Genomic DNA, 63,353 nt, shown 5'->3' with positions numbered 1-63,353 from the left:
CCGTCGAAGAGCGCATCGTCGAGGCACAGCGCGCCAACGTGGCCCGTTGGGGGGCGCAGCTGCCGGTGGCGTGGCTTGCCGTAGGCACGGCCGCCGGGGAGTGTTCGCCAGGCATGGGTCGCCAGGAGGGGCGCCGTCGTGGGGGACGCGACCCGCCAGGAGATGCGTCGCCCGTGGGGGACGCGGCCTGCCGGGAGGGATGCCGCCGTGGGGGCGCGCCTGTTGGGAGATACGCCGCCGTGGGGGCGCGGGCCAGAGTCACAGGGTGCAGCCGCCGATGTGGGGCTGAGCGCATCCGTCGGCGCGGGGCAGGGCGCGGCTGCCACCGGAGTCGCAGGGTGCGACCGCCGTCGGAGCTCGACTCGCCAGCGCGGAGCCAGGGTGCGGCCGCCAGCGTGGGGCCGAGCGCGTCCGCCGGCGCGGGGTAGGGCGTGGCCGCGGGAGACGGGGCGGGCGATGAACACGAAACGACGGAAGAAACAGAGTAGAGAAAAAAAGAAAAGAGAAGGCCATTAGGGTCTTTTCATGCTTTTGTCTCTCAGATGAAGCTATTTTGCCTAATAATTTTTTCAAAACAGTTTAGCTTCATCTAGAGAGCTGCAAAAGAAACAGCTTCATTAGTGAAGCTGAGCTGTTCTAAATAGGCCCTTAGACCAGTCTTAATTAGAGTCCGTTACATTACAGTGGAACGAACCGAGGAATTATTTCAACTGATGAAGCTTATACAAATTTAGTTAGCATTCTGGCTTAGAAATTTTCCAGGTAGTCATTCTAGGGGAAACGAATGAGGCCTTAGTGAGCTTTTATCAGAGTTTTATGGGCATTAAATAAGATAACAACTTAGTTAAACGAAGAGAGATGATTTAAGTTTTATGAGAGTGGAATGAGTTTTACAGGAAAAAAATATTCTACATTGTTTTTAGGGATATGATAGCGCCCCGACATCCGGACGGGCGTGCATACTGCTGCGCCTAATGCGCCCCGCGCCTTCTCTTGCTTTTTTTGGGAACACACGCCTCCTCCCTGTTGCTGCGCCCCACACCTCCTCCTGCCCGCCCAACTGCATGCGAGAGAGATGGAACATAGCGCGCGTACCCCAATGCGAGAGAGAGAACACAGCATGCGTGCCCCAATGCGAGAGAGAGCCCAGCTACATGCGAAAGAGGGATCACAACATGTGTACCCTAATGCGATAGAGAGAGAGAGCACGTACAACGCGCGTGCCCAATGAGAGAGAGGGATGGACCATGCTTGGTGGTGCAGGGGCACCTGTTGCAGCACGTGCTTGCCCCGCGAGTAAGAGCGCGTGGGGATACTAAAACAATGTAAAACAATTGAAACATACGTTTGCAACATATGTGTATAACCACTGCAATATATGCAACATCCAGATAAAACACTTGCAACATATGTGTATAGCCACTGCAACATACTGAAACATTTGGAAAACACACTTGCAACATACATGTATTGCCATTACAACATATGTAACATCTAGATCTACTTTTGCAATATACACATGAAACACTTGCAACATCCCGAGGAAACATCTAAAACACTTGAAACATACTCTTATAACATGTGTTTTCAATGCGCAATGTCACCTTGCTGCTTCGAATCGCCGGTGCGTCCCTGGGCGACGACCAGCGCGAGGCGTGCGAGCACCCTGGGTGAGCATGTACGCAAGCACCCCTGGCGAGCACCTGCTCGGCGGCTTGAGCCAGCACACCCTAGGCACGACAGAGGATGGGCATGGCGCGGCGGGGGATGGAGGCGCGGCGAGGGATGGTGCGCCAGAGTGGCCTGGCAAGGTCGGAGCCGGGCGCACGCCACGCCTGGCTGAAGGCGGCAGATGAGCAGATAGGAGCAAGTGAGCGACAAGTACGTGGATGAGTGGATTTTTTTAGGAGGAGCGGGTGATCTTGAGCTGTCGTCGCACGGCCCACCAACAGAGCGTTCGAGCGGGCAGACTCCCGCTTTCTATCATTACCGTTGTCTTTAACCAGGCTCGGAAATCGACACATGAAATCCTTGTTGAGAGTTGAGACTGACGTTAGTTTCTATTGGATTTATGTCACGCTCGGCCAGAACCACAAAGAGTAACAGTGACAACACCACAAATATTGAAACAGTGGAAAGTTGTAAAAAATGTTTCGAAGTTTTTTTTATCAGACTTAGTACTTTGCGTCATGATTATTTTTGTTTCTCTAAAAAAAAGCTGAGGCTAAAACTCATCGTAATTTCATATAAGGAGTACATAAATAAGAGCAACTCCAACAGCTTGGCTATTCTCGTTGTGGAGGCTATTTTGGAATATGTATAGCAAAAAGTAGGCTCCAATAGATATGTTATCTGATTTTGTAAAATAGAAAGATGGATATCCTTTGATTTTCGGTGGCCATATATAGCTAACCACGGGCACTCGCTGCCTGACTTTGTAAAATAACAAGGTTGTTGTGGAGCTCTTCTTTTTTGAGAAGTTTTCTATTTTACAAAATGGCTGAACAATAAAATTTAGCTACTAATTTTAGCTAAGCTGTTGGAGTTGCTCTAAGAAATTCGGATGCATATACGTACCATATAGCAACATAAAATTCATCTAGTTTACCTTAGACCATGCAAAAACGCTGGAATAAGCAATAATGTAGAAGGAGGCGCCGTGGAAGCTCGCCGTCACCGGCGATGACCGGTGAGAGCCTGACGAGGAACGAGCCAACTGGGTGGGTCCCGTTTCCAATGTGAACGGCGGCGCCAGGAATAGGCGAGGCGAGCAACTGATATCACTGCCACGTGGGCCCTTCTGGCTGGGGAGCAAACCTTGCTTCGCGTTATTTATCCGAAAGAAACCAATAGCGCGGTCGTGCAGTCACTGGCGTGTGGGCCGCGAAACATGTCGCCTCGCCTCGCCGCGGCCGCAGCCGCTTCCGCCCTTCTTCTCCCTCTTCCTTCGCCGGCGGTCGCCGCGCCTTCCCGCACCCTCCGAGCTCTGGTCCTGTCCCCGGGCGCCGCAGCTGCCATCTCCTCCACTCTGCGCCGCCGCAGCGCGCCGGCATGCCTCGTACGCCGCCTGTGCTCCTCCCACCACTCCTCCGCTGCGGCGGCGACGACGGCGGTGGAGGAGGCGCGGCGCGGGCGGAAGCAGCTCGGGATGACGCCGCCGCTCTACGACTACCTCCTCGCCAACGTCCGCGAGCACCCCGTTCGCCACTCTCTATCTACCCGTTCTTGTTCCGAGCCAATTTGCCACTGATTTTGGTTCTGACTGTGAGTGCCCCGTCCTCGATTTTTTCCAGATTCTCCGGGACCTTCGCGAGGAGACCGCGGCTATGAGAGGGAGCCAGATGCAGGTGCGTGGCAATGCATAGCATGGCATATTGGCATCCATGAACTGTTGTGTCCATTTTTTTTTACCTGTTCCCATCGCGTTAGTTGCATAGATGAAGTGCAGTGTGCTTATGGTTCTGCAAGAACATCACAGTAGTCCGTTCAAGCGCAAAACTGGGAACACCAATCCATGATGCATCTCTGATGCAAAGCTGGTATTGCATTTGCAGTTCTTCAACATCGTTGGCCATTCTCAATTAGTTCTCCTAAGTGCCATATAATAAGGCTGGCATTTGGTTGTCTTATCACACTGATGCTTCCACGTTACATTCTGCATATGCATGCAATGAACTCTACTGTATTGTTTTGTTTTCAAGTATATTATTGGAGGTTACAGGGCAAAATACAGATAATCCTGTTTTGCTGAGCTTAATGTTGGGCATAGTTGCAGTTGCAGTTTCTTGTTATTCCCTTGAATCGCCTTGGTCTCCTTGTAGCATATCAAATATAATTTGCCTTTTGCAGTCTTTTCCCTGAAAATATTATGACGGTTTCCATAGCTACAATACACTTCAAATTTGTGTATATTTCTCAACAAGCAAGCTACAGAAAAGTGCTCATTGTCTGTCTAATCTGGTGCCTTTGTCTTTGTAGGTTTCTCCCGCTCAGGCTCAGCTGTTGGCAATGCTTGTGCAAATTCTTGGGGCGCGGCGTTGCATTGAAGTTGGTGTGTTTACTGTATGTTAACTGATTACTTTACCATTTTGGATTTTCCTACCATCCACACCCAGTCAGAAAAACAAAACAATAGCAATCCACTTTTTCTTTGTGGAATTTGAGTGTGTTATAGCAAACTAGCAATGTTAGGGCCTACATCAGCTAAGCTTTGGCAGTCTAGGGTGCACACCTTCCTTCAAATGTTGAGGAAATGTATATACTTGCACATATAAAGCTTTCCATAGAATTGTGATAACTACCATAAGAAATATGGTGTTTGTGTCAGTAAGCATATATGAGTGGGTATAAAAATGTTCTTTGTGACATTATGGGTAAAAATGTATACAGAAATTCCAAAATATTGCAAATCCCATTGTCTGTGTCTTAATGATGCTTTCATCTTTGTATAGGGGTATTCATCATTAGCTGTTGCACTAGCCCTCCCTGAATCTGGTCACTTGGTTGCTTGTGAGAGGGATGAAACATGCCTAGAAGTTGCCAAGAAGTACTACCAACGTGCTGGTGTTGCACAGAAGGTAATTCATATTACTATTCACCTCTTATGCCTGGGATAGAAAGTTAAATCAAATGTGTATGGTTTTTAAGCCCGCTTGAGAAAAAAAAAATTGCATAACAAATTAAAGATGCTTAAAGTAGTCCAATAACCTTTTTTTTTGTGCAAATTTGAAAATTCTTCCAAGCAAACTATTTTTGGTGCTCATTTATTTATTTGTGATATATGTTTCATTGTCCTTATATTTGTTTTACGTTGTATTGACTACTGAGTTCTGCACTGTAGTGAATGAAATTAGGAAAAAAAATCGGTAAACTGCATATTGTATCTGTTTCATTGGAAATCTAATCTTGATGATATTAAGCAGTAATTTTCTTTCATGACCATCTCTATGCATTTAAAGCTGAAAACACTGTCTGGAACTGCCCTACAACTGTAATAATTACTGTTATATGGTAGAATCCATTTATGCTTTTGCGCTCTAAAATTTCTGTGCTGATCAATGCATAAAAAAAATCATAGATTGATGTGAGACATGCGTTAGCTGTGGATTCTCTAAGATCACTACTTGATTGTGGTGAAGCTTCCAGGTATGCTGATGGTTTGTTATAATCCATCATCAACTAAGTAGCCTCTTAAATTTCTATCTAACCTTTACTTCTCCATATTTTCCAGCTATGACTTTGCATTTGTTGATGCTGACAAGAGAATGTATGAGGAATATTTTGAGCTTCTACTAAAGCTAGTAAGACCTAACATCATCAATTGGATATATGTAAAACACATGCTGCTTTTTGTACCTTCCCCATAATGTTTTCCCCTTTTTAACTCTTCATGCCACTTATAATGTTTGAAGAAATCATTTTTGAGAACCTTTGTTATCTCATATTGGTTTATAATTCATTTATATAAAATAATAGCATTTATGGACTTAGGGTGCTTTATGTGTTGACAGTTCTGTTTTCTTCTGTAGGTAAGAGTTGGTGGTTTAATTGTAATGGACAATGTTCTTTGGTATGGAAGGGTTGCTGATCCACTGGTCAGTTATAATGTCTTTTAGATTTACACGTTATGTTATATGGTACACATCATATTTAGCTCATATGTCTTTTTCAGGTTGATGACCCAAAGACAATCAGTATAAGGAACTTCAATAAGAAAGTTTTGGAGAACAAGCGTGTCGATATCAGCATGGTATCCCTTTCCCTCTCCTTGTTATATTTTGTTATTTGGTGCATTGCATGTGTTTATTACGTGCAAACTTTCGTAGGATCTTTGAAAAGCGTGCACAATTTTTTGTCCTTCAGAATATTGTGATTTGTAGCAGTACTGCAACATCAGCATGCTACATTTACTGACAATGGCATTATTTTATCTGGGACAATTGCAGGTGCCTATTGGAGATGGGATGACAATTTGCCGGAAGCTAGTAGATACTTGACTTCACAACGTTTTATTTAGATGTCGAAAAATTAAGCCTTGAAAGATCAAACTGATATGGGTTAATCAAGTAAAAAGGATTATAGACAATGAACCTCTTGACATTGACAATATCTACAGACGCAGCTAGTGGCCTGGGCTCTACTAAGCACAATGGTAGAAACAGGTGCTGCAATGTCCATTAGATATCGATTGCTGGACTGGACAGTAACACCAGCTTGGCTATTTTTCCTGAATTGACGTTTTGCTGCATAGAACGCTGAGGTGAGCATGTCCTGCAGATAGAACTCCTCAAGTACAAAACCAGCATGTTGCTATGGTGTTTTGTTGATAGACCAATGTTTTGATATGCACCTATCCTCTCGAGGACAACTCAATGATGTACTTTTACTGTAGCAGTGTGATGTGTACCAATCCACGGAATTTCGATCGTTGTTATTTCTTAAGCTTGTTTTGGAATGCTCATGAATGTAATGGACACATGAATTTTCATGTTTAGTCTAGTGATTGTAAAATCTTGCTAAATTCTTGATAATCTGTGAACTGAATGGCTGGTTGTAATTGCTCAAACAAATCTTCCAAATCCTGGACCTAGTGTGGTTTACTCTTTTCTCCACAGGTATTAAGCATGGTTCATAGAAGATTAAATTTTTTTGTTACTGGTATTTGAATCACGAGCAATCTACAATTGCATGGGTTCACTTATTTATGTCCTTTGTGTAAACAAACTAATGAAGGCACAATGTTTCGCGTGCAATAAGAATACTGCAGCAGTACAAATTTATTGATATTGTTTTGCGATTTGTACGTTTGCTGCAATCTGTTAGTCTTGATGGAGTTTACCTGGATGCAAGTGGTTCGTGTCAAAATTAAGTTCAGATTAGCAATAATGCCAGGTGACTATGCCTTCATCACATAATGTGAAAATGCCAGTTAAGCAACGAGTCATGAAACTGTTAACCTCAGGACAAACTGCAGCGATACAAATCACAACACGCACTGGGTTTTGTTAAGTTCTCACTTCAGTATCAAGCATCTTGCCTTTTCCACAAACATCATTTCAAGTTGTCCTACACTATCAACCAGCTTGAGAGTCACCGCCAGATCCTATCTCCACAAACTACCCTATGCTGAACTTGTAAGGTAGATGTTTCAATGTTCTATTTCTTCTAGGCAAAAATCTAGCAAAAACTTTGAAAAATAAAATCAACTGAAGATCACAGCTGCAACGACCAGTATCATGGTTGTGAGGAGTCTGTTGCTCCATCCAGCATCGCCTTGCGCCGACGACTTGCTGTTTGACTCATGAACTTGTGGCCTGCAGGTTTTTTGGAGCAGAATGTGAGTTGCAGGTCAAGAACAGTAAAATGTAACACTGCATCTGTAAAATGTAACACTGCATCGGGTGAGAAGAGACATTCAGCTGAGACATACTTTTGCCTCTCCTTCAGTAGACCACAGTACAGGGCATTATCCGGGATGACCATTTCAGTGACGTTGTAGCCCAGTGGATCAGCAACCTTCACATAGACCTCCTGCCCTCTGTACCAGTTATCCAGCTTTTCGGCACGCAGATTCCATATACCAACATTGTCAAGCGAGACTAGGACCGCAGTCCAGCCCCCGGGGAAGACCTGTTTGTCATTGCAAATATTGAGAAATTTGTGTTCTTCAGAATTACCAATGGCACAGCTAATGTGAGGTACAGAACTTTTGGCACATTATCAGATGTGTCTTGGAAAGGTTGCTTACCTGAGTGGTGCAGCGAGAGATGGCATCCCACTTGTTGTATTCATTCCTCCTGTCTGGTGTCCACTCGCCATAATTCATCCTGAAATTCACCGGAAGGTGGTGTTCTTTTCAGATGTTCACAAGCAGATATGAAACATTGGTTAAAACTGAAGATTGTGATGGTTCAGCACGTACCCAACAACAAAGAATGAGTAGCCATCAAGATGGTAGGTCTGAACATCAGTGTCATTGTTCTGGAAAACGATCTCTAGGAAACCCTTGTAGGATGCGTTCAGCGCAGATGAAGCTATCCTCGCTGGCGCATTGCTGGGCATTGCAGGGAAGTCAGTTGCGTAGACTCCAGTCAGGCTGTGGAGGTCAGCAAGCCTCAGTGGAGTCTCTGGAGGAGAGTATGACACCCTGTTGATAGTCCTCTGACGCTTTCCATTGATGCTCAAGGGTTGCTCGTTCTTGAGAACAAAGGTCTGAGTGATGTTGATCGATCCATAGTGGAATGATCCCTGTGGGTTTGGACGGGCAGCACCAGCGCTTGTGTTCATTCTGAAACAACAATACTAATGACTCTTGATGGAGAACATATGAATACCATTATATCAAATACAGTAGAATGAAACAACAATACCAATGGCTCTTGATGTAGAACATATGAATATCATTATATCAAATACAGTAACACAAATGACAACTTCAAATACAGGAGAAGAATCCGTTAAGCTAAATGAAGATCAGAGTCCACAGTAACACAAGATCAGAAGTGAATTTCCATGGCAAGAACATAGCAATATTGTACTCTTGTGAACACAATACCTGATGGACCTTGCCTGGTTCATGGAGTAGTACTTGTCATAGTGATCATTTGGAGCATCAGGGAGGCTGCCAGAAGCCCTGCCCTTGGAGTTTGAATACTGAAGGATGGCTACACCAGCTACTTCATGCCATCGAGGATTGCTTGCAAACCTCGGACTCGCCACAATGTAGTAGTCGGTGCTTGCATTCTGATCCATGGTCACCAAGAAAGAGTAGGACTGTCCCACATGGATGTCCAGGTTGGTGTAGTTCTGCTGATTGGTGTAGGTTCCTTCAGTCTCTACCAGACGCATGTTGTGATTCTGGATCCTGAGGTTGAGGCTAGTCGAGATGCCAACATTGTGGACACGGAAGCGATATGTTTTGCCTGTCACAAATATTCAGAGCATCAGACTTCACACGACTCATGATAAACATGGTGGTGTTGTATTATAGTAATGCAGATAGAGATTGACTGATAAGCTGCATTCCTACTTCCACTCATTTGATTTCCACTTCACATCAGTGACTGATAAAATCCAACCTTTTGTGCTACCAAAGTAACAGAAGTTTGAAATATAACTAACATACAAACATAACTTCGAGCATTCAGCATGGGTGTATGATTGTAGTTTATAAAAATTGCACATAGAGCTGCAAATTTGCAAGTAAAAGTTTGATCAAAGCCATATATAACCTGGCTCAACTCCAACAGTTTCATACTGAAGGCCATCCGGAACCAGTGCACTGTCATATCTGTAAGGTGCCTTTCCATTGATAAGAATGGCATCTGGTACCCCTAGTTCCTGATTATCATCTAGCATGTTCCTCAGTTCCTGCGTGTGATAGAATACTCAAATTACAAGAAGAATATGCAAAAGCTTTTTCAAGTACCATGCTAAATACTGTGCAACAACTCCATTTTCAGTGAAACCCTGTACTGCCATTCTTATTCTGTAAACTTAAAAATGAAATTAGATTCTCAGATGAACACTAATATTTGGTCTAATATCCTGCTGGGAAAGAAAATCTAAGCTTATGTTCTATGTACAAAAATATGCTGGGAAATTCAAGAGATCATTGAAAGTGCAATATTTTCCCTGACTACCTCTGAAACAAATAGATAGACCATCTAGATTGCATTGACAGACACAAAAACAAAGTGCGATTCTTACAACATGGCTTTTGGTGTACCAATCCCCGATGAACAGGGTGATATCACCATGAGGCTGGTCGAAGGGGAGAGGCACGGTGGCGCGGTTGTTGACAGTGATGGGGCCAAACCCGCCGGCGGCACGCTGGAGGCCGAGCGACGGGAAGTAGAAGAAACTGCCGATCTGGTCCTTGAGCTGGAACTCGTAGGTCCAGTTCCATCCCGGAGGTATGGGGCAGTTGGTGCCCATGACGCCGTCCTGCCACGAGTTCATCCTCATCTGGATCCCGTCCCTGCCATTCCCATGGAAAAGAGACAAGTGAGCAAACCAGTTCAGCTGCCACTTGCCACAGGATGAGAAGAAAATTGGCGCCAATGCTAGTTCAGTTTTTGAAAAAAAGATGGAATTTGCAGAAGCAACCCTCAGGTATTAAGCATTTCAAACATTTTCCAAGGATGGTCTAACATCTGCAAAGTTATTTGGTAAAAAATGTTATGCAGATTTTATTTGCTACGGTACAGATGTAATTCAATCAAGAACACAGATTATATCTAAAAAAATAACAGAAACCGTTGCATCTTCAGTCACTAATAAAGCAAATAACATTTTGGTACGAACTATCAGGATGTAAATGCAATGATGCCGAGAATCACGCACAGATGCATGCACCTGAACCAATCTGCTGGAAAGAACATGATATGCCTGCCCATATATGTCAATATGCCATGATCAATTAAGCCCATAAATGTCTCAAATGCACAACGCATAATATGGCACGTCATATGCTTAATATAGGAAGGCAAAGAGGAAGCGCAGAAATGGAAGTGCAGCTCAAGATCCACCGAGAATTTCATCACAAACCCATCAAAGATGGAAACCTTACATATGGCTACTGACACAATTTGACTCGTCAAGATTTTTTAAAAATTTGGTATAAAATGAAAATGCATGTGTGAAATATTAAAAAAAATCCAAGAAAATAGGTTTGCTTCACATGAAGTCATCAGAGATCTGCTGCATCAAAATGAAGTGATCAGAGAGGCATCATCAGCAGTAGTAAGTACCAGGTGATGAGGAGGGGCTCGTCAAGGTTGTTTTGGACGTTCACCCTCACGTTCTGGTTCGTCGTCACGTTCAAGAGAGGACCCGGGAACTGGTTGTTTATCCCAATCACCTGATGAACAAAAAGAAATGCGTGTTCTTAGAATTTTGCGTCTCAAGCCCCAAGCCTCAACCCACATGACGAAACTTCTCTATTTTATTAGAAACAAAAAAATGACTGAAAAAACAGAGTACAAGATCTCAATATCTCATATTGATTGTTTGCCAAGAAAAAAAAATGAACCTTTGGGCTTTGAAATGGTTCGTTCACAAAAGAGAGATCTTTAGGCAGGCACACACAGGGCAAGAAATATTTCGGCCATGCGCCACCAAAATCAAGTAAAATTTCGCCAAAAAGTCTGAAGAACACATATCACGAGCATAAAGGAGTCCTTGCAACATCGACGGCGGATTTATTTATTTATTTGTTCATGAGAAGCGCGAGCGCCGAGCGTTACGAAACTTTACAAGACAACGAAATCGCAAACGAAGCGACGACGACGAAGATCGTTCGGCGAAACTGCTTATGCGAAGAAGAGAAAATAAAGGATGCGTTTTTAAGACAAGCACACGTCGATCGAACGAACAAACAAACGTCGCCAAAAATCAAAACATCTAAAAAAACATATGGCAATTCTTTTTTTTTTTTAAGATCTTACGAAGCCATGAGGTGTAAAAGGAAAATAGAGAGCGAAGAAAAAAAACACGTAAAAATTTCCGGACAAATCGAAAACTTTTTTTTTTCCGGTAGAAATCAAGAACTTTCAGACAGCTGAGAACAAGAACAGGAAGAGGTCGAGACAGATAGGTGGTGACGACAAGTACGCGCCTTCTGCGCGGGGCCGAGGGGCTCCACGGTGAGGTACGCCACCTCCCAGCGCACCTCCGCCTGCGCTGCGGCCGCCGCCGCCGCGACGGCCGCGAGCACCACGGCGACCGTCATCGCCGCCGCCATCGCCATGGGATGGTTCTCGCTTCTCCTGGGCTGTGTGGCGTGCGCGCCGCGCTCTACGTACTCCCTCTCGTACGTCCAGCGTACTCTCGTCTGCGCCGAGCCCTGCTTTGCCTTGCCAAGGTGGGTTTTGGCCTCTCTCTCGTGGTGTGGGGTTTTTTGTTGGGGGTATAAAAAAGTGGAAAAGAAGGGACGGAGAGCAGAGGAGAGATAAAAAGCAAATGTAGAGAGACACAAAACCAACACATGAATGTATGTCAGCAAAAGGAACTCTCAGAGATGCCATCTCTTTGTTTATGGCTAGAGATATATGATGATGTGTTGTGGTTTGGGTTTTGAAATTAATTATTGTGCAAAAAGATAGGGCAAGAGGTGTGTTTGAACCGTCCATGAAGTATCTGACGGTCAAGATTAGGCGCGTTAAAGTCGGTTACATATGTAGCGTGCGTTTATGGTATAAGACAGGTACATATGTGCGTACGGTTGTTGTACGTGTAGTAGTAACGCCAATATGTCTTGTATGTACTATGTCGTTATAGTTTGATGGTGAACATAGACAACTTAGAGCAGCTCCAGCAATCCGACCAATCCTTATCACATGAAAAAAAACTATAGAGAGGGTCATGTGTGTGCATAGTAACAAATTAGTTAGGATGGTAAGACAACATGTTCTTTTACACAAATGTCCTTATACCTAAGAATGCTCATTTTTCTTTCGGAGGGAGGGATTTGCAAAGACGAACATGAATGAGCAGGAAATCTCAAAGGTGCATTTTATTTATGGTTAAGGATAATGGTAATAATACAAAATAAAAAATGCATGATATTGTTTGTGGGTTTGAATTAAATGATGCGTAAAAAGATATTTCAAGTCATGTTTAGGGCTTTCCTAGTGAGTATTGATGGTCAAAATTAATCATGGTAGTTACCGTCTCATCAGAAAACCACACTAGCAACAGAGCGTGTATATTTTATCATATAGCAATATATGTAATCAGACTACTCCTTATTACATACAGTATAAAACACTATATACAGTGGGGCTATGAATGTGCAAAGATGGTAATAAATTGGATACCTTGACACTCCATATAGTGGGTTACAGTATGTATGGTTACGTCGATGTAGCAATAGTAAAAAAACAACATGACGCTTTACACAAATATCCTTACCTACTAGGAATTCTCATTTTCTTTTAGAAGAAAGGGATTTGCAAGGCCAATTATGAATGAAGAGGAAATTTCAAATGTGCCTTTTTATTTATTTATTGTTAAGGATAATATACTAGGTATAAGTATATTATGAAATAAAAAATGCATTACGATAGCTGGTTTGAATTAAATGATGTGCCAAAACATATTCCAAGTCATGTATAGGGCTTTTCATGTGTGTCAGTAGCCACAAGTTATAGATATATACGGATATAGATATAGAGTCATAGATCGATAGATGGATAGATATACATAGGAAAAAAAACACCAAGGGCTAGTTTAGAAACTCAAATCCCCTTAGAATCCATGACTTTTTCTAGGGTAAGAAATCCATAAGAATATTATTTGAATAACTCATTTAGTTATTTATAGAGAGTTTTTCATCCCTGGGTATGCATTCCTCTTGCTTCTAAATTAGTCCTAACTCGTGGTTAGTCAACTCTTAAAGAGAGGACGTTTACAAGGCTAAAAAAATCGCAAACTCCACAAGGAAATTAAACGCGCTACGAGCAAAGATAGATGGGTGTCGAAATCGAAATAACTGAAAGACCAAATTTGAGAAATATTTGTGGCTCCTCCGCCCACCGGTTCATTGGTTGCTCCACCCACTGTATCAGCGTGAACCACCGGCCTGCCCTGGCCGACCTTGCTCGACAAACTTTGACCAAACAATCGGTTACACTCACACCTCCTTCTAATCTGCATATACCACCTACCAATCACCTACTTATACACACACAATAATAAAAACAGGCCAAGTAATAATAAAAACGTGCTGTAGGGTCCTTAACAAGCCTGACTTAGCCATTCTCTGTTTAACCCCCACGGGGGGAATGTGCTGGATGTCTTTTTTTTTTGTGTGTGTGTGTGTGTGTGTGTGTGTGTGTGTGCCCAGTGGGGCTTTTCGGTCTTCCGAACCTTCCTGTACATATAAATTTCTTTTCTTGCTTAATCGAGAGGCAGTGCTCCTGCCAAGTTTTCGAAAAAAAAATCATACATTCAGCATGATGCTTCACAACAGAGTTTTGATGTTAGGTGGGCAATTGTATCCTGAAAACCATGAACTTGGCTAACTAGCATAGAATGGATTTTGATAGCAGACAGATAATCATGCATGTAACTGCAGCTAAGGTGATGTTGGATGGAGGATTCTCATGGAACAACACTGGCACATTGCCACCTGAACCAAGAAGCTGTTTGGTAGCAGTACCAGGGCATTTGCAGTTGCAGGGAATATCAGGTGACAGGTTCTCATCAGTTTAGCATATCATTTGAATCACAAAAAACACAATACACACTGCGAGTTAACGAAAACATTGGAGTGCTTCGTGTATGATACAAAAGTAGAAGCAGAACGTCTTTTGCACAGCATCGTGAGACTGCCAGGTAAATCACATTGGAGAACTGCGGCGAGCAAGAGAAGTGTTCTTCGAAGCAAGAGGGCAGATGTCGGTCGACACCATACCACCCTGGCCGGTTGTTATTGCTCTCTGTTGGAATTGAAAACTGTGGCGCAGCAAGGCGTCGTTAAACATTGGGAGGTGGCCAGATCTTCCCAAAGAGCTCCTCAACGCGGCGTGCTTGGTTCACATATCCCTCTAGTCCTGAAGCAAGTAGTTCTTCTGCAGCTGGCCCCATCGCAGCTGATAGGCTCAACTGGTCCCACTTCACAAGCTGCATACATCATTTATCAGAAATGAACAATCAATCAGCATAAAGATACAAGATAAAAAGTAGAGAACTGATCAGTTTGTTTTTTCATTTCTTGGCTTTATTTTGTCTTCATTATGTTTAGCACTTACCGGAGACTTCTATATTTTCATCAAAGGCTAACAGAGAATCATTCTCATTTATCAATTCTGGAAACAGTGTTTTCCCTTGCAGAGAGTTCTATAAAAGGATCCTACAGGTATGTCCTGGTCCTTCTACAAATCTTTCTGCTACGATATCTCTCTACATTGGTCTAGTGGAAATGCACAGGTCTGGTGAAGACAATATAAATTTACATACAGCATCACACTTGCAATGGTTCCTATTGGGAACAATTACGTAGAGTACTCAAAGGTGCCCTTTTTGTAAAAAAAAAATCTAAACAATGCAGATTACTGATCATCATTAAGTTATTTGCCAATTGAGCGGTTCAGGACTTCAGATATGTGAATTTGGAACAAGATCCATGAGTACACGAACCTCCTCTTCAGTGAAGTTGTACGTCTTGCCAAAAGAAGGAGTCAACTTTGGGACATAACCGTACTTCACATCAGGATCAGTGACAGATTCTTCCAGAGACTGCAATATCTTCAGTGGTGCAATGATGTAATCAATCCTACATTTAAGAAACATTAGTCCCCATGTTAGTGACCATGACTTGTGAATTTGTATCCAATATCCAGCAAAAACAAGCAATACAAAATTACCCCAGAAGGCTAAATATGTCCTGTTTGTTCCGTATGGCAGCGACCATCAACTTTGTTTTGTACCCATTTCTGTGAATATAGGCATATACTTTCTTCGCCTGGATTATAACCCACAAATATATGAAGTTATAAACTCTAGCTTAGTACCAGAAATTGTAAGTGTACTGTTGCTCATCTCTGAGAAGTAACCCCCTTATTGTTGACTACCTTAATACTAAGTGCCATAGTTATCCACTTATGTTAGTCATGTTAATTACTCATTTATACTGCACTACCATAAGGAGACTAGAATGCCAACACATTATCTGCTGATATTAATCAAATGATGGAATGATAAAAAATGACAAACGCTAAAATTGACTCAAAGATAACTCAAAATTACTTGCTGCAGCTGAGTACAAGAAGTTCCAATCTATTTCTTTGTTTTTTAGCTTAGTAGTCAGGCAGCAAGCACAAAAGCTACTGTAGGTCAGTAAAGTTGCAGGCTTGAAGCTCCTGTTTCCAGACATTTGATTCTTCAAATTTCTTGTATATTGATATAATCATGCATAAATAACTAACAGATAAAAAAAGAACTGAAGCTAACCAAAGCAAGCCCAGCATCTTCTCCCTTCTTCAGAGCTTCATCTATCTCTGGATCACCAGAGTGATTCCTTGCCCAATCCTGGGTAGTTTGTGGTTAGCACAACATAGTGTTTTAGAACAGAGTCATGGTAAAAGATGGCTTGATAAATTTACCCGCAACCGCCCCACAAATATCTGTACAACAGATGCACCAGCTTGTGCTGCCGCCGCTGCTTGTGCGAAACTGGGCAAGAATGGTCAACCACAAAACAAAAGATGTCTATAAGCTCCAAGTTATTTTTCATCTTACATAAATAAGTAAATGCAAGACTAAGCAATTGAACCTACGCTATTGCAGGTGCTTTAGTGCCAAACTTGTTATTTTTCATCTTACTAGTAAGCCTGGTGAATAACTACTATCCACCAGACAGACTCAACAGAATACCTCTCCATGTACTAATGTAAAAGCATAATATGATAATCTAAGAAGATTATCCCTAGCTTGTTTTCATGCTGCACTTTAAAGAAGGGGGTACCACTAATAAGCACCAAAATATTGCAACATAGAAATGTTGCAAAGTGGGAAAATAACATCCATACAGTTCCCTGCTCTAGCCGTTAAGCAATAGGATCAGGAGCAAATGATATAAAATGGTTTGCCATTACCTGTAAACAAATGTTAAATGTGTTTGAACTCCTTCAGATTCAAGCAACCTTGAGGCCTCTATGCCCTAATGGTAAACAAGTTGGAAAGGAAGATTTATAGAGACAGCAGGTACCGGCAGGCAGAACTTAAAGAGTAGTGCATTGCATACTTACTTGCCAAGTAGCAGGAATTTTGAATAGCAAGCGGTCAGTTGAGACATCATGCTGGTTGTATAGATTCAACAGTTCATGCACCTAAATATACAAAGATACCAGTTTTAAGGAAACTGCAACTAAGAAACACAGATGTTTTTCTCAAAGGATATCCAACCATGCTTAGTCACAAGCATCAGCAACAAGGACATGACTAAGACCAATCTTAGGATGCAATTACTCAGGTAACATATATCTTAACATGATTGTATCCTCGTACTGAGGTTTAGGACAATTACTTTAAACATTAAGTCACGATTTCAGTTAAACTGTAACACCATGACTAAAGTGTGATTTGTATGATAATAGGAACGTGAAAAAAAAATGTGTGGAACTGATAAAAATCAGTAATATTGATCACTACAATAATAGCACAGAGGTACTGATAATCTGAGCATGGCAGCAATGAGAGGGATGCAGAGAAATTGAGGATCAATGACATGATTCTAAAGTGTGTTCATAGGTTACTCAATAGCTAAAAATACATATTTTAAGTATCAGAAGAATTGTTCCCCCAATATGGTCTCAAGTCTCATTAATCTGTAACAAGTCACAACTCTATATTGCATTGTAAAATTGTACATCAAGCTAACATACAAGTAACAAGTGTTTGTTCCATGAAAAAATATTGATCAAATTTGCTGGTACAGTAATTTGATCAAAGTAAGGTTAATAACTAAGAGGTGTTCAACAGATATCTAAATAATTTAGTAATAGTACTAATCCGCATGGTCATACTAGTACCATGCTGCTAATATATCCCCACTTCCCCCACTATCTTAAATCTATTCGGACCAATTTGGAAGCTACGCCACAAATAAGCGTTCTTTTTATCTTGACAGTACTGAGCTATCCTTGTACATATTTGCATATGAAACACTAACATTGGTAACATAAATAATATGCTGGAACAAAAGAGTCTTGTTATCACTATTATGTTTTGTTACATTGGAGTGTCACATACTCACATTGCAGGTTGTTAACTAGGCCAGATGCCAAGAAAGCTGACATACAGACACTGCCAGAGGGAACTTCTTAACCGCTTTGAGCTAACAAACTGGTAATGCTAACAGAAGGTCCATATAATTAACATAAGGTTGTTATCACTATAATGCTAACAGAAGGCCCATATAATTATTCAGCCCACTTTGGGAGTTATGCCACAAATAAGTGTTCTTTATATCTTGACAGTATCGAACTATCCTTGTGCATATTTGCATATGAAACACTAGCATTGGTAACATAAAAGAATATGCTGGAACAAAAGAGTGTTGCTATCACCATTGTTTTTTCTGTACATTGGAGTGTTACATTGCAGGTTGTACTGCAGATGCCAAGAAAGCGGACATACAGACATTGCTAGAAAGAACTTCTTAACCGTTTTGTGTTAAGAAACTATAATGCTAACAGAAGTACATACAATTATTAATAATTGTGGATATGCACCAAATTTCATTCAAGCATTACGAAGAGAGAAAAATAAAACATCATACCCTGTGGATAATGCCCTGGGTGTCATAAGCCAACCGAGCATCTATTTCAGTCGAAACGCGTCCAGGGACTTGATGAGCTAGTTCAGCGCCAACGTTTGCCAGAGCCTGCGAAAGTTCTTCTCAAATCAGCCCCTCAGATGCACGGAAGCCCCCACATTGCCTAGCTATATCACTATCACAGTGGTAACTGTCGAAATCTGAGATGAAACATGCAGACCTTGGTGAGGTAACAGGACATCCTGTCCTCAGGCTTCTCCAATGCGTTGCACTCACCATCTGCCAGCGCAGTATCTATCGCACTCTGCAACAACCAAACAGCCCCAACACGAACCGTGTCACTCTTGCACTGCAGGATTAATTGAATGGCTGAACATTCCAATCGCGACAGCTTCTCACCTTGAACTTGGTGTCTGGGAGCCCAGCGATCCCAAGCAGCAGCGACGAGCTAACAGTGGCCGCCGTGGGTGCGAATCTGCGATTGTTCGAACAGCACAATGTGCCAGCCTCGGTCAACCCACCCACCAAATGTCCAAATCCAATGGGGCAACAATACAGAAAAGCAAGGCAGGAAGAGTGTTACCTCTCGAAATCATCGAACACGACGGTGTCCGGCACGATCTCGCTGAAGCCGGCCACCGCGTCAAGCTCAGTGACGACCTCTGCACCCAAACAGAGCGAAATCGGGAGTCAGGAAGGCTATACACGTCAGGAGAAGAAGCAGGGCACGACACGAGCAGTACCGCTGACCGGGGACGTGGGTGCGTTGCCAGCGGCGGCCCGCGCGGCCACAGGCAGCCTCCGGAGGCTGGAAGTCGCAGGCTTTGCCGACCGCGAAGTCAACCTGACCACCTGAAACAACGACCAGGAACAGGTGAAACCGGGGAACAAGATGGCCAGGAGGCGACGGCGGCGGCGAGCGGCCGAACTGCGCGAATGGGAGCTTGCTGGAGAGGATCAGAGGAGGGTAGACGGGTAGAGAAGGTGTAGTACCTGACGGGAGGACGGGACGAGGGAGGAGGAGGTGGGCGTGGATACGGAGAGCGCCATGGGAGTTGGGATCGGAGCCGGTGGACCGTGGAAGTGAAGAGGAGATTGGGAGTGGAAGAAGAGAAGAATTAGTGATGCCAGGATCCGGAGGTACCTGGAATTAATTAATTGCTGTGCAATGACCAGTTTACCCTTTAGATGTTAAAGAACCTCACATTCCAACCCAATAGAATTTTCACTGTGTTGATATCGTTCAAAACTTAGATAGATATGAATTATATATGCAATGAGACTGGAACGTGAAAGTTTGGAATGCAGTGATTTCATTAAAAAAAACCGTACTAGAATCGGTCTAATTTTACATAAAGATATAAATAAGGGGAAAAATATGTGTTCTAAGTAGGGCAATGGTTCATAAAATATGTCTCTTCCATGCACTTCACTAAAAGTCAGAATTAAATTTTGCATGACATGCTTCTCATAGGTTATTATCTAACAAATATGAGACAATAAGTAGTTAAGCAATACTCCAGGCATATAAATATAATAGCTAGAACAATATTTTTCTCTCACACAAACTAGCCAACAGTATTTCTTCACGAACCAGTAACGATACGAACCAGCCCACCGAACAGGCTGATGGTTTACTCATGTAGACATGTCAATCGCTGTTGGATAGAAAGTTTAAGATTTATTCATAAAAATGCAATGGCTAATATACATGCAGTGGGCAGATTGGTAATTTGAACCTGGAGCCAGTGGGTTTTGTCGATCCATGGGCCTAGGCTTCGTTCGATAGAACCGAGGGGTGCGATGAGAGTGACATGTGCATAGTGCATGGGAATATTTAAAAAGGATTTGGATAATCCATGACTCGCTCTTGATTGGATATCGGTGTCTTTTGTTCCATTCTTACTTTGGGATACATGATCGTTTTTGGGACGATTTGACTTTATATGCGACCGAGCCGTATGTGAGTAAACAACACTTTATACTCAGTCCAATCCAAGGTGCAGTTGTATACTTATATTTCGAAAGGTTTTCTATTCCCTCATATCCTCAAATTATACTTTATAATTCATGTGATTGAAATATTTTAAATCCTAGAAACGGATTAGGTTTTCAAAGGGTGTTTTTTATGTTTATTTGATTTCTTGGACACTCTAAGGGCCTCAGCTGCTCAGCACATGTTGATTCGAAATTTAGAAACAAGATTATCTTGAATATAATTGCATACAGAGGTGTATAAGGGACCAAAAGTTACCCAAAAAAGGGCTTCTATGAACTAACCATATGGTTGAATACATAAGCTACATTGAGTTAGTATCTAACCTATCATATGGTTGTGAAGACTACTCCGTTCTTTTTACTTGTCATATTAGTTTTTTTTCAATATATTTCTATCTTTAACTATCATTTTTTTAAAAAAAAAACTGTATATGTTTTAAAATTTACTGTAACAAGTACTTTTCATAATATATGGTTCACATGTTATGAAACTAAACAGATTTTAAAATTGATAGTCAAGTTAAAAATATCTAACTTAAAACAAGCCTAATACACATTGGAAAAATGGAAAGAGTACAGATGAATTATGATATCCAACGTTTTTGCCCCAACTGATGAAGCCTTCCTCACTTTGCTTTTACTTTACGAGTTATTATTCGTCAATGAAGGAAGGAATAACTTGCGTTCACAACCTTCTGGGTTTCCAATTAAAAAAACAAGACAGGGCGACAAGCTTCTCACTTTGGTTCGGGATGCAACATAAACTATTTTTCTCAAACATCTACATCTATATCTATATCTCTTATAAAGCTAATCCCACTATAAGTCTATCTCAATATGCAAGTTATTCACTTCATCCACCACTAACTATTCATAAATCTTCCCCTAATAGCTATGTGATCCCACTAATTTTTCAATCTTTAATTGCAAGCTATCCGCATATATCATCATCTCCACCCAAATTTATTCTAAATTCTTCACAATCTCCGTAGCAACGCTATCTTCTAGTTATATTATATTTTTGAGCTTTGCCATATCAGACGTTGGCTATTTATTGTGATGATAGTTTGTCTAATATGCAAAAACCATGATTAATCAACCTGTCGCACTAAAAGAAAAGAATTACATTCCAATGCACACAAATTCTTTTCGTAACTCTTATAACATATAAGAATATTTACAATTATTATAAAGACCATAAGTTTATATTGCGCATCCTTGCCCATCAAACTCTAAAGTATATATTGCTTCTGTCTCAAATATTTTACTTTAACTTTATTCTAAGTGAAAAAAAACTCTGGTCGAGTCTATAGAAAAACTTACCAACATCCACCACATCACATTAGGTTAATTGGATTCTTCTAAGAAATATGTGTAGATAGTGTATTTTTGGGAATGTAGATGTTAACATATTTATATATAAAAAGCCTTGACCTCAAGACAAAACTAAAATTAAGTTAAGTGTATAATCAGAAATGGATGGAGCAGGACACGATTAGAACCGCCTTTGTCTTATCGAAGTAAAGAACAGATGTACAATATACATGATGTATGTGACCTAAATAGTTTGATGAGAATTTCTACTTAGGGCCTATTTGGACTAAATTTAGTAAAATAGGCCGATTAAAAAGGTGGAATAATTTTAAGGCTACCTAACTAAGTGTTAGTCGCTCTCAATAGTCCATATTCAATTATTCAAACATCACAGAACTAAATTTTAGCCACCTTAATTTTAGTTGGACTAAGAATTAGTCCAGTTAATCAAACAGGCTCTCATATACTAACGATCATGAATGGAAGGTAAAGACTAAAGAGACGGTGGTGCCAAAACAAGCAAGGCTTGTGCCCGATGAAGCGACCACGGATTAAAAACCACTGTAGCAGTTGATAAATGCAACACGGAGGTCGCGCTTTCTGATTCCGGAAAACGTACTTTCCTGTGATGGAGAAACGTAATCCCAGGATCGCGTCCACAAGCTAGCTTCTTCCCACGCGAACCCCGTATAACATTTTCCTTAATCCAAAACAGCCCACTGACATGCGGGCCCGTGCTGGGCGAGGCGCCCCGGGCACCGCCGCACCGGTCCGCCAAACAGCTCACGCCACCTCCGTGTCCCTGCGCGCGGGGCCCACGCTACTACATTACCAGTACTATATCCTCCCACCGCTTCGGTCTCTCTGCCGGTGGGCCCGTAAGCCCGTAACCCCACCCCGAGCCGAGGGAACGGAGGGAGAAAGGAAAGGAAGGAAGAGAGAGAGGAGGACGCTGGACGCGACGCGAGGCCGAGGCGGGGGATAGAAATAGGAATACGAGAGCGAGGGAGCGAGCGAGCAGCGAGAGAGACAGAGGGAGAGATAGATAAGCAAGCGGGCGCCCTAACCCTAGCCCGTCCCCGTCCCCGTCCCCGTCCCGCCCATCGGCCCGCCGCTTCGCTTGCCGGAGAAGGAGCGCACCTGCCGCCGCGGGGATCCGTACGCGCGCCGGGCCGGACCTGACTTGCCGCGCCACCTCGGTCGGTGCGTCCCTCGGAACTCTCGCTCCATCTCCGTTCGGTTTCGTGACCCCCGCCGCGGGTGGTCGCTCGCGGGGTCTGGGTGGGGATTGGTCGGTGGTGGGGACGACGACGACGACGACGGGGTCGCGCGCGGCCGCTGGATCGGCCGCGGGTTCCGCCCTTCCGATGGGGTGGGGTCGCGTCGTCATTGGGGGGCGATCTGGAGGCGGGGTAGCGGTGGTTGCGCTGCTCCCCCGTGTGTTGCTCGACTTAATCTGGCGCTAGCCATTGGGCGAAGGGTGTTTCCCAATCCAGAATTGGCTGGGTGCAACTCGATTGTGCTACCGTCTGTCCTGATTCTGGAGACGGTAATCCAGAATTGACTGGGTGCAAGTCGATTGTGCTAGCGTCTCTCCTGATTCAGGAGACGGTAGTCCATAGGAACATTGGGATTGGGGATTGGGGTGGTGTAGGGGTCTCCAATGAATAGATGGTTCGATTCGGGGATAGGCTGCTCAGCTCGATTATCTGAATTTCCTGTGCTGCTCTTCCATATCTGTTGATTTGCTTATGCAGACATGTGTTTGTGCTCCTCTTGCAGGCGTGGCTGACTTGGTCCTTCTGATCCGGTGGTGACAGGCTCACCACCGCGACGGCGATGGCGGTCGTCAACCCTAGCAACAACCCTGCTATGTTCGAGGACGACGACGACGCTCCAATTTCGTTCAAGAGGACAAGCAACTCTCTGAAGACTGCCAGGCCCACCCCCTCCAAGCAGGAGGGGTCTGCCAGGCCCACCCCCTCCAAGCAGGACGGGTCGTCAGGAGGCGCTGGGAACACTGTTAGGAGCCCCAAACCTGTGGTTCCCAATCCACAGAAGAACGGCGTGACCGGGGCTTCGAGACCAGTGCATATGAAGCCACCGTCGTCCAGCCCAAACCATTGGCCTTCGGGGTCTGGCCAGCCAAACAGTTCGGCACAACATAGTTCAAAGGGTAATAATAGCATTGACAAGAGTAAACTGAAAAGACCTCTTGTGAAAGATGAGAGGTCTGACGATTCAGATGATGAGGTGCCGATTGGGTTGAGGAGAAAGGCTGAGGAGAAGAAGTTGAAGAGAGTTGATACCGGGGTTCAGAAGGCGGATGACTCGGATGACGATGATAAGCCATTGAGTCTCAAGTTCAACTCGTCCAAAATGTCTTCCAACAGCGCGAGTAAGCCTGTTCCACAGAGGACTGCAGCACCAAAGGTTGAGCAGCCTGACAAAGATTCAGATGATGATAAACCATTGGCAAGCAGGTTGCCCAATAATGCCGGTCCAAAAAGTGGAGGTAATGTCTCTGAAGATTCAGAGGATGAGAAGCCATTGGCTGCCAGATTTTCAAAAGTTGCTGGCAGTGGAAACCTAAAAACAGCTTCTTCCAGCAAAGGGTTAAACAGTGATACAAATGGCCAACGAAGTTTGGGCAAAAGGCCTCTAGACAATAGTAATCAAACAAGTTCAGCTCTTAAGAAGGCAAAGCCTTCAAATGCTTCAGCTTCTGCAATCGTTAAAAGAGAAATCAAGACAGATGACAATGACAACACACCTCTTGCACAAAGGCTGAAAATGGGGGAGTCTTCGAAAGGCAAGCTATCTACAAAGAGTATCGGCAAGAAGAGTCCTGCTTCTGCGGCGAAGGACATAAAGAAACTGAAAGGGAAAGGGAAATTAAAGAAGAACATGAAAAATTCTCAGTTCTCAAAGACAATGAAGGTCCCTCCTGGATCTGGTGGAGGAAAGAAATGGACTACCTTGGAGCACAATGGCGTTATTTTCCCTCCTCCATACAAGCCTCATGGTGTCAAAATGCTTTACAATGGGCAACCTGTTGATCTGACACCAGAACAAGAGGAGGTGATATATTCATGTTCTTTGTTGCTTTGTTTCCAAATTTTTATATGTAAGCAACAAGGATGACGCAGTCATGAAGTAGCTCTGAAATCCAAACAGTTCATATAATTTCCTACCCTGTTAATTCTTTGTGCTGCAGGTTGCAACAATGTTTGCTGTTATGAAAGACACAGACTATGCGGGCAAGCCAACATTCATTGATAACTTTTTCACTGACTGGAGAAAAATTCTTGGTAAAAACCATATTATTAAGAAGTTCGAGCTTTGTGATTTCACACCAATATATGAATGGCACCTCAGAGAGAAGGAGAAGAAGAAGCAGATGACAACAGTGGCAAGTGTTTTTTTTGTTGAAACAAAGCTGCATGTTTGACTTGCTCTGCAGAATGCCCTCTCATTGTGATTAAATTGCTGTTATTTTCAGGAGAAAAAAGCATTGAAGGAAGAGAAATTGAAACAAGAGGAGAAGTACATGTGGGCTGTTGTAGATGGTGTTAAAGAAAAGGTAAATTTTTATACACTGACATAGTTTTATAATATGTGAGCTGATAATGTGTGCCTTAATCTATAGATAGTTCTCTTGGTCCCTTTTCTGCTGCTGTACTAGATCAATAGCTTTTACAAGGTGGGACTTTTTTTTTTGCCATGTTAAGATTCTTGCACCAGATGTGAAGAATGGTGTGATGATGTATGATAAACAGTTTGCTCAGTAATAAATAACTGTTTGTATGACATCATTGTTGCACTTGCATATAAGCTACTGTTTCTGTGCTCTACTACTTCAAAATCATTTTGCCAACATTTCTACTTGATTAAATTATTTATTTGTTCCATTCCAGGTTGGAAATTTCAGAGTAGAACCGCCTGGCTTGTTCAGGGGACGTGGAGAACATCCAAAGGTACAGATTTAATGTCTTGTAAAATACACGTGCCTTTCTTTGTCAAGTGAGTGCCATCTTTTTAGGCTTTTTTTTACATTGTTTCAGATGGGAAAACTAAAGCGACGCATTCGACCAAGCGATATCACGATAAATATTGGAAAAGGAGCTCCAGTCCCTGAGTGCCCGATACCTGGAGAAAGGTACCATTTTCCCTGATCTGTTGTGTATAAACTGTGTTTGCAAATAGCATGCAAGCAGTGTTTGATTGTTCATGTGTCCTGCAGTTGGAAAGAAGTCAAACATGACAATACTGTTACATGGCTGGCTTTTTGGAATGATCCAATTAGCCAAAAGGATTTCAAGTATGTTTTCCTGGCAGCAAGCAGCTCACTGAAAGGGCAAAGTGACAAAGAAAAGTATGAGAAGTCCAGAAAGTTGAAGGTGGGGGAAGTTCAGTTTGTATATATTGGAGGTTTTGAGTATGCACGTACTGACGTGCATATAATTTTCTTGTGTGCCATTGGCAGGGTCACATACAAAGAATTCGTGGGAATTATACAAAAGATTTCAAAAACAAAGATGTGACGAGGAGGCAAATTGCTGTGGCAACATACCTTATAGATAAACTGGCCCTTAGGGCAGGCAATGAAAAGGTACATCCAACTGGAACATGTGTTCGGTGGTTAGGAGTGATGTTCTAGTTTATTCTTGTGTTATTATCTATCCGTGATGTGTCTGGTGGCTATTTGATTTCCTACATTTGGAGTTTGCACATAGGTTCTTTTATTTATGCAAGCCTGGACATGTGTGCTTGCTTTTATATGACATCTCATTGGCATCAGCAACACTAGAATTATTATAAAAAAAAAACACTTTTGCACCAAGACCACTATAGGAAGGGTTAGCTGAGACACTGGCCACCACAATTTTACATGCTGAGCTACTTTCTGAAGAAAATGTTTCTGATAGCATATAGTCATCACCTAAATTTTTTACGTTACTTGGTTTTTTGGCTTTGAGCTTCTTTGGAATATGTGCCAACATGACTTATTCTTGGTTAATATTTTAAATCATTTTTAGGATGATGATGAAGCTGATACTGTTGGTTGCTGTACGCTGAAGGTTGATAATGTTACGTGTATGCCCCCAAATAAGATTCAGGTATTGATTTTCAACATTATTCACCATATTCACTCAATATGACTAGTTAATTCTGATGCATTTTGAGTATATGACTTTTAATCAACTTTGCAGTTTGACTTTCTGGGTAAAGATTCAATAAGATACTTTAACACCGTAGAGGTTGAAGAGCTTGTGTACAAGGCAATTGAGGGTTTCCGTGCTGGTATCTCTCACACATAATTCTCATTTTTTTCCTTTTGTTTTAAATCTCTTCTATCTCTTCCCTAATCATTCACTTCTGGTTTTATAGGAAAGAAGCCGGGAGAAGATCTCTTTGACAATATTGATACAACTAGGCTAAATGCTCATTTGAAGGATCTAATGCCTGGGCTTACTGCAAAAGTGTTCCGTACATATAATGCTTCCATCACATTGGACGGAATTGTAAGTTGAAAAGAATCTTGTCTTACTGGGTTTCAGTTGTCCATTCTTTCAAACTTCTTAGGTTTGCACGGATGCATAGAGCTGTTGATGTAAACGTATTGTTTTCTTCCGTATTTTAGTGTTCATAAATGTTACTTGTACCTACAGCTCAACTTAATGCAAACAAGTAGTTGGTAAATGTTACACAGTTTGTCATATCTTCAGTTTTTTTGAACCTCTGATTTTTAACTTTCTGATAACATGTAAGCATGTTATTATGCTTTGTTCATGTGACTACCATCCTGGTAGAATGGTCTAAGTGTATATGTACTTGTGCCGATATTACAGTTGCATGAAGAAACAGAAGATGGAACTCTTCTAGAAAAAATCGCAGTCTATCAACGAGCAAACAAAGAGGTACTATCTTTTACTATGGGGGGAAAACTAACTACTTGTATCATCATTCGTCCTGACTTTGGGCTGCCCTTTCTCGTATACTCAGGTTGCCATAATCTGTAACCATCAGCGTAGTGTCTCAAAATCACATGAATCCCAGATGATTAAACTGAATGAAAAGATTGATGAATTGAAGGTTTGGTTTCTGTTGCAAGTTATCAGCTCAAGTTTCTGCCAATAGCTTTGTGATTTCTTGAACTGTCTGACACACTTGCCTTTTCTTCTCCAGTCCCAAATGGAGGAGCTGAAAGCAGACTTGAGCAAAGCAAAGAAAGGGAAGCCTCTAGGATATGATAAAGAGGGGAAGCAAAAGAGGAACTTGGCTCCTGAAGTGTAACACCTCAATCACACATTTTGTTGTATTTTGTATATATTATTAAAACAAAGAGCAAGGTATAGACAACCTCACAAAACCCACTTGCAGGATTGAAAAGAAGATCGCAATGGTTGAAGGCAAGATAGATAAGATGGAGATGGATAAGAAGACAAGAGAGGATCTGAAGACGGTTGCACTTGGAACATCAAAGATCAACTACCTTGATCCTAGAATTACTGTGGCATGGTGCAAACGCCATGAGGTCCCTATTGAGAAGGTATGTTAGTTTCTGGTTCTGACAAACAATTGTTTTTCTCCAAGTTTCCCTGTTGCAAAGGCCTGCAGTTACTGAACCTGTTGTTCTGCTGACAGATTTTCAACAAATCTCTTATCGCGAAATTTGGATGGGCAATGGACGTCGACCCGGACTTCAGATTCTAGGAGAGCATTGGCCATGTGCTAGTCAGTTTGGCCCAGTTTCCAGCCCTTGTCCTTGGACACTAATTGCAGCTAGGAAAGGAAAGAGCTCGGTGTTGGTTTTTTCAAAGTCCCCCTGCTCCTGGAACGAAGGAAGCACCCGGCATTCTCTCTGTAGGCCCTTTTTTTTTGTTTTCGTTTCTTAGTGTACTTGCCACCGTTCGATTGCGTTAAGTTCTGTATGCATTTTGCTGAGGAATCTGAGCTCGTTTGAGAACGGTCGGACATTCAATTCATACTGAGTTAATCTCAAATATAGATGACTTGTTGAGTGATGATCCCGTGGTCATTGTGGGACTGGAATCGTGTTTGGTCGAGAAGTGAACTTGCCTTGTCAGTTGTGAATTTGAGAGAAGTGCTGAGGTGTGAATCTGATCGAAGTTGAGTATGATATGTCAAGTGTGTTCTTGTTGTCTTTACGTCTCCAGCTTAGCATGCCCGCCCTGCCCTGCCTCAACCTATTCGCTCGCTCGTAAACGATCGTAAATTTCTAGTCGGGAATAGTGTTTTTCTTTCACATCAAATCAGCCAGCAGTAAATAATCTATGATCGTTTACGGCCTCCCGAACACCTGCTTGTAGCGGAAGTTGGTCAGCTTTTGCTTGTAGGCCTTGTCCTCCAAAGTCTTACAGCTGGTATAGACGTATATAGAGAACAAATGAAGGAATTTTGGTAACATAGTTGAAACCCCTCACAGACCACCCAAGCAGAACGGAAGCATCATGTCATGCTACACGGGGTCTTGGATTCAGACTGCGCTTCACGCCCTGCCTCCTCTACTGTCCCGTGATTGAGTCATCGCATCGGGTATTCCAGTGGATCGAGCCGGCTTTGGGTTTCTTTGGCGCTTCGCCGCGGTCGCCCTGCCCGTCCGCCCCATCCCCAGCACGAACCAGATACAGAGCAAAGGCTAATCGCAGAGGCACCCACATGTCAGGGATTAGAGGGTATACATAGGGCTATAGGCAGGAACAAAATAACATCTTCAATTATTAGGATTAGGAATAGAATACTGGGAGGATTTTACTTTCTTTTCTTTTTGAGACCATCTATATGAATCGACACTACTTTTCAGTCATGGAACAATGTTGTTCTCTCACAATAAATCAGCATCAGCAGCAGCCGCAGAAACCATCGGCCAAACAGCATACAAGTGTCTATCGATTATTTCACAGTTTACGAGGCCGGTCCCGTGAATTTCATCCATCGGATCAAAAATCCGTCGCTCTCTCTCTCTCTACCTTCTCTCCTTCCCACAACTCTCAGCACGTACTGGACCCTGATGCCAGTATATGCCACACGCGAGCCCAGCCCTCGTCCCCGTTGCTGCCACCTCTGGGCTGTCTGCTGGCCCAGGCGGCGACTGAGATCCTTTTGGTCCGTATCAGACGATAATAATAAGTACGATATAAAGAGAAAGCCCTTATCTTTGCATGTGGATGATCCCTATCAGACGATAATGAGTTCGCTAAAGAGAAAGTCCTCCCTCCTATTCTCCTCCAACTTTTATCCAGCTTAGATTTACCTCCACCATTTTTTTTTGCTAAAAAAACATATTTTTTTACCTCATAGCCAAGGCATGACGATGTTATTAGGGTGAGCTCTACCACTAGATTTTTTATATGTTTAAATTCACTTTTGCAAAATTATTTGTTCAACCAAAAATGTGCAAAACTACACTATTGCCGCAATTGAATTGGCGGGAAGTAAACTCGACCAATTGAGATGACATATTTTTTTATTGCCACTTGAATTGGTGGATTTTTTTCTACACAATTCACATTAAAAAAATTCTAACTTTATATATGAGCTCGGCTAAAGATAAAATTTATAGGTGTTGAGGAGACTTATAATAACTTAGTAGTTCATGACTTTGCAACTTAAAGTCGTTTTTAATACCTAAATAATTGACATAATGTTCAGATTTTTATTTGTAGATCTAAACATTATATCAATTAATTTGGTACCAAGATGGTTTCAAATTAAAATCTTGTAAGCTATTTGTAAGATAAAAGTGATGATTTTTAAAGATAAGCCGGAAGAAAAATAAAATTCCACCAATTAAAATAGCGGTAACTGAAATCCAGCAGCTCAATAGGCAAAAATTTCTTTCCACCATTTCAGTCGATGGTAGTAGTATAGTTTTGCACTTTTTGAATCAAACAAATATTTTTCCAAAAATAAATTTAACTTTTTTAGAAGAATTAAAAAAAAATCCCTACGACTAAGCCCATTAAGGTCACGGCATGGGGAGATGCCACAGTACGGCCACAACAAATGGGTTCATGGTGAGCCGAATAATCTGCTGGGCTAACATGGCAACACGTCCAACTAGCCAGCCCATATACCTGCCTAGCTCGGTGGCCCACGCTTAACAACATCAACCAACGATGTTTAGAAATTCCGGTCCTAACATTAGAGAGTCTGATTTGTAAAGATTAAGATAGGAAAAAGTCCATTTTATCTCCCTAAACTTTCCTTAAAGTTTAGTTTTTCTCTCTGAACTCAAAAACCAGATAAACCACCACCCTCAACTTTTAAAACCGTTCATTTTACCTCCCTTACCCGGTTATAGGTGGTTTTTAAAGACGGTTTTGTCTTTTTCTTTTTTATTTATTTTGGCTAAATATTTGAAAAATTATAGTAAATCACAAAAAATTTATAAAATAGAAAATCCAACCTCGTTGGATTCTATATGAGTAGATCTACACAGTAAACATATAATACGATATACTTTAGTACAAATTTTTTGTCGTAGCTTTAGATCTATGCTTTTCTGTAATTATTTCATAGCTGCAGTTTCTATGGTCCAATTATGGTGAAATTTTTATGGCAGTCTAATTATTGTATGATTTAACTGTAGTAAAAATTTCATGCTCGTTTCTATTTTTACACACTTTTAACTATTTTAAAATTATTTAACAAGTATAAAACTAAATAAATCTATAACTCAGTTATACATGATCCAATGAGCATAAAATTTTTACTACAGTTCAATCATATGATAATTAGCCTACCATAAAAATTTCACCATAATTGGACCATAGAAACTGTAGATTTGAATTAATTATAGAAAAGCATATATCTAAAGCTACAACAAAAACTTTGTACTAAAGCATACCATATTATATATTCACTGTGTAGATCTACTCATGTGGAGTCCATAAAAATTAGATTTTTCATTTTATGATTTTTTGTGATTTACTATAATTTTTCAAAAATTCAGCCAAAATAAATAAAAATGAAAAAAAGACAAAACCGCCTTTAAAACCACCTATAATCGGGTCAGTGAGGTTAAATGAACGGTTTTAAAAGTTAAGGGAGGTGGTTTACCCAGTTTTCAAATTCATAGAGGAAAATTAAACTTCGAGAATAGTTCGGTAAGGTAAAATAGACTTTTTCCATTAAAATACGTAAGTAGATTATTAGGAGAAGATTGACTTGTGGTTTTGGGCCGGTCCCAGGCTCTGGCATGGGTCTGTACTCTTGTGCTGTGAACTGGTGGTGGGCTGTCCTGAGGTGGGCTCGCCTACTTCTTTCCTCCCTCCAGGCATCGAAACCTTTCTCTCCACGCTCCCTCGCTCTCGTGGTCTTCTCCTAGACGCGACAGCTGGGCGAGCAGCGCCAACCTACGCTGGTCTTCGACTCTTCGCCGGGCGCTTCGCCGGCGACGAGCATCCACCAGGTACGACCCGCGCCTTCCCTTCCCTTCCCATCTATTAGCGACCGACTCCAGCCACCACCATTAATTAAGAAGCACAGCCAAGCATTGATGATTAACTTGATCCGACTTCCGACACAACCTAAACCTAGGACGAGCAGAGTTTAGGTCTTTAGGATAGGCAGCAAGCAGGGGGAATCGATGATAGGAGGAACACAGGAAGGTTCTAGAAGACGCTAGAAGCAAAGTATCCGGGTACACGAGAGAGAGTAATAGCAAGCAAAGTATCGGGGTACACGACACGAGAGAGAGAGTAATAGCAGAGGAGGAGGAAGAACGGTAGTGGTGGAATACTTTGATTTTGTTTCTGATGATTTTGATGATGAGTAAAAATTGTCTCGATGCCCTTTCGCCTTGCCGTCCACGCCCCTTTGTATATTTGGGCATTTGGCTACTATATACTATGCCTCTGGTTGCCACTGCCTGACATCCAGGGCACACCTGACAGACATTCAGACATACAGACACATGTCCCTAACACCACCCTATCCCTTCACGCTTTGGGGAACCAAGCATCCCAAACCCTAGAGTAAGCTATTTGTGTTTGTACCTGACCCAATTTGCATGGACATAATATGCATTATACACTAACTTCGTTTTTTTTCGCAAATAAAATTATCACGTGTACATATTTACACCTATATATATTGTGCTGGCTCCGCCTCTGTCGTCTAGTTGTGCTAGCGATGGGGAGAAGGGGGAGCAGACTTTTGGCCCTGTGCAAAAATTGGGTGCTAATTTTGTCACACTGTTTGTGGATTTTCAGGGATCGACTGAACTGAAGGTCCCTCCTGTTCTCAATAATAACAATGAAGGTACCTCCTGGATCTGGTGGAGGAAAGAAATGGACTATGTTGGAGCACAATGGTGTTATTTTCCCTCCTACTTACAAGCCTCATGGTGTCAAAATGCTTTACAACGGGCAACCTGTTGATCTGACACCAGAACAAGAGGAGGTGATATATTAATGTTCTTTGTTGCTTTGTTTCCAAATTTTTATATGTAGCAACAAGGATGACATAGTCATAAAATGATAAAATCGTTCCGAAATCCAAACAGTGCTTCATATAAATTCCTTCTATGTTAATTCATCGCATTACAGGTTGCAACAATGTTTGCTGTGATGAAAAGCACAGAATATGCGAGCAAAAGAACATTTGTTGATAACTTTTTCACAGACTGGAGAAAAATTATTGGAAAAGATCATATTATTAAGAAATTCAAGCTTTGTGATTTCACACCAATATATGAATGGCACTTCAGAGAGAAGGAGAAGAAGCAGATGACAGCAGAGGTAATTGCGCGTTTCTTTCTTGGGTTGAATCTAAAGCTGCATGTCTGACTTAGTCTGCACAATGAATTCTAACTTCATATGTCCTACTGATGTCCTCTCCCATTTTTTGAGTACATTTTGTACAGTCCCCTCTTTCTTAATGAAATGACACGTAGTTCTCCTGTGTTGTTTGAGAAAAAAAATGTCCTCTTATAGTGATCAAATTGCTGTTATTTACAGGAGAAAAAAGCATTGCAGGAGGAGAAATTGAAACAAGAGGAGAAATACATGTGGGCTGCTGTAGATGGTGTTAAAGAGAAGGTGGCTTTTTTATACACTGACATAGTTTGATAATGTGTCTTAATTTACAGATAGTTCTCTTGCTCCTTTTTTCTGTTGTTGTACTAGATCAATACTTTACTAGTCAGGAATTGTTTGGTTAGTCATGTTAAGATTCTTGCACTAGATGCAAAGAATGGTATGAGTGACAATGTACGATAAACTGTTTCCTCAGTAATAAATAGCTGTTCCTATGAACCCATTATCATACTTGCATATGAGCTGCTGTTGGTATCTGTGCTCCACTAGTTCAAGAACATTTTGCCAAACATTTGTACTTAACTAAATTATTTTTTGTTCCAGGTCGGAAATTTCAGAGTAGAACCACCTGGTTTGTTCAGGGGACGTGGAGAACATCCAAAGGTGCAGATTTAATATCATGTAAATACACATGTTTTTTTCTGTTTCGAGTAAGTGCCATCTTTTTTAGGCTCTTTGTTACATATGTTTTAGATGGGAAAACTGAAGCGCCGCAGTCAACCAAGCGATATCACAATAAATATCGGAGAAGGAGCTCCAGTCCCTGAGTGCCCGATATCTGGAGAAAGGTACCATTTTCCTGGATCCTTTATTTATAAACCATGTATGCAAATAGGTTCCTTACATGCAAGCAGTGTTTGATTGTTCATGTCTCTTTTCTCCTTCTTTTAATACAATGATACACAGCTCTCCTGCGTGTTCGAGAAAAAAAAAAGTTCGATTGTTCATGTGTGCTGCAGTTGGAAGAAAGTGAAACATGACAATACGGCTACGTGGTTGGCCTTTTGGAATGATCCCATTAGCCAAAAGGATTTCAAGTATGTTTTCCTGGCAGAAAGCAGCTCACTGAGGGGGCAAAGTGACAAAGAGAAGTATGAGAAGTCCAGAAAATTGAAGGTGGGGAAGTTCAGTTTGTATATATGGAGATTTTAAGTCTGCACGTTCATATAATTTTCTTGCATGTCATTGGCAGGGTCACATACAAAGAATTCGTGAGAATTATACAGAAGATTTCAAAAACAAAGATGTGACCAGGATGCAAATTGCTGTGGCAACATATCTTATAGATAAAGTAGCCCTTAGGGCAGGCAATGAAAAGGTACATCCAACTGGAACCTGTGTTCAGTGGCTATGAGTGATGTTCCAGTTTATTCTACAGTGTTAGGTCTATCTGTGGTGTCTCTGTTGGCAATTTGGTTTCCTACATGTCGAGTGTGCACATGGGTTCTTGTACCCTAACTTTTTACAGTACCTTTTGACTTTGTCCTTTTTAAAAAAATATGCCAACATGAGTTTTATTTATTCTTAATTACCATTTTAAATCATTTTTAGGACAATGATGAAGCTGACACTGTTGGTTGCTGTATGTTGAAGGTTGATAATATTACTTGTATTCCGCCAAATAAGATTCAGGTATTGATCTTCAACATCTATTCACCATATTCACTCAGATATGACTGGTTAGTTCTGATGTAATCTGAATATATGACTTTTAATGAACTTTACAGTTTGACTTTGGGTAAAGATTCTATAAGATACTTTTACACTGCTGAGGTTGAAGAGCTTGTGTATAAGGCAATTGAGGGTTTCCTTACTGGTATCTCTCTCACATACTACATTTTTTTCCGCTTTGTTTTGAAAACTCTTCTGTCTCTCTCTGTTTCTACCCTAATCATTCAATTATTGTCTTATATAGGAAAGAAGACGGGAGAAGATCTCTTTGACAAGCTAGATACAACTAGGCTAAATGCTCACTTAAAGGATCTAATGCCTGGGCTTACTGCAGAAGTGTTCCGTACATACAATGCTTCCATCACATTGGACAGAATTGCATGTTGAAAGCAATCTTGACTCAATGGGTTTCTGTTCTATATTTATTCTTTCAAACTGCTTAAGTTTCCACCAATGCTTAGAGCTGGTGGAGTAAATGTTGGAGTTCATCTTGTGCACTAGTACAATCTAGGGCATCTGTTATTATTGTTTTCTTCTGGTATTTTAGTTTTTATAAATGTTACTTGTATGCGTACAGCTCAACTTAACTGCAAATAAGCAGTTGATCAATGTTGCACACATGTACGCATGATTTTTTATGTTCCATTCATGTGCTACCATGGTCTAAATGTATGTGTACTTGTGCTGAAATTACAGTTGCATGAAGAAATAGAAGATGGAACTCTTGTAGAAAGAATCGCTTTCTATCAACGAGCAAACAAAGAGGTACTATCTTTTCCTACTCAGGGGAAAAAAATTATAACTACTTTTATCATCATTCTTTTTGACTTTGGACTACCCTTTCTCGTATGCTCAGGTTGCCATAATCTGTAACCATCAGCGTAGTGTCTCAAAATCACATGAATCCCAGATGACTAGACTGAACGAAAAGATTGATGAATTGAAGGTTTGGTTTCTGCTGCAAGTTATCAACAAAAGTTTCTGCCAATAGCTTTGTGATTTCTTGAACTGTCTGACACACTTGCCTTTTCTTCTCCAGTCCCAAATGGAGGAGCTGAAGGCAGACTTGAGCAAAGCGAAGAAAGGGAAGCCTCTAGGATATGATAAAGAGGGGAAGCAAAAGAGGGACTTGGCTCCTGAAGCGTAACACCTCAATCACACATTTTGTTGTATTTTGTATATATTATTAAAACAAAGAGCAATGTGTAGGCAACCTCACAAAACCCACTTGCAGGTTCGAAAAGAAGATCGCAATGCTTGAAGGAAAGATAGAGAAGATGGAGATGGATAAGAATATAAAAGATGATCTGAAGACGGTTGCACTTGGAACATCAAAGATCAAGTACCTTGATCCTAGGATTACCATCGCATGGTGCAAGCGCCATGAGGTCCCTTTTGAGAAGGTATGTAGTTTCTGGACAACATATGTTTTCCTCCAAGCTCCCTGTTGCAAAGGCCTGCAGTTGCTGAACCTGCTGTTGCGCTGACAGATTTCAACAAATCTCTTATCGCGAAATTTAAATGGGCAACGGACGTTGACCCAGAATTCAGATTCTAGGGCAGCATTGGCTGCCATGTGCCAGTCAGTTTGATCCAGCATCCAGTCCTTCTCCCGGACACTAATTGCAGCTAGGAAAGGAAGAGCTCGGTGTTTGTTTTTTTGAAGCCCCCTGCTCCTTGCACCACTGAAACACCGGAGCATTCTCTTTGTAGGCCTTCTTTTTTTCGGATCTTATTAGTGTACTTGCCACCTGTCGATAGCGTTACGTTCAGTTTTGCATTTTGCTGAGGAATCTGAGCTCTTTTGACAAGGGCCACATTTAATTCATACCGAGTTAATCTCAAGTATAGATGACATGTTGAGTGATGATGGTCCCGTGGTCATGGTCGGGACTGGAATTGTGCTGTCACGAGATCTCGTTTGGCCGTGTAACGAAGTTGACTTGCTTTGTGATGGTACTTAAGTGCTGAGGTGTAAATTTGATCAACGTGAATCTGTCTCTGCACCGTGCTGCTTGTTTTACGTCTCCAGCTCTGTTGACTTGTAGTACACCGAGTTAAAAAAAAAAGACTACTTGTACACTGTACACCTCTACTGCTTGTTTTATACTCCCTCCGTTCTTTAAACAAAGTCGTTTTGGACATTGACACGGTCTCTAAAAAAAAAATAATCTTGACCACTACTTTTTGCTATAAAATATTATAAAATATAGTCAATATATACTTTTATAAAACTACGTTTCGAGATGATTCTACTTACATCACTTTCACATTTTCAAACTCAACCAAAAAAAATTATTTGTAGTCAAAGTTTAAGATATTTGACTTAAGACAACCTCAAAACGACTTTCTATAGGAACATGGAGGGAGTATCTAGAAACGGAAGCACTAGCGCCCGGACATCCAGCGCCAGCAACGCGTCCGGATGCAGCTCAGCTAACCGAACCTTGGGCTCACGTTACGGCCCACCAACAGGATCGTCTCATCTCAGCATCCCACGTAACAGAGAAACTGAAGGGACCGAAGCGCTACCTACCCGCATAACAGGCGTAACAGAAAAGGGGGGAGCGCGCGCTCGCATCCGCGCTGCCATCCCCCGACGCGCCCCCTCCACTGGCCCCACCGCGCCCCCTCCGCATTTTGAGAAGGATGTAAGGCAGCAGAAGGCGAAAAGGAGACACCAGGGCGAAGTAGCAGAAGGCAAGGAGGGAGATGCAAACTTTTAAAACATCCAGATACAACACTCGCAACATACATCTGAAGACAGATAAAGCGCTTGAAACATGCGTCTGAAACACTTGAAAAAAACATATGAAACACTTGAAAACCATTGCAACACATACGCAACATCCAGATAAAATATTTGCAACATATGTGTGAAACATATGCAACATCCAGATAAACACACTCTCGACATACGTCCGAAAAAACATATGAAACATTGGGAACAGACGTTTGCAACATATGTATACAACCATTACAACATATGTAACATCCCAATCTACTTTTGCAACACCATACAAAATACTTGCAACATACCTTTAAAACATCCGAAACACTCGAAACATATGCTTGTAACATACGCTTTCAGCGCAATGGCACTTTGCTGCTCGGATGAATGGAGCTTGTAGTTGTGGAGCTCAACGCCAGCGCGGAGCTTGTTGGCACCTTGCAATTAGTGGGCTATCACATCCCACAAGAATCACCCTATTCTGGCATCCATATTACTATCCTAACCACTGCAGAAAAAAAGCAAGCACGGCTTGAAATGATCCCAGCCTCCAGAAAAGCGAATGGAAATACAATACCAAAATTAGAGTAGGCAAAAAGAGGCCATAAATTTTTATTTTATTATTTTAGAATTAAACTACTAGCTGACTTTGATCGAAATCAATGTTGATTCGCCTCGTTAAACTCTATTTAAAGCCGAACCTCAGAAAACATATAAAACTATAATAAATAAGAGTAATGCTAGTTTCGAAAAAATCCTAGAAGAAAGTTCATCTGGCACATTATACACCCCTAAATAAATAGAATCACCCCGAGCAGCGTTTTGAAATTCTGGCTCTTTTTTTTTGATATACTCAAAATTCTAACATTACTGAATTGACTTGTAAGCGTGTGTTTGGATGGAAGGTTGGACTGGGTCGGAGCGGGTTGGACCTATTTTCCGTAGTGTTCGCTCCACCCCTCCAAATCGGAGAAACCGGGCGAACCCAGTTCCTGCCTAGAGATGATGGTGCACAGACGAGCGGGAACGATGGCCATGTGGCGCCTTGAAGCGGTGGCGGCGGCCACGCGGGCGCACAGGAGCGGCAAGCCACGCGAGCACGTATGAGCGGTGGGCCGCACGTGGTGGAGCAGCGCGTTGAGCAGGGGAGCAGAGCGGGCGGTGCATCGGAATCGAGGGGAAGGAGGAAGAAAGGCTAAGACTGACGTGGGGGCCCCACTTGTTTGTCCAACCCATCTCAACCCAGTACTTCAACCAAATAAAAAATATGGGATGAACCAAACAAGAATTGGGTTAGAATTTTTTTATTTTTAATCCATTTTTAATCAATATTTTAATATTAATCCAAAAATATATATTTGCAAAACTGACCATTTTGGTTGCGCCAGCGAGGATGGCATGACTGGACCACTTTATCGCATCACATGCGCTAGCGCGACAAGGGGTGCCACGGTGGCCTTCATCGTTGACCAGAGCTAGCGTTGTGAACAGTTGGACCCGCGACTGGGCTGTCGCGCCAGGCGGGCTAGCGCGACATGCCCATATAAGGGCGCGGCTCAGCCTCTTTTTCCTCTCTCTTCTCGCTCCCTTCACTCTGGCCGAGCACAAGGTGAGTTGACTTCTCTCTCTTCTCTCTTTTCTCTTCCTCACATCCTCTATTTGCCTTTGATCAAGTTTGCATTTTTTGCATTTCAGATTTGACCGGTCTCGTGCATGAGGTATGACTCCCTCACCTCTATTGTTGTTTTTTGTTTAGTTGATTTTAATACACTGCTCTGGTTTACACTGCTGTGTGCAATACTAGCTTTCTTTTGGTTTAATGAAAGTTGCTTTGGCTAATCACTTGTATTATATTATGGTTCATGTTGTAGTTGTTGGACTTCTATGTTTTTTGTGATTGGTTTTGGTTGCCAGTGCATTAGGGTTCCACTGCACTGGTTTAGACAACACCATGGGTTAGAGTGTTGTTAGTAAACTTGCTTTGAGGGGTGTGATTTGAAGTTTTTTTGGTGAGTAGATGGATACATGAGTTGGACTATGTATTTATATACATCATTTACATTCAATAAGTTAGTTTTAGGGTTTGGTTTCATGGGTTTACATGATTTTAGAGATGATTGAGATGGAAATTGTTGTTGAACTGTGTAATAGTATTGGTTCATATCTTTGCTTTGTTGAACTACTTTGTAATAGGTTCAATGGCGATTCCAAATGACAACCAATTCGTGCATCATCCGAAGGATCATGGTGATATCGGTCCTTTCCTACCAGCAGAGCCAACACCATTGTGTTACTGTAGGTTATCGGCATTTATGAAGTAGTCAAGGCATCCTACCTCAGCAGGGCGTGCTTTCTACTATTGCCAACTTAAGCGGCATCCCCAACACTTGATGCCTACCTAGAGGGATGCAGCTTCTATCAATGAATTGACGGCGATGAAATATTTGATCCGTCGATTATGTTGTTTCCTTATGACCCCTGGAAGAGCGTCCCATATTCAGAATTTGTTCGTTGGGTGTCGCCACCACCTAACCCTTTGGAAAATGATAGAGGTGGAGAAGGTTGATGCTACTTTGCGCCGTCTAGCCAATCCTCCTAGATGCAATTGTAGAGTGTCGGCGCTACTAACTACTCCCAGCCAACGTGGAGCATTCACTGTCTTCTATCGCTATAGATTGCTAGATTATGTAGGTTCTCATTAAAGTAATCTATCTCTAAGCTTGTATGCATTTTGCACATACAATGTTACACTTGGAACATCTATTTTTTGCAGAGAGGGTTCCCGTCTTGTGACTTTGAGGAGTACAACTATGGACCCAAATCGCACTGGCCTTCTGAGTATGAATTTGTGGAGTTTTAAACAGGCATTAAGCCATGGCCATGCACAAAGATGTCGGACCATAAGTGCAAGTGTGGCATCAAGGCTCGCGAAGGAGTTGTTCCGTCTGAGCCAGGACATGGATACTATTATGGCAATGCTTATGGAGGGTCATCTAAGTTATGGGTGAGTTGATTGAATCGGTGAAGTTACTACATGAACTAGGCCATCGGTTTGTTTGCTCATTGCTTTGTGTTTGCTTAGGCGGGGATGACATGCGATTGAGAGGACTTCCTTGGTCACAGAGAGTTACTAGAGAGGCTGAAGATACATTCACCTCTCAAAAAAGACAGGAAGCGTTGGATACAGGAGGAGAAGTAGATAGAGGTGAGGATGAGGTACGGGGTAGAGATGCCATCTTGGAAGACCCGTAATAGGATTTTAGAGGACCTTCCTCGAGTGATTGGTCAACAGCTAAATTTTTACAATAACGAGGCCGAGTTGATGAGCTTTTGGTGACAAAACAAGGAGGACTATGATTTTAAGGAGGCTGAGGATAAGAGGGATATGTCCTTTTTCCGCAGGCATTTGCGTCGCTTATGTGAGTAATTGATTTTGAAATTTGTTTTAACTTGTGCATCTTCTTACAATTGTTCCCAATGAGACATTGTTTTGTTCTTGTAGTCCCCGATGATGCACCAAACGATGGCCACATCCCCGCACCCATGGAGGAGGACGATGACAATGGCGATGACCATGACCATGATGACGACGATGATGAGGACGATGAGTAGTGTTTCCTCTCAACTAATGCCTACAAGGTGCAGTACATATTTTGCAAATGTTAATAGGTTTGGCATTACGTAGGTCTTGTATATGGTAGATGGAGGACTAGGTACGATAGCGCTGCTTCTTTTGTGCAAAGGCAGCAAGATCCGTACATATTTTGCAAATGGCCATGGGTTGCCATTTGGTAGGACTTGTTTATGGTAGATGGAAGACTAGTGTTAGTAGTAGTGTTTTTATATGGTACATGGAACACTTATGTAAGTGATGATGATGATGATGATGACCTTGAGTTCTACGAACAATGCTTCAAACTCCTTATCGTGTGTAATGCTTCAAACTCATTATGGTCTAACTCCTTATGGTGTGTAATGGTATGTGAACAATGTTTAACTTTGCATTCGTGGTTTATCATGTCAACAATTCCTGTAATTTCAACTTTAGTTGAAAACATGAAGAGAACATAATGTTCATAACTTACGAAATGGTTGACATGTTTGCAAACCATGAAGAAAATACAATGTTAATAAGTTATGAAATGGTGGAGTTAGGAAATGGTTTGACAAAAAAGCATCACTTGGAGAAAATGGCCAAGAAATTTGGTGTTTGGAAAAATACATGAAGAAAATTCTATTTTAAGGACGTATGTTTCAAAAAAATTAATGAAGCACACTTGGAGGTAATGGCCAAAGTGTGGTTATTTCTAGGACTATCGCGTCGGCTAGGCTAACGTGACAACGCTGCCACGCTAGAGTCGATGGTGCGACAACATTGTCGCGCCAGCCTGGCCAGCGCGACAAGGAGTCGCTAGCTAGGCCAGAACTCTCTAGTGCCGACAGACGTCTGTCGCGCCAGTGTAGGTGGCGTGATAGAGTCACGCTGGCTAGATTGGTGTGGTTGTGTTGCGCCACCTTAGCTGGTGTGACACTATCATGCCAGCCATCCATCGACACCAGAGAGTTCTGGCCTGAGTGGTGAGTCCTTGTCGCGTCGCCCAGGCCGACGCGATAGGCCTATTGCGCCATCGACTCTGGCGCGACAGTCTTGTCACGCCAGCCAGGATGGCGCGACAACCATTTGCATAGTGGTCTGTGATGGCTGGCTGGCGCGATAGGCCTGGAAATAGGTTTTTTACTTTTCTTCCTTACTTCTTAACACACAAATACAATTCAGACATCAGACAATATCATACAACAGCATAGTATGGCCGACATGGGTCACAAGTTGACAAATAATACATGACCAACATAGCATATAACATCAAGTCCATCAAAGTTATGAAAGTTCATGCATGACAAACACATTGCACATAGTTCATACACGACGAAGTTAGTTCACAAAGTCCACATAGTTGACAAGTCATCGACATAGTTGTAGCATGGCCAACATAGTCCATCAAATGAGCACACATAGTTGTACCATGACCAACATAGGCAACAAAAAGAAGCACATAGTTCACAAAGCATGCTTGAGATTAAAGGTTAGGCGTGAAGGGCTCTCAAGGACAACACTACTAGCCTGGATGTGTTGGTTGGAGATTAGGACTGCCAACGTTAGAGCGGTCATGGGCATGTCCTTGCACGTTTCGTCCTTGACCTCGTCTCGGGCGTTGGGATGAACTTTACACAAAACATATACAACATATGGACTTTGTATAGGCAGAGGACCCTCACCAGATCTATAATAATAGTCGCTAATGACACACACTTGAGTTTGTGTACCCTGAGGAGCATCAGCAAGTTGGGAACCCGTCAGCTCATCTTACTCATAAGTTGGATCATCGATGTCATCATCACCTCCATCGTCGTCATCTTTCTCATCCCTACATCTTGCACGGGAGCTCTCTGGTCTCTCAATCGCCACCCTTTGGCTTGTATGGGTTTGTTCCTTGGTGGGATCTGGGAGGTGGCACTTGTACATCTTTGTCTCTGATGCAACTCAACTTGTGAGCCATCCGTCAATAGGATGTCAACACCTTCTGCAACCATGGTCATGTGAAATGAGATATGGTTACATAGTGTTCAGGGTCAGTAGGAAAACACAGAGGCATAGGGGTACTACCTTGGCAAATTCTTCAAGGTATGAATTCTCGATCCCTGCTACACATCCAAGGTAAACTCTGGCCTCATTAGAAAGGTGAGCTAGCTGAGTTGCCTAGAGTAGATGCATAATTATCATTACCATGTACTTTTGAAGTGAACCTGTGTGAAGGCATAGTTCAAATTAAACGCTTACCATGTAGTTCTCAAGTGGCATTCTCTGTGGCTACACACTCGTCCTTGTCATCACATCATAGGGGTCATTGTCGTCGCTCCCTTCTTCATCTATTGGAATGCTCGACACCGGTGGATGCACATTGATTCTTGTGGACTTGTGAAGCCACGCCAGGTACTCATAGTACTCATTGGTCATAGACATAGCCCCACTAGTTGGTTCCACCCTCTCTCTAGCTTCCCATTGTTGCACGTACTTTTCATGCTTGACAAGCTAGTTGTTGCCGTCGAACCTTTTCCTCCTCAAAATCCTGCAAGCACACATATTACATTTTGAGGCCTTGTACGAAGCATGCAATGGTGAGTCTTAAGGAATGCAAAGTCCAGCTTACTCATGCAACTGACGGGTTGTCGACTCATGCTGTAGAGGGAAATTTTGTTTCCTACAAAACTACTTCATCACTCTTTGGAGGAGGTGGTGCTCGACCACATAGAACAAGATCATTGGTACATTAGATCGCCACAACACCTTCTCAGCCTCAACATGTGGGACCATGTTCAACTCTCGAATGTCACACCTATCATATGGATCCCATTCAACCTATAATTTGTGTTACTTAGTACATGGCCTTGTTGATACTTTGGGAAGAATAGAAATGGAAGTATCGGTGGTAGAACAAACCTGATTCGGAGTTAAAACATCCAAATCATTGGAGTATTGAACATAGCGATGTTGGGGTTGACCCCGAACCAACTTAATTCCCATCCAAAGGTAGCATATGGGCGGCGACAATCACCATGGTTCCAAGCCTAAAAAATGAAACCATTATAAGGATGTCACATAGTGCATGGAACATATGAAACACATGTACCAAATAAATGCAAGGTACTTACCAGAACTTGGCCTCTATGCACCCATCCGATACGAATGCGCTCCCAAATCCAAATCTGAAGCAAGTGTGTGCAACCACCTATGTTGGAATTGGGGTTGGCCCTCCTACATCCCTCACATAGCTGCTGATACAACCAAGCAAGAGTGGTAGACCCCCAACTATATTAGGTGATGTTTTCTCATGGTTCACGCAGCTGGGGTAGGACCATCCATGAGACGGTGTTCCCGGAAGCATCTAGAAAGAGTAAGCTTGCGACCATGTGCCACAACCAAACATGAGCGTGCCTCTCAATGATGTCGTCCGGTGCATGGGGAGGGCACCTATTGAAGCATTGCTACAACCAAGCTGAGCTAACACCCGAAGTCTTCTTCTCCTTCTTCCCTTCTTCAGGGTAGGGTGGCCGGTAGCCGATAAACTGCTCCACCATATCCTTCCAGTTCTGTGGCTCTACCATGCTGAAAGCTCTAGTTTGGTCTTGGTTAATTGATGAAACCCTAAGTTCTAACCTAGTTTATCAAAGTGATTATGAGATAGGTAGCACTACTCTAAGTGATGAAGCAATGGCGAAGATTATGACGATGGTGATGGCATGGTGATGATCAAATGCTTGAGCTTGAAAAGAAGAAAGAGAAAAATAAAAGGCTCAAGGCAAAGGTATAAATAGTAGGAGCTATTTTATTTCGGTGATCAAGACACTTAGCAAGTGTGATCACATTTAAGTTAGATAGCCGTACTAATAAGAGGGGTGAAACTTGTATTGAAATGCGGTTATTAAAGTACCACTAGATGCTCTAACTCATTGCATATGTATTTAGGATCTAGTGGAGTGCTAACACCCTTGAAAATGCTTGTGAAAATATGCTAACACATGTGCACAAGGTGATACAATTGGTGGTTGGCACATTTGAGCAAGGGTTAAAAACTTCACCAGTAGAGTGTCTGCCCACAGAGTGCTGACAGTCCGACGGTGCCACCGGTGCCCTATACAGAAAAGATAGGGGTTCACAGAGTGACCGGACGCTGGTGGTGCAGTGTCCGGACGCTGGGTTCAGAGTTCGGTCAGTGACAACAGTAAGCACATGGTCTCGGTCTTATGACCGAACGTTGGCGTGTAAACTGACCGGACGCTCATGGTCTAAGTTCGGTCAGTGCTAACGTATGCTGACGTGAGGCACACAGAGGAAACATTGAGTGACTGGACGCCGGGTGAGTTCGGTCGAGCATGACCGGACACGTCCGGTTGTGAAATTTCACGTTTGGAACCTTATTGGAAATGACCGGACGCTAGGGTCCTACGTCCGGTCACTTTCTAACTGACACGTCCGATCATCACTTGACCGTTCAGATCGGGCGATCGACGTTTGAAGCCGATGACACATGGCAAGCATCGAGCGACCAAACGCTGGGGTCCTGTGTCCGGTCGATCTAACCAGAGCATCCGGTCACCCCGTGTTGTGCCCAATGAAGGGATACAACGACTCTATTTCATGGGGGCTTCTATTTAAGCCCAATGGCCGACTCAAGCTCACCCTCTTGTCTATTTGCATTGACATAGCAACTTTGTGAGCTTAGCCAAAGCCCTCTTACTCATCTCCATCATTGTTTCATCATCATTGTGAGATTGGAAGAGAATCCAAGCGCATTGCTTGAGTGATTGCATCTAGTGGCACTTGGCATTCGTGTTTTGCTACGGGATTCATTTGTTACTCTTGGTGGTTGCCGCTACCTAGATGCCTTGGAGCAGCGAGGATCGTTGAGCGGAGGTTGGAGATTGTCTCCGGCTTCGATCGTGGTGATTGTGAGGGGTCTTGTGCCTTTCTCGATGGAGAGCCGAAAGGTAACTCTAGTGGATTGCTCATGTCATTGAGTTACCTCACTTATGGGTAGGTTCTTGTGGTGTCCAATTGTGTGGACGAGGTTCATGCAACACCTCTTAGCTGCCGAACCACCAAGTGTTGGTCGACACAACGGGGACTAGCGTGCTGGCAAGCACGTGAACCTCGGGAGAAAAATTGGTTGTCTCTTGCCCTTTGGTATTCTCTCGGTGATTGATTTAGTATTCATCTTGTGATTGGTTCACTCCTCTACACGGCGGTATAATTACCCTACTCATTTATATTCTTGTAAACTAGTTGTGGCAAGCTCTTTAGTGTAATTAGAATTGAGAGCTTGCTTTGTTTTTTCAAGTTCATCTAGTGGAGCTCTTTAGAGTAGCAAGATTGAGAGCTCTTAGTGAGTAATAATATTGCAAGTTGTGTGCCTAGTAATCATTGCAACTAGAATTATTGGATAGGTGGCTTGCAACCCTTGTAGAGCTAGAGAAAGTTTATATTTTGCTATTTATCATACTAATCAAATTGGTCTAGTTGATTTGTAGATTTTTAAATAGGCTATTCACCCCTCTCTAGCCATATTAGGACCTTTCACATGCCTATCACTGTCGGACCATCCAAGCGAAGGCCCAAAATGTAGCTAACGTCTTGCATGAGCATGGACATCTCTTTAGGGGTAGGTGGAAGCTATGGGTCTTTGGACGCCACCTGTCAATGACAAAGGTGGTGATGAGGGGACCATTCATGTCTAGGAGGCCAGCATTGATAGCTCGAGCCAGGCCTAGAAAATTGGCTCCTGCTCTTGATAGGTACTGGGCGTAGCGCTCATCCCACTCGAGCGGTCGGTGAGATTGGGGACGCAGCGGGACCAAGGCCTGCAAAAAAACAACATTACAATCGATAGCGGGGTTAAGACATTATATGTGAAAACAAAATATTGTGTGTAAATCACTTACCACACCGTCGTCGACCATCAAGTGCGCTCGGTGGTCCTTGTCGTAGAAGGTCTCAAGAAGGGGTTAGTGCGGGTGCGCCATGCTGTAATTGTGAAAAACAATGAGAGAACATTAGAATATGGAAAAAGTAATTGAAACATGCTATATGGTAAAAAAAACAACGAACAAATGCATGGAATATATAAGCAACACCTATTTTAATCTATGTATGTACCTTTATAACCTTCGAACCACTAGTACTCTCATTCCATGTTTGTAATTTCTTTGAGTTCTTACGCTTCTTATGTGTGGCAGCGGTATGACCTGTTTTGTGGCATTTGAAGCAACGGACCTATCCCGGTGCCTCATCAAAGTCGCCAAAACCAAACATATCTTCACCATACCCGTTCGATGCATCCATAACTCCTCGGAGCTGCTTTTTCTTCCTTCTACGCTTCTTTGTCTTTAGAAGGTCTGATTTGGGAACAAAATCCAACCCATAGTACTCAGGCCATTGTGTCGGATCGAGGTAAGGCTCGAAGCTCGACTCCCACATTTTGAGAGTGTTTGACATGAGGTAAAAAGGAGACATGAACTTTTTAGTTTCGTGGTCTAGACCCCTGCATCTGCAAGCTGTGATGACATGCGAGCAAGGCACATGGAAGAGTTGTGGAATGTTACAAGAGCACTCCGCTTTGTCAAGGTTGATCCTATAATTCCTACCACCATACTTCTTGCCCCCCGGTTTGTTCCTCCGGCTGACCTGATATTGTAGACTAACCTTGATGGGCCTAAGGCCTCCCCCACTTGGTTGGAAGCTATCGTCTCTGAGAGATCCAAGTGTTTTCTATCGGCTCTACCCCATTTCTCTTTGGATGCCTTTGCTATGTTCCATCGATTCAAAAGTATTCATTGCACTTCCTAAACAAGTACTCCAACATACCTGACACAGGGACTACACGGATACCCTTGAACACCTTGTTGAATGATTCTGAAGAATTAGTAGTCATCACGTCGTACCGAAGACCTCCAGCATCAAATGCAAGAGCCCACTTCTCCCTTTTAGGCATATGATCCTCAAGCCAAGTCTTTGCCCTAGCATTGAGGACCTTCTATAACTCTGCATGTGTCTCTTTGAACTTTTCCTTGGTTTGACACCCACATAGTGACTTTAACTTCTACACTACCTCCTTTTTCTTCTGCCTCCGCCATATGTTGGTAGCAAAGTGCCTCATGCACCACCGATGCTCAAGAGGAGGGCGTCCATCTACATGCTCTTTTGTAGCTATCAACAGACCGTGATGCTGATCTGAGATCATGCATATGTTTCGAGATGAACAGAGCACATTTTGTCTCACAAGCTTCATGAACCAACACCAACTATTTTTGTTCTCACCCTCAGGCAAAGCGAATGCTAAAGAGACAAATTGATTGTCATGGTCCACTCCAACGACAATCATTAATACACCCCTGTACTTGCCTATCAGGAACGTACCATCAACAAGTACTAACGGACGATAATGCTTGAAGGCCTCTGCCGACTGAGCAAAACACCAAAAAACTCTCTGTAGAACAAGTTTTGAAACACCATCGACATCCATGACAATGCGACCCACATAAGGATACCACCTAAGTCCTGGATTGAAGTGTTTCATGGCACTTAGAATCCTAGGAACTTGGTTGTACGCCTCTTTCCAATCACCCCATAGCAACTCTATAGCATGCTGCTTTGCCCCCATGCCTTTGAGTACTTCACTCTATAACCAGTGAACCCAAATATGGTCTCAATCATGCTTGAAATAGATGTATCACTATCGGCCCTAACCATGCCAACAAGACAACGACCAAGGTAACAGGCTGTGTTTTAGGCATGCACACCGTTCGGCTTTGAAGATCGACATGTGCGAGGTTGCCTCACATTGCGAATCTTCCACTTTTAGTTTTTCTGCCTCCGAGCCCATAGACCCCATTGACATCCATTCTTGCAAAGGACCGTGTACCTCTTGTTCTTGTCGGAGTGGCTCACATAATACGACCTATGAAACCTAATGGCATAATCCATTAGGAAATACTTGAGATGCTCCAACGTATCAAATACCATCCCCTTTTCAATCTCCACCTCCTCACTATCTAGTACCGCATCAGCCAACAACGTCAAACTGGTGTCACATATTGCCTGGTCAACCATACTAATGTCCATGAAATTTGGTACCGAGGGTACTTCCACATGGACAACCTTCAATTGCCTCAATTCGATGTTATTGTACTCCATTGTCAATGACCCGTCAGCTAGGACTCCTATTGCGTCCACAAACCCTCCCTCACAACAATCACTTTTGTCCTTGCTACTAGGCTCAGACCTATACTCGTCCTCCAATGCATCATCCAAAGTACTTGGGCCCAAAGTAAAGTCATCTTCGTCCATGGAGCCAACATCAACTTCGTCATCCTTGGATCCTTAGGATATGTCTTCCATATCATGTGTTCCATCTCTGTTGCCATCGTCCTCATTAAACGTTTCTTCATCGAAATCATCATTCAAGGCACCTGGCTCACATGACCTATCAACTTCTCTAACGACAATCGCCGATAACTCTTCGTCTTGGGTAAGGTTCTCTACGGGCTCCAAATCTACACTATCATCCACTGCCACCACAATTCGGCTAGACCCCTTCTCCACAACAACTTCCAAGCACCTAACACTGCTACTTTTGACAACATCTATGTAATTCTTCCATTCATCCTCACATGATAAAGACATCAACACATAATGTGCCCATTCCTTCCCACAGTCAAAACTGTCTCTCAAACTTAGCGGCCACCCAAATTTATCCCAGCACTTGCTAACCAAAGCATCAAAGGTAGGAGGTCCACTAAAGAACTCAACATGTTCCTGCATACTTTTGAACTCCCCATTTCCTTTCACTTTGCCACCATGAAACAATCGCACTAACCGATCCATCTACAAAATATGAACCAACACATCAATACCAATATCAACTACACATTTCCTAACCCAAACGTTTGCATTCACACCTACATTACCATGACACAAAATGGAACAAACATACCTATACAAACCCTTCATGTATCAACTACCTACGTCCATGCAATAAGAACTTTATGTCCAATCCATGAGTAGAGTATATCCTAAAACTAATGCACACATCAAACACTAACAACGAAGGCTGGCGGGGGGGGGGGGGGACGGGCAGGCAGTGGGGGCGACCGTCGGCCGATGGCGCTGGCGTGGGCACGGGGGCACGCCGACCACACGACGCCAGCAGCGGGGGGCTGCCTTCCTCTCATGCCGGTATAGGAGAGGGACGCGACCCTTGGGGTGCTAGAGAGGTGGAGGCACGGGGGAGAGGTAGAGGCACGACAATGAAGGCAGAGGCGAAGGCGGCGCCTCGGTCGCGCGCGAGTGGGAAGGGAGACGATAGAGAGAGGAAGAAAATGGGCCGGGCCACCTAAACCTAAGTCCCCTTGTCGCGACAGCCCAATCACGCCGGAGTCGCTGGCGCGACAGGGCAGGCCCCACTGTTCGCCATGCCAGCTCTGGTCAATGACGGAGGCCACCGTGGCGCCCCTTGTCGCGCCAGTGCATGTGGCGCGACAAAGTAGTCCAGTCGCGCCATCCTCGCTGGCGCGACCAAAAGGGTCAGTTTTGCAAATACTTTTTTGGATTAGTATTAAAATATTGATTAAAAATGGATTAAAAATAAAAAAATTGCAATTGGGTTGAACCCATCCCTAAAAATGGGATCCAACCCATTCCTTCTGATTTCGGAACCAACCACACGCTAAAAGGAGTTATACAAGCTAGTTGTAGATTTATAAGTATTTTTTAACAAGCATACATATAAATAAATCTATAACTAAGATATACACGAGCCAATAAATATGAAATTTTTACTACAGTTCAAGAATACAATAATTAGTCCACCATAAAAAATTCACAACAATTAGACCATAGAAACTGCAGCTATGAATTAATTATAGAAAAACATGGATCTAAAGCTACAACAAAACATTTGTACTAAAGCATACCATATTATATGTTCACTATGTAGATCTACTCGTGTGGAGTCCTAACAAAATTGGATTTTCTATTTTATGATTTAAGGTGATTTACTGTGATTTTTTAAATATTCAGCCGAAATAAATAAAAAATAAAAAGACAAAACCATCTTTCAAAATCGCTTATAATCGGTCAGGGAGGTAAAATGAACTATTTTAAAAGTTCAGGGAGATTTACCCGATTTTAAAGTTCAACGAGGAAAATCAGACTTTCGCGAGAGCTGAGGCTGGATTTTTTCCTTAGGGAAAATGCACTTGTCTTTTGGGCCGTTTCCAGGCTCCAATCTACTCTCGGCGGTGGCATGGGCGCGGTGGGCTGGCCAGTTGAGCTACAGGAGCGGCCTCGCCTACTTCTTCCTCCCCGTTGTTTCTCTCTCCGGGCCCCACAAGTCACGTGACTTTTCGCATCACCACCCAGTGCGCTCTCTCCCGGCTTGGCCTTCTTTCCTGGCGGCGACGACTGGTCGAACGCCGCCGCCCTTGTCTAGGTTTTCGTCGGGCCCTTCGCCGGCGACGAGCATCCACCAGGTACCCTCCGCCCCTCCCCTCCCCTCCCAGTCCCTTCCCATCCTATCGCTTCACGCTCTGTGAAACCGAGCACCCCCAAGCCCTAGGGTAAGCTTATTTGTGTTGGGATCTGACCCAATTTACATCTACATTATATATCTTATTATGCCCACTAGCTTTTGCCCCCGTCCTGAATTTGGGTGCTAATTCTGTGGTACTGTTTGCGGATATTCAGGGGCCAACTGAGCTGAGCCTGCAGTAGCGACACTATGGTAATTTTTCCCCTCCTGTTTGTTTCCTCTTTGGGTGCCCCCGCCTTGTTGGTGTTAGGGTGGCGGTGGAGTTCGATTGACGCGCCTCCCTTGTTGTGCCAGTTGTTCTTCTCCTACTTCAAGGAGCTCGTGGGGAAGGAGGTGACAGTGGAGCTCAAGAACGACCTGGCGATCCGCGGGACGCTCCACTCGGTTGACCAGTACCTCAACATCAAGCTGGAGAACACCCGCGTTGTTGACCAGGACAAGTATCCCCACATGGTATGTCTGTCTGCTGTCGTGTCTAATTGTTATTATGTGCCAGCACAGAATTCATGCCCTTCAGCATACTCCTACCAGTTAGAGTTCGTAGGCTACTAGAGAGTTTGTAGGCTATTAGATTGTTGCTCCTTCCCTGGTTGTTTTATGCTCATTCATCCTTGTTTGATATATCTGCTTGGTGGGAACTAGGAGCTGCAGGGAAAAGGCCATAGTAGTAGCAGTTACTCCCATTTTCCAGCATCTTTTGTAGTGTGATGGAAGGTTCCTGTGTTGTACAGATAAAGGCCAGAGGGGATGTGTTACTGGCATTCTTGCGGCAGACCTTACAATAATTGCATAACTGTGCACTTGATTTGTAGCGGACTTACCCTTAAAATTGACTGTCAGAACTTGTGTTTGGGTGATTTGTTGGTGCCCATGTCCACACATACAGAACAGCAACACAAATTTCTTGTTGCAACCTTTACTCCAAGGTAGTGTTTGGTTCCGAGGACAAGGTGGGATGGGATGGGACGGTCCTAGTTTTTGTGGTGTTTGGTTGGGACTTGGGAGACAAGAGGGTGTTAGTCGCTGAATTCTCACTCTTGGTAGTAGGAGAATTCTTACTCTCATCGAGAGAGGATGACACTAGAAGTTGGGGCAATTTTCTTGTCTATTTCTCACACAAACTCACACAAATGCCATACCAACCTGAGGGGTTGGGGTTACATATTTATAGGCTGCTAGCCAGCCAAGCATATGCCAAGATGCTAGTCTAAAATGCTAATATGTTGTCCTAGCTAAGATGCTGTCCTCTAGTCTAAGATGCTGTCCTAAAAACAGAAAACAGCCACAAGGACCATGTGAGCAGCACAGCTCCACAAAGACCAGCCACACATGAGACTTATCCATCATTCTTCCCCTAAGTCTTGTGCGTCGTCTTGTGGGAGAGTTGAACCATCCCGGTCCTGGAGCAGAGCTCAAGGAACTTGATCCTCCCAAGGGGCTTGGTGAGCAGGTCTGCAAGCTGGTTCTTGGTGTTGATGTAGCTCACCTTGATGCTCCCTTTCTCCAAACAGCCTCGGATGAAGTGGTACCTCACCCGGATGTGCTTGCTGCGTTCGTGGAACACGGGGTTCTTTGCTAGGGCCAGAGCGGACTTGCTGTCCACCCTGAGCTCCACCGCTCTAGTGTCTCTGCCGAGGAGATCACCAAGCAGTCGAGCGAGCCAGAGCGCCTGAGTCGAAGCGGTGGAGGCCGCTATGTACTCGGCCTCGCAGCTGGACAGGGCCACCACCTGCTGCTTGACCGATTGCCAGCCAACGAGGCACTTGCCGAGGAAGAAGAGGATCCCGCTCGTGCTCTTGCTGGTGTCGATGTCGCCGGCGTGGTCGCTGTCGCTGTACCCGACGAAGTGTGCCGCCCCAGGGCACCTTGGGTAGTAGAGGCCGTGGTCGAGAGTCCTCGCAACGTAGCGGATGATCCTCTTCACAGCCTGCTGGTGCTCCGTCGTTGGTCGCTGCATGAACCGACTAACGTAGCCGACGGAGAATGCCAAGTCCGGCCGTGTGTGGGCGAGGTAGCGAAGGCTCCCCACAAGACGCCGGTACTACGTAGCGTCCACCTCCTCCGTCGTCCTGTCGCGGCTCAGCTTCAGCCTCTCCATCGGAGTGAGAGCTGGGTTGCAGTCGGTGAGCCCAGCTAGCTCAACGACGCGCTTGGCGTAGGCGGTCTGTCGAAGCGTGATCCCAGAGTCATCCTGGTGCACCTCGATTCCCAGGTAAAAGGAGAGAGGCCCCAGGTCACTCATCTGGAAGGTGGCCTTCATCTCTTCCTTGAATGCCGCCACCTCCGCATCCTTGGTGCCGGTGATCACCAAGTCATCGACGTAGACACCCACCAGCATGGCATTTCCTCCATTGCCCCGTCGGTAGATGGCCGCCTCGTGCGGGCTTTGCTCGAAGCCCATCCCCTTTAGCGTGGAATCCAGCTTGGCATTCCACGCCCTCGGTGCCTGCCGCAAGCCATAGAGGGCCTTGCGCAGGTGGAGCACCTTGCCCTCCTTGCCGGGGATCGCAAATCCCGGCGGCTGGTGCACGTAGACCTCCTCCTTCAAGTCGTCGTTAAGGAACGCCGACTTGACGTCCATGTGATGAACACGCCAGCCCTCCTGGGCAGTTAGCGCAAGGAGGAGTCGCACGGACTCCATCCGTGCCACGGGAGCAAAGGCGTCGTCGAAGTCGACCCCCTCCTGCTGCACGAAACCTCGTGCCACCAAGTGAGCCTTGTGCTTGACGATGGCACCGGCTTCATCCCTCTTCAGCTTGTACACCCACTTAAGGGTGATCGCGCGATGACCACGAGGAAGGTCAGCAAGCTCCTAGGTGCGGTTCTTCTCAACCGCATCCATCTCCAACTGCATCGCGGCGCGCCATGCCGCGTGTCTCTCGGCCTCTGCGAACGACCGAGGCTCGCCGTCGTCACACGCAAGGTGCAACTGCGCCTCCAGGTCATGAGGCACCGGTCCCGGCATCGGCTGGTCGCCGAGAAGGTTCTCCATCGTACGGTACCGCAACGGCTCGCCGTCGTGGTACGCGTCGACGCGCTCCTCGTCGTGAGAGAGCGGAGTAGCGAGCTCAACCTGGCCGTGCTCGACACGAGCTGGTGGTGGAGTAGACGTGCCCGGAGTGGTGCCTGTCGGTGCTGGAGTGCGTGGCGTTGCCGACTGTGGTGGAGCCGGCGAAGAACTCATCGCAGCCGAGGTCCTGGCTGGAGAGCGTGGTGCTGTCGGAGTAGCAGGCGCCGGGGTCGGTGGAGGCTCGAGGACTGGGGTAGACGCGCTCGCCGAAGAAGAGCCGCCTACTCCCCCAGCTCCCTCGAAGTGGACGTACTCGACAGAGAAGTCGTCGTACGTTGGAGCCGAGCCGTCGTCCACCGCCTTGTCCCACGCCCATCCTCGCCCTTCGTCAAACACAATGTCGCGCGCCGTGCGCACACGCTGTGTCTTCGGGTCGAGGATGCGGTAGGCCTTCGAGCCCTCCGCGTAGCCGATGAACACTCCCGGAGTGCTCCTGTCGTCGAGCTTGCTGATGTGGCCAAGCTCCTTGGCGAACGCGAGGCAGCCAAAGACCCGCAAGTGGGAGACCGTCGGCTCGAAAGCTAGCCCGCTGTGGAAAGGGGAGTCGCCTCTGCTTCGTCAACACGCAGACGTCGCAGAGCTGCTCCACATGGTCGAGGCACGGCAGGCCTCGCACCATCTCCGTGGCACTAAGCCGCTTCAGGGCCTCAAAGTGAAGGTGCCCAAAACGCTCGTGCCACTGCCACGCCTCGTCGTCCCGACGAGCAGCGAGGCAGAGGGGTTGTGCCACCTGCACGTTAAGGACGTAGAGTCGATTTGCGCTTCTGGATACCTTGGCAAGAAGGCGACGACGACGATCCCAAATCCTCATGACTCTGTCCTCAACCACCACGCGCAAACCGTTCTAATCCAGCTGTCCCAAGCTGATGATGGAGTTCTTCAACGCGGGGATGTAGTAGACTCCGGTGAGCAGCCTATGCTCACCAGACACGGTGGTGAAGATGACGGAGCCGACGCCCTTGATCTCCACGCCGGAGGCATCCCCAAACTTGACGGAGCCTCGGACGCTAGGGTCAAGCTCGGTGAAGAACTCCCGTCGACCGGTCATGTGATGGGTGGCGCCGGTGTCGAGGCACCACCCGTCAGTCTTGTCGTTGCCGGAGCTGTCGCCGAGGAGGGCGTGTGCTTTTGGCTCGTCAAGGTGGAGGAGAGCCGCTGCGGCCGGTGCCGCTGGAGGTAGCTCGATGCTGGCATGTGCCATGAACAGAGCCGGCTCCTCCGCCGCCTGTGCGACGTGGGCCTGGCCGCGTCGTGGCTGTCGACAGTCCTTGGCCCAATGGCCAAGCTGGCCGCAGTTGCGGCAGGTGTCGTCTCGTGCCGGCTTGTGCCTGCCGGCGGCGCCGCCCTGGGCGCCTCCGCGGGCATCACCCTCGGCACGTCCTCGCGCCCGGCCTGGGCGTCTCTGCGCGGCTTGCCACGCTTGCGGCCGCTTGTCGCGGAAGAAGGCTCCCCCTTCCTCCGATCACCTTGGCTAGCAAGCCACTGCTCCCGAGAGGGACTATGGCTCATCGCTGTCGACGACCTTGAGGCGACCTATCGCCTCCTCGATCGACATCGTGGAGAGATCCAACAGAGACTCGATCGAGCGAGCCATCTGCTTGTACTTCTCGGGGACGCAGCGGAAGAGCTTTTCGACAGCTCTCTCCTCGCCGTAGGTGTCGTCGCCGAACTGCACCATCTTCTGCAACAGAGTGTTGAGACGGAGAGCAAAGTCATCAACGTCCTCACCTGGCTTGAAGGCCAGGTTCTCCCACTCCTTGCGAAGTGCCTATAGTGTGGACTTGCGGGCGCGGTCGCTGCCAATGCGTGCCGCAGCGATGGCGTCCCAAGCCTCCTTGGCAGTCCGCTTGCTGGTAAGCGAGAATTGCATCTCGGGCGGGACTGCAGCGATGAGAGCATCCAGTGCCCGTCGATCTAGGTCGTAGTCGACGTCGCTGTACCGGATTGCCTCCCACATGTGCCGCACCTGGAGCTTTACCCTCATCACCGCAGCCCACTCGATGTAGTTGGTCTTGGTGAGGGTAGGCCACCCACCGCCGGGACCGACGTCCCTGACAACAGCCTGGAGCCCGTGGTAACCACGGTACCGATCTGGGGAGAGAGAGCCACGCTGCCTGTGAAGGCCGCGCTCTCCATCGACCCGTCGGTACCGATCCGGGGAGAGAGCCACGCTGCCTGTGAAGGCCGCGCTCTCCATCGACCCGTCCGCCACCGTTGCCGTGCGCGCCTCCTCCAGGAGCGCCGCCAGCGCGTCCGCGCCTGTCTGGGCTGCCGCCGCGCTCGTGGGCGTGCGCGGCTGCCCCAGGAGCGCCACCGCCATGTGCGCCTCCTCCAGGAGCGCCGCCAGCGCGTCCGCGCCTGTCTGGGCTGCCGCCACGCTCGTGGGCGTGCGCGGCTGCCCACTGCGCCGCCCGCGCTCGCGCTGCCTCCCTCTCTAGCAGCTCGAGATCCGCGTCGGCAGTGTCGTCAGCGGAAATGGAGCTGCTGATGCTGCCGCGCAGAGCCTCGACCTCCGCTGCCGCCGCACGCGCTGCATTCGCCGCCGCCGCTGCTTTCGCCTCCGCTCTCGCTGCTGCCAGCTCCGCCGCTGCCAGCCTCGACGCCCTTGCCGCTGCTGCAGCGGTCTCTGCCGCGACAAGTTCGGCCTCCTGCCGACGCCGCGTGCTCGAGGCGACCGAGCGCTGAGACTGCCCTGCGGACATGACGCGTTACCGGGGGGCTGATGCGTGGGGAGAGGGCTGCTTCAGACGAGCTAGGAGAGGAGTGAACAGGAGCGGCTGGAGGAGCTGCTGCTGCCAACAGTTGGGGCTGTTGTGGGGCTTGGAGAGAAGATGAGCAAGAGATGCTCAGGCTACAGGATAATACGGCTCTGATACTAGTTGTTAGTCGCTGAATTCTCACTCTTGGTAGTAGAAGAATTCTTACTCTCATCGAGAGAGGATGACACTAGGAGTTGGGGCAATTTTCTTGTCTATTTCTCACACAAACTCACACAAATGCCATACCAACCTGAGGGGTTGGGGTTACATATTTATAGGCTGCTAGCCAGCTAAGCATATGCCAAGATGCTAGTCTAAGATGCTAAGATGCTGTCCTCGTTAAGATGCTGTCCTCTAGTCTAAGATGATGTCCTAAAAACAGAAAAACAGCCACAAGAACCATGTGAGCAGCACAGCCCCACAAAGACCAGCCACACATGAGACTTATCCATCAGAGGGGACGGAGTCATCCCGCTAGCTAATATTCCACATATATGCAGGGCAACCGTCCCTCGGAAAAAGGCGGGGGAGCTCGTCCTCACTCATGCCGTGCGATTGTGTGGGGGTTGGGCGGGCGGCGCGGTCGACCGAACGGGGCACGGACAGGTGGAGGCACAACCGAGCAGGGGCTATATGGTGCGCTGGTGGCCATGGCACGGACGGGTGGGGGCGCAACCAAGCAGTGGTTCTACGGGGCGACGGAGGCCATGGCGCCAATGGGCGAGAGCCGGCAGAAATGGCGTGGTTGGGTGGCAGACGGCGCGTATTAGGATATGTATATATCTAGATCAATTAGCGATTGATTGGTATTTCCTTAGATAGGCTAGCTGCCATGTATAGCCTAGGATAGTTTCCTTGTACAGGATATAGCTTCCCATGTATGTGACTTCCATGTATGCCTATTGGCTATATATATGAAAGGCTCCCCACCCACATTAGTGTGTGTGGTGATTCTCTACCTTTCTACATGGTATCAGAGATTTAGATCCTCCTTCTCCCTCCCTCCCACCGCACAGCCCCCCCAGCTGCGTTGCTCCCCCTCCCAGGTCGCCCATGTCGACCTCCTCTGCCACCAGCTCCACCACATCCTCCAGCACCTCAGTTGCTATGGGCTCCATCTCTGCCCCAGCCGTCTTCGTCGCCCCCTACGCGACGATCAATGTCAAGAACCACATCCCGGTGACACTGGAACTGACGAAGCCCAACTTCAACCAGTGGGAGCCGTTTTTCACCTCTCTGTGCGGGAAATTTGGTCTCCTTCCGCACGTCGACGGCACGGCTGCGGCCAGCCCCACTGACCCTGCTTGGGCCATTGCCGACGCCTGCGTCCGCAGCTGGCTCCTCGGCTCTGCCGGGACAGACGTCATCGGCCTTGCTGCGGCACCGAATCAGACTGCGCGCGAGCTCTGGGTTGCCATCAGGCGCCTCTTCGAGGCCAACAAGGCTTCGCGCGCCATCTTCCTGGGTCACGAGTTCCACTCCATGACCCAGGGCGATTCCTCCATCAACGATTACGCCCAGCGGATGAAGGCCACAGCCGATGCTCTGCGCGATGTCGGCCGCACCATCACCGACTCGGAGCTTGTCCTCAACTTCCTTCGCGGCCTCAATCCCCGCTTTGCCAGCACCGCCGACAACATCGCCGATTCCCACCTGCTGCCGGACTTCGCCACCACCCGTGAGAAGCTCGTGTTGAAGGAGCTCCGCCTCGCCAACGAGGGCTCCGTCGCTGCCCAGACGGCGTTCCATGCCTCGTGCGGCACAGGCTGCCGCATCACCTCCGGCAACACGGGCAGTGGCTACACCGCCGGTCGCCAGGGCAGCCACAGCAGTGGCTCTAGCAGTGGCTACGGCGGCGGCGGCCAGGGCAGCGGCGGCGGTCGCTGGAAGAAGAAGGGAAGGGGCGGCTCCAACTCTGGGGGCGGGCAGCGGTCCTCTGCTCCGCCAGCGGACCCTTGGTACTGCTACGCTCCCTGGACAGGCGGAGCGCAGCAGCAGCCCTGGCGTCCGCCGCCGCTGAACCCAGCTTGGCGTGGCCCTAGGGTCCTCGGCGCCTTCCCTTCAGCCCAGGCGCACACGGCGTTCGCCCCAGCCCAGTTCTCCGACGCCTCTCCTTCACCTCCGCAGCAGCATGGCGGCTAGGATCAGGCCGGCCTCATTGCCGCCCTGAACCAGATGTCCATCCAGGGGTCTTCCCCCTGGTTCCTCGACATCGGTGCCACTGCCCACATGTCATCCTCGGATGGTATACTCCTGTCCTGTCTTCCCCCACCCTCTTCCGGCATCACGGTTGGCAACAGCACTACAATTCCTATCACCTGCCGTGGCACATCCACACTGTCTTTTCCTAATTCTATTTTTCATCTTAACAATGTTCTGGTTGCTCCTGATTTAGTGCGCAACCTTCTTTCCGTCCGTCAATTCACTTGTGACAATGCTTGCTCAATTGAATTTGACGCTTGTGGCTTTTCTGTCAAGGACCAACAGACGGGGCGCGTGACTCTTCGCTGCAATAGTGGTGGCGACCTCTACACCTTCCCCTCCACACCAGCTCACTCCTGCAGCCTCGCCACCACATCGTCTCTGTGGCACCACCACCTCGGCCACCCTGGTCCAACCAGCCTCGCCACTCTCCGGAGCATGTCGGTCATCTCCTACAATAAGAGCTCGCCATGCCTATGCCATGCCTGTCAACTTGGCAAGCACGTGCGACTCCCATTCAGTCACTCCACCTCTGTAACCAATGCTCCGTTTGATTTAGTTCATTGTGATGTGTGGACATCTCCCGTGCTTAGCAACTCCGGATTCAAGTATTATCTTGTTTTAGTAGATGATTTTTCTCATTACTGCTGGTCCTTTACACTTCGCCAAAAATCCGAGGTGCACCGCCACATTGTCGAGTTCATTGCCTACGCTCAGACACAGTTTGGCACAACACCTAAATCCTTTCAAGCAGATAATGGGACCGAGTTTGTTAACCACGCCACCACCTCTTTCCTCACCAGCCATGGCATTCTGCTCCGCCTCTCCTGCCCCTATACCTCCCCACAAAACAGCAAGGCTGAACGCATGCTCTGCACCACCACCAACACCATTCGCACCATGCTCCTCCATGCGTCAATGCCCCCTCCCTATTGGGCTGAGGCTCTCATCACAGCCACCTTCCTCCTCAATAGGCGTCCCTCCTCCATCCACAACAGAATACCTCACCAACTCCTTCACGGCACCATCCCAGATTACTCCTCACTTCGCGTTTTCGGGTGTCTCTGCTATCCAAACCTCACTGCCACCTCCCCACACAAACTCGCCCCTCGCTTCGCACCTTGTGTTTTCCTTGGATATCCATCCTCTCACAAGGGCTACAGTTGCCTCGACATGTCTACTCGTCGCATTATCATCTCTCGTCATGTCATTTTCGACGAGTCCGTGTTTCCGTTCTCGGCAGCACCATCGACGGCTTCCATGCCGTCTTCACTTGATTTTCTGATGCAGGGACTCTCCTCCTCGCCGACACCAGCGAACACTAGTCTGCCACTTGCTGCCACCAGCGAGGATCCGTTCCCGGCGCTCCTGGACCTGGCTGTACTCCAGCTGGGCCCCCTGGCTACGCCTGCGGGCGGGCACAATCCAGCTGCTCCTCCTGCGAGCGGGCCACAGCTGGGAGGCCAGCGCTTCGGTGCCGTCTACACTCGTCGTGCCCGGCCTCCTGCAGCGCCGGCCACCGAGCCGGTGGCTCCTGCGGATGCCTCCGTGGCTCCTGCTGCTGTGTCAACAACGGCTGCAGCACCGGCAACGCCACCAGTAGTGCTACCCGCAGTACCAGTGGCCCGGCCTGTGACACGCTCACAGACCGGCAGCCTCCACACCGTCCAGCGCTACGGCTTCTCTGCCTCCGTCGCCTCGCCGGTCCCGGTGAACTATCGCAGTGCACTCGCCGATCCCAATTGGCGTGCTGCGATGGCAGAAGAGTACAAGGCGCTGATCGACAACGGCACTTGGCGCCTCGTACCTCGGCTGCCTGGTGCGAACATCGTCACTGGCAAGTGGCTGTTCAAGCACAAGCTCCACTCCGACGGCTCCCTCGCCCGGCACAAGGCACGCTGGGTCGTCCGCGGGTTCTCCCAGGAGGCTGGTGTTGACTACAACGAGACATTCAGCCCTGTCGTCAAGCCGGCCACGATCCGCACCGTCCTCAGCATCTCTGCGTCGCGAGATTGGCCCATACGCCAGCTCGACGTGAAGAATGCCTTCCTCCACGGCAACCTCGAGGAGACGGTCTACTGCGAGCAGCCGAAAGGCTTCGTCGACCCCGCTGCTCCTAACTCTGTCTGTTTGCTGCAAAAGTCCTTGTATGGACTTAAGCAGGCGTCGCGTGCTTGGAACCAGCGCTTCTCCAACTTCATCTGCAGCATCGGCTTCACCACCTCCAAGTCGGATGCCTCCTTGTTCGTCTACAAGGCTGGCGACAACATGGCCTACCTCCTTTACGTTGATGACATCATCGTCACCGCGTCGTCACCGGCTCTTCTCCAGCATGTCACTTCACGCCTTCACTCGGAGTTCGCCATGACGGACCTCGGCGACTTACACCACTTCCTCGGCATCTCGGTGACGCGGGACAGCAGCGGGCTGTTCCTCTCCCAGCGGCAGTACGCTGCTGATCTCCTCCAGCGTGCTGGCATGGTTGAATGCCATCCGACAGCTACTCCTGTGGATGCCCGGACCAAGCTGTCCGCCTCAGAGGGCGCCCCAGTTGCCAATCCCTCGGAGTACAGGAGCCTTGCGGATGCGCTCCAGTACCTCACTCTGACAAGGCCGGACCTGGCTTATGCTGTCCAGCAGGTCTGCCTCTTCATGCACGACCCCCGCGAGCCGCACCTTGCGCTGATCAAGCGTATCCTGCGCTACGTCAAGGGGTCTCTGTCCGCCGGTCTGCACTTGGGCTCCGGTGCCGTTGACCAGCTCATAGCCTACTCCGACGCCGACTGGGCTGGCTGCCCAGACACGCGTCGTTCTACCTCTGGCTTCTGCGTCTACCTCGGTGACAACCTGGTGTCCTGGTCTTCCAAGCGTCAAACGACCGTGTCTCGCTCCAGTGCCGAAGCAGAGTACCGAGCAGTGGCCCATGTTGTTGCCGAGTGCTGCTGGCTGCGTCAGCTTTTACAGGAGCTCCACATCTCCATCCCGCTTGCGACGATTGTCTACTGTGACAATGTGAGCGCCGTCTACATGGCTGCCAACCCCGTCCACCACCGCCGCACGAAGCACATCGAGATCGACATCCACTTCGTCCGCGAAAAGGTTGCTCTGGGACAGTTCCGTGTTCTCCATGTCCCATCTGCGCATCAGTTTGCAGATATCATGACCAAGGGTCTGCCCGTCCAGCTCTTCACTGATTTTCGGACCAGTCTATGCGTCCGTGATGCTTCCGCTACGACTGCGGGCGGGTATTAGGATATGTATATATCTAGATCAATTAGCGATTGATTGGTATTTCCCTAGATAGGCTAGCTGCCATGTATAGCCTAGGATAGTTTCCT

The 63,353-nt window shown here is 45.7% G+C and overlaps 6 protein-coding genes across 6 annotated transcripts in view; 4 read left to right on the top strand and 2 right to left on the bottom strand.

Moving 5' to 3' along the window:
* The first annotated feature begins 2,859 nt into the window (after positions 1 to 2,859).
* On the top strand, positions 2,860 to 6,578 carry LOC136472162 (uncharacterized). The gene is made up of 9 exons (XM_066469887.1): positions 2,860 to 3,199; positions 3,294 to 3,347; positions 3,979 to 4,062; positions 4,452 to 4,577; positions 5,078 to 5,145; positions 5,231 to 5,300; positions 5,529 to 5,594; positions 5,672 to 5,749; positions 5,946 to 6,578. The coding sequence occupies exons 1-9, from the start codon at positions 2,891 to 2,893 to the stop codon at positions 5,994 to 5,996; spliced, it is 906 nt and encodes a 301-aa protein (XP_066325984.1). The 5' UTR covers positions 2,860 to 2,890; the 3' UTR covers positions 5,997 to 6,578.
* Positions 6,579 to 7,139: 561 nt separating this feature from the next.
* LOC136472161 (monocopper oxidase-like protein SKU5) lies at positions 7,140 to 11,749 on the bottom strand. The gene is made up of 9 exons (XM_066469886.1): positions 11,618 to 11,749; positions 10,752 to 10,861; positions 9,709 to 9,979; positions 9,231 to 9,369; positions 8,555 to 8,921; positions 7,922 to 8,287; positions 7,748 to 7,826; positions 7,430 to 7,629; positions 7,140 to 7,313 (listed from the first exon to the last, which is right to left on the bottom strand). The coding sequence occupies exons 1-9, from the start codon at positions 11,747 to 11,749 to the stop codon at positions 7,202 to 7,204; spliced, it is 1,776 nt and encodes a 591-aa protein (XP_066325983.1). The 3' UTR covers positions 7,140 to 7,201.
* Positions 11,750 to 14,192: 2,443 nt separating this feature from the next.
* LOC136472160 (uncharacterized) lies at positions 14,193 to 19,394 on the bottom strand. Its single transcript, XM_066469885.1, has 13 exons — positions 19,274 to 19,394; positions 19,024 to 19,132; positions 18,864 to 18,942; positions 18,680 to 18,755; positions 18,501 to 18,584; positions 18,284 to 18,388; positions 16,752 to 16,832; positions 16,599 to 16,663; positions 16,107 to 16,176; positions 15,955 to 16,032; positions 15,369 to 15,466; positions 15,142 to 15,277; positions 14,193 to 14,625 (listed from the first exon to the last, which is right to left on the bottom strand). The coding sequence occupies exons 1-13, from the start codon at positions 19,328 to 19,330 to the stop codon at positions 14,479 to 14,481; spliced, it is 1,185 nt and encodes a 394-aa protein (XP_066325982.1). The 5' UTR covers positions 19,331 to 19,394; the 3' UTR covers positions 14,193 to 14,478.
* A 3,179-nt stretch (positions 19,395 to 22,573) lies between these two features.
* On the top strand, positions 22,574 to 28,620 carry LOC136476442 (DNA topoisomerase 1 beta-like). Its single transcript, XM_066474269.1, has 16 exons — positions 22,574 to 22,795; positions 23,375 to 24,673; positions 24,810 to 25,004; positions 25,095 to 25,175; positions 25,510 to 25,569; positions 25,657 to 25,751; positions 25,836 to 25,992; positions 26,079 to 26,204; positions 26,632 to 26,712; positions 26,806 to 26,896; positions 26,984 to 27,117; positions 27,445 to 27,513; positions 27,599 to 27,688; positions 27,782 to 27,885; positions 27,977 to 28,145; positions 28,241 to 28,620. The coding sequence occupies exons 2-16, from the start codon at positions 23,432 to 23,434 to the stop codon at positions 28,307 to 28,309; spliced, it is 2,763 nt and encodes a 920-aa protein (XP_066330366.1). The 5' UTR covers positions 22,574 to 22,795; positions 23,375 to 23,431; the 3' UTR covers positions 28,310 to 28,620.
* A 4,228-nt stretch (positions 28,621 to 32,848) lies between these two features.
* Positions 32,849 to 37,108, top strand: LOC136472159 (DNA topoisomerase 1 beta-like; the record flags this gene model as incomplete). Its single annotated transcript, XM_066469884.1, is given in 16 exon segments — positions 32,849 to 33,022; positions 33,169 to 33,360; positions 33,580 to 33,660; positions 33,982 to 34,041; positions 34,132 to 34,226; positions 34,398 to 34,554; positions 34,631 to 34,756; positions 34,990 to 35,070; positions 35,166 to 35,173; positions 35,175 to 35,254; positions 35,354 to 35,487; positions 35,806 to 35,874; positions 35,966 to 36,055; positions 36,149 to 36,252; positions 36,344 to 36,516; positions 36,600 to 37,108. Coding segments are annotated over 16 exon segments (1,692 nt in total), but the record flags the coding sequence as incomplete, so codon positions are not given.
* A 14,671-nt stretch (positions 37,109 to 51,779) lies between these two features.
* Positions 51,780 to 63,353, top strand: part of LOC136472158 (sm-like protein LSM2) — an 18,354-nt gene continuing 6,780 nt past the window's right edge. Inside the window, exons 1-3 of the mRNA XM_066469883.1 lie at positions 51,780 to 51,925; positions 52,140 to 52,176; positions 52,279 to 52,437. Coding sequence (XP_066325980.1) covers positions 52,174 to 52,176; positions 52,279 to 52,437 — 162 coding nt within the window. The 5' untranslated portion in view covers positions 51,780 to 51,925; positions 52,140 to 52,173. The remainder of the gene's footprint in view (positions 51,926 to 52,139; positions 52,177 to 52,278; positions 52,438 to 63,353) is intronic.

Source organism: Miscanthus floridulus, chromosome 8 (genome assembly GCF_019320115.1).
Source record: "Miscanthus floridulus cultivar M001 chromosome 8, ASM1932011v1, whole genome shotgun sequence".
Taxonomy (NCBI): Eukaryota; Viridiplantae; Streptophyta; class Magnoliopsida; order Poales; family Poaceae; genus Miscanthus; species Miscanthus floridulus.
Note: the sequence above shows the minus strand (reverse complement) of the source record. Positions and strands in the feature narration are given on the sequence as shown.

Coding starts and splice junctions, on each gene's coding strand:
- LOC136476442 (XM_066474269.1), top strand. CDS start 23,432: ATGGCGGTCGTCAACCCTAGCAACAACCCTGCTATGTTCGAGGACGAC. Junction 27,689..27,781: donor AAAAGATTGATGAATTGAAG/GTTTGGTTTCTG, acceptor TTTCTTCTCCAG/TCCCAAATGGAGGAGCTGAA. Junction 28,146..28,240: donor ATGAGGTCCCTATTGAGAAG/GTATGTTAGTTT, acceptor TTCTGCTGACAG/ATTTTCAACAAATCTCTTAT.
- LOC136472161 (XM_066469886.1), bottom strand. CDS start 11,749: ATGGCGATGGCGGCGGCGATGACGGTCGCCGTGGTGCTCGCGGCCGTC. Junction 10,862..11,617: donor CCCTCGGCCCCGCGCAGAAG/GCGCGTACTTGT, acceptor TTTGTTCATCAG/GTGATTGGGATAAACAACCA. Junction 9,980..10,751: donor GAGCCCCTCCTCATCACCTG/GTACTTACTACT, acceptor TGGGAATGGCAG/GGACGGGATCCAGATGAGGA.
- LOC136472160 (XM_066469885.1), bottom strand. CDS start 19,330: ATGGCGCTCTCCGTATCCACGCCCACCTCCTCCTCCCTCGTCCCGTCC. Junction 18,389..18,500: donor TGTCCTGTTACCTCACCAAG/GTCTGCATGTTT, acceptor GAACTTTCGCAG/GCTCTGGCAAACGTTGGCGC. Junction 15,278..15,368: donor GACATATTTAGCCTTCTGGG/GTAATTTTGTAT, acceptor TCTTAAATGTAG/GATTGATTACATCATTGCAC.
- LOC136472162 (XM_066469887.1), top strand. CDS start 2,891: ATGTCGCCTCGCCTCGCCGCGGCCGCAGCCGCTTCCGCCCTTCTTCTC. Junction 3,200..3,293: donor CCAACGTCCGCGAGCACCCC/GTTCGCCACTCT, acceptor GATTTTTTCCAG/ATTCTCCGGGACCTTCGCGA. Junction 4,063..4,451: donor TTGAAGTTGGTGTGTTTACT/GTATGTTAACTG, acceptor ATCTTTGTATAG/GGGTATTCATCATTAGCTGT.